The 72,089-nt window shown below is 40.8% G+C and overlaps 4 protein-coding genes across 4 annotated transcripts; 1 reads left to right on the forward strand and 3 right to left on the reverse strand.

Annotated features, from left to right (window-relative positions):
• The first annotated feature begins 27,315 nt into the window (after positions 1-27,315).
• On the forward strand, positions 27,316-36,958 carry LOC311506154 (uncharacterized protein). The gene is made up of 12 exons (XM_084570034.1): positions 27,316-27,375; positions 27,535-27,680; positions 30,001-30,403; positions 31,024-31,146; positions 31,267-31,389; positions 31,508-31,630; positions 31,752-31,874; positions 32,290-34,135; positions 34,618-34,791; positions 35,048-35,221; positions 35,440-35,486; positions 36,403-36,958. Exons 3-12 carry the CDS (start codon positions 30,073-30,075, stop codon positions 36,945-36,947), a joined length of 3,609 nt encoding a protein of 1,202 aa, XP_084426160.1. The 5' UTR covers positions 27,316-27,375; positions 27,535-27,680; positions 30,001-30,072; the 3' UTR covers positions 36,948-36,958.
• A 1,620-nt stretch (positions 36,959-38,578) lies between these two features.
• LOC311506267 (DELTA-actitoxin-Afr1c-like) lies at positions 38,579-40,713 on the reverse strand (the record flags this gene model as incomplete). The annotated part of the gene is made up of 3 exons (XM_084570156.1): positions 40,364-40,713; positions 40,169-40,244; positions 38,579-39,062 (listed from the first exon to the last, which is right to left on the reverse strand). Exons 2-3 carry the CDS (start codon positions 40,237-40,239, stop codon positions 38,579-38,581), a joined length of 555 nt encoding a protein of 184 aa, XP_084426282.1. The 5' UTR covers positions 40,240-40,244; positions 40,364-40,713.
• A 7,918-nt stretch (positions 40,714-48,631) lies between these two features.
• On the reverse strand, positions 48,632-60,565 carry LOC311507180 (DELTA-sagatoxin-Srs1a-like). The gene is made up of 3 exons (XM_084571436.1): positions 60,557-60,565; positions 59,497-59,572; positions 48,632-49,957 (listed from the first exon to the last, which is right to left on the reverse strand). The coding sequence occupies exons 2-3, from the start codon at positions 59,565-59,567 to the stop codon at positions 49,474-49,476; spliced, it is 555 nt and encodes a 184-aa protein (XP_084427562.1). The 5' UTR covers positions 59,568-59,572; positions 60,557-60,565; the 3' UTR covers positions 48,632-49,473.
• A 4,792-nt stretch (positions 60,566-65,357) lies between these two features.
• LOC311506229 (DELTA-sagatoxin-Srs1a-like) lies at positions 65,358-67,670 on the reverse strand. Its single transcript, XM_084570111.1, has 3 exons — positions 67,551-67,670; positions 67,356-67,431; positions 65,358-66,288 (listed from the first exon to the last, which is right to left on the reverse strand). The coding sequence occupies exons 2-3, from the start codon at positions 67,424-67,426 to the stop codon at positions 65,805-65,807; spliced, it is 555 nt and encodes a 184-aa protein (XP_084426237.1). The 5' UTR covers positions 67,427-67,431; positions 67,551-67,670; the 3' UTR covers positions 65,358-65,804.
• Between the last annotated feature and the right edge of the window lie 4,419 nt (positions 67,671-72,089).

Genomic DNA, 72,089 nt, shown 5'->3' on the forward strand with positions numbered 1-72,089 from the left:
GCCCAGGACGTTTATTGGCCCTATACTGTTGTACTTGTACTCAGGCCAAGAGGAGTTCACCTTCTGCCAACGCTAACTCTTGTATATACACAGATATGTGGAAATAGATCTGACTCTGCTTCAGAAAGTTTGATAAACTGTGCACAATCAGTCAATGACATGTGTATATAATCGTGCAAAAATGCATGTGTGGTTTAAGACTAATAAATGTATACTTATATTGAATTTTAATTCAAGATTAGGGACACTTCTGAAGTATTTTGGGGTACCCTCTGGTGAGGATGAGGAGCCATACACCTCTGAGTTATACTGAGTTATATTACTTTGTTATATCTATATTTCTGTTATTTCTAGTTGTGTGCATAATCATGTGAAATTTGTAGTGTTTCATTTTAAAAGGTAATAAATAGTAATAAATTCTGAGGATTACATAATGAAAAGTAGTTTTTGTCTTTTTTGCATTTGTATGTATTCACACAGGGGGGCTGGTTGGGACCTAAACACAGAGGCAGGAGGTTTGATTTTAAATACACTCACAAGTACTCCTCCAAAAGATTAACCATCAATTAGCCATCCTCACTGACATTCGTCACCTGGAGCCCTAAACACCTCACACCTCATCAGTGAATGAACAATGAGTCCTCAGCCAAAAAATTTCAGTCCAAACGTGATTTAAGAAGTTTTACTTATGTGTGAAGAGTTTCAGTCAAACCACCAAAGAGTTTGATGAGAACATACTGAGCAGATTCCAGGTGCGGCCAATCTCTCATGGCCTTAATACGTGGTTTATACTCCTGCCTCAAACCCTACGCAGACCCTAAAGCTGTAGCGTCACGTGCATCTCCCCAGAAATTAACTAGGCATCGCAGTGATGCAGACTACAAGAGCTATGATTGGTCTGGTTGGTAGTAGCGTATTTCTTTTTCTGACGACTTTTTACTTTTACTCCCTACATTTGTACACAAATATCTGTACTTTCTACTCCTTACACTGGAAAAACAGGCTCATTACTTTTTTAACCTCCACTGACATGAAAGACGTGGCATGATCAGACATGACTAGAGCGTCGGACTAGAGAAAGAAAGTCGATGACGCGCTCATAAAATGACCAGCCTGTTGGCGATACCTGTTGACCTGATGCTGATGCTGAACAGTTACCACTCAGTGGTTTCTCTTTCGGTTGAACTCCCGACACCCTTTGGAAACCCCATAAACTGCCAATAGACCATCATTTCCACTTCCTCCATTCAGGTGCAGAACAAGTAAACCTGAACGCCGACTGTCAGACGTGAGCATCTTCTCAGCGCATCTTACTCAAAGTGAAGCTCCAAAGTAAGTCATTTTGATGATTTCTTTACTAAGCTGATGCTCCGTGAGTTTTACTTTTAAATAAATATTTTAGTGATTCAACAGCAGTTTTCATGAATGTTACTTAATTCAGAAAGGGTTGACGTAAAATGTTACTACATGTGGATAAGGTCATGACGCATTCATAAGACGCTTTATGACATTTTACACACATTAGACATATTCAGATAAAATCAGTACTTGACTGATGAAATGATACTTGAGGCTTTATATTAGTTTAGGTCTTGTATATGAATGTTTGATTGTTTTTTTTTTTTTTTTGGTCTTTTTTTGCAAGAAGAAAAAAGAAAGCTTTAAACTCCTATAAACTGTCAATTGCATTTTTTTTAAAATCACAGACGATATATATATAACTAAAGATAAATAATTGAATCTAAATTATAACATAATTTGTTAAATTACTACTTGTTATTCAGATTTACTAAGCAGTTCAGTTTAATCACCCTTTACTGTTTAATGTCTCTTACCTGAAACCAAATCTCACTGACTTGGTTTCCTGTTAGTAGTATGAATTTTTAATTGACCCTAAAAAATTGAGGATTACTGAAAATTGCCATAAAATGCCATTTAAAGGATTTGTGTCCATGGACAAGTTATTTCTTCCAGTTGGCAGGTGGATTTAACCAACTTTCGCTTTGGGGGGGGGAGCAAAACACAGAGGCAGGGGATTTGATTTTAAATACACCCACAGGTACACCTCCAAAAGATGTCAATTGACTCACTGACTGGTAATCATTCGTCACCCTAAACACCCATGCCTTTTTTTTTTTTATGTGAGTGGGTGCAGCTCTACTCTTTCCCAACAGAAAACAGCCAATGAACAACGAGCCTTTGGCCAGAAGCTTTCAGTCCAAATGTGATTTAAGATGTTTACTCTATGTGTGAAGAATTTCAATCAAACCACCAAAGAGTTTGTTGAGAACATACTGAGCAGATTCCAAGCTCTCATGGCCTTAATACGTGGTTTATACTCCTGCCTCAAACCCTACGCAGACCCTAACGCCGTAGCTTCACGTGCACCTCCCCAGAAATTAACTACACATCGCAGTGATGCAGACTACAAGAGCTATGATTGGTCTGGTTGGTAGTAGCGTATTTCTTTTTCTGACGACTTTTTACTTTTACTCCCTACATTTGTACACAAATATCTGTACTTTCTACTCCTTACATTGGAAAAACAGGCTCACTACTTTTTTAACCACCACTGACGTAAAAGACGTGGCATGATCGGACATGACTAGAGCGTCGGACTAGAGAAAGAAAGTTGATGACGCGCTCATAAAAAGACCAGCCTGTTGGTGATACCTGTTGACCTGATGCTGATGCTGAAGGTGCCCTTTTGTCAGTAATGTGCAGTGAGGTCCATGGCTGGGTAGGCAGGATCAGCCAGAGCTTAAATCGCATACAAAAATATATATTATGTAGAACTCAATATTAAAACCACTGCAAAGTCAGTCAAATGCCGCTGTCAGAAATGTAGCTAATTACTGACATCAGCGGATTATAGCGCGCACAAGATTTATACCAGTCTGTTTGGAAAGTCCTCAAAATTTTTTGTCCCTTCCTTTGGATTAAATCCTTTAGTTCAGGGGTTGGTTTACCAGTTAAAATTAATTTTTTTCCCCCTCAAAAGTCAAGATTGAAAATTTTCTCAGCTCAGAAATCTCCACCTTCACTAGCCGCTGTCACTGCACAGTGGCGACAACAGCATCGCGAGACCTTGGAGGGGGTTGGGACATGTCGGGATTCCCGCCGAGATTCCCGACATGTCCCAACTCGGACTGTGGAGGCAGAGAAGCGTTGTGCCTCAATGATGCCCATTGAAGACAGCGTGAGAACAGACTACGCATGCGCGAACCTCCTAAACTGTTTGCGTTCATTTCACACAGGGCAGAGAGGCAGAGGTTGAGTCTGCCTCAGCCTACTGTATTCACATAGGCCAGCTTTGAAAACAAGCTCTCCTGAGTAGTGGCATTCCTTATACCGTTAAAATAGCACATTTCACATTTTCATTTTTTAATTTTAAAACAATAAATCAACAATCAAAACAAAATTATGAAAATATTTTTAAAAAAATTATTTTTTATTTCTTTTTCTTTTTTCTCATTAGCCTAGGTGAGGCACTGCCTACCCTGCCTCACCTGACTGCAAACCACTGCCTGTTGTCAATCGATGGAAATTCAAAGGGGACTGACAAACTGAGGTTAGAATCAGACCTGTCGCATCATATTTAGTAAAAAGGCAATCTATAAATATATATGTGAAAAAATAAATTCAGGTATGGTGTGGTTTCCGTTGCTATCATTAGCTTTTTGAGAATTTGAATTTGAAGCCAGTTCACAACGTTGGCAATGCTATAGGAACACATTGTTTTGACTGTTTATAGCTAACGCTAGCCAGCTCTTGGTTTAAAATCAAGAACCCAATAACCCTCAATTTATTATTAAAAATGATCCAGATGCTCATGCAGGACCTCAGGTCAGTTCAGTCTGGATTATTCTGTTAGAACCTTTTTCGGTTTGCAAAGTTACCAACAGATGAATTGTTTCATTAATGGCAAAACCATTTTTACTTTTACTTAAGTACATTTCAGAGCCTGCATTTTCTTACTTTCACTTGAGTAAAGGAGTTGAATCAGTACTTTTACTTTTAAAGAGTATTTTTTTACACAAGTATCCGTACTTTTACTTAAGTACAGAATGTGAATACTTTTGCCACCTCTGGTTAGCACTCAGTGGTTTCTCTTTCACTTGTACTCCTGACACCCTAGATCAGTATCAGTATATCATTTCCACCTCCTCCCTTAGGTGTAGAAAAAAATAACAGTTACAAAGATGAGTGAACCATGTGGTTTAGGGGAAACCAAGAATGCTTTATGGCAGCCCAAATGACTCGAGGTGTGTTTGTCGCTGACTGAACTGTATCACATCTTAAGATATACAAGATATGTATACAAGGAATTTGGTCTCTGCATTTATCCCATCCGTGAATTAGTGAACACAAAGCACACAGTGAGGTGAAGCACACACTAACCCGGAGCAGTGAGCTGCCATGCTACAGCGGCGCTCGGGGAGCAGTGAGGGGTTAGGTGCCTTGCTCAAGGGCACTTCAGCCGCTTTCTACCGGTCGGGGGTTCGAACCGGCAACCCTCCGGTCACAAGCCCAAAGCGCTAACCAGTAGGCCACGGCTGCCCCATGAAATGAGTCTTCCCTCACCATCGAAACTAAACGGAGCTTGTGTCAAAATGACAAAACAAATGACTGTTTATCTTTAGGTTCCAGACTGACTACAAAGTCAACACTAAGTTCTACAAAGATGGTGGACAGACGCTGACCTCCCAGCTCATTTCAGTCCCAGGTGCAAAGTGTTTTACGGTGAGATTAAGAAAATAATAAAACTGAAAACATAAACAGCATAAAAATGATCTGTGAGTAGTTTTTGGTACCCACAGAACAGTTACCACTCAGTGGTTTCTCTTTCGGTTGAACTCCCGACACCCTTTGGAAACCCCATAAACTGCCAATAGACAAAGATCAGTATGAGAATATAATTTACACTTCCTCCATTCGATTGATTTTTTTATTTTTATTTTTTTTGCAAGGTGCTTCACACAAAAAGAAAGTTTCAAACTCCTATAAACCATCAATTGCATTTTTTTTTTTTTAACCACAGACGATATATAACTAAAGATAAATAATTGAATCTAAATTATAACATATAACATCATAACATAATTTGTTAAATTACTACTTGTTATTCAGATTGACTAAGCAGTTCAGTTTAATCACCCTTTACTGTTTAATGTCTCTTACCTGAAACCAAATCTCACTGACTTGGTTTCCTGTTAGTAGTATGAATTTTTAATTGACCGTATAAAAATTTGAGGATTACTGAAAATTGCCATAAAATGCAATTTAAAGGATTTGTGTCCATGGAAAAGTTATTTCTTTCAGTTGGCAAGTGGATTTAACCAACTTTCGCTTTGCTTTTTATCAAAAGCAACGTGAAAATAATACAACAACAGGAGAGCAAAAAAAAAAAAAGGTGTCAAAGTGAAAAGATAACGGCTGCAGACAGAAACCACGGAGAAGTCTTGTGCAAAACTGTTAAACTGGTGTCCAACTGCTGTGAATGCACTGTGTTGCATTATCAATATGAAGCCACTTTATGAAATTCCATAATTAACATTGTCTTTCCTCCACAGCCATTACATTTCTGTCCTGTGGACATCAGTGCGATCACAACATGGATTCTGCCGACATTCTGCTTGAGAAAATCTTCTCCTGGGTGAAGCTACAAAAACAAAGTGCAGAAAAGTTGAAGAAGCTGGCCACTGAGCTGGAAGAACTTAACAAGAATATTAATGTCACTAAAGTTGTTGGGAGCTCTGCATCTGTAGGCGGTGCAGCTGTCCTCACAGTAGCAGGAGTAGCTGCTGTCTGTACAGGAGGACTTGCGATACCTTTTCTAGCTACAGCAGGAGCAGTAGCGTCTGGTCTTGGTTTGGCTACCAACCTGGGCTCTGAGGTCGTCAGTGCTCTCATATCAAGTAGCACCATGGAGGAGGCAAAAAAGATTTCAGAGGAGATTGGAAATCTTGGCGAAGAAATTCAAGAACACGTGGAGACACTGTCAACACAAACAAAGGCCAGACATAAAGATGTTTCTCCAGAGAATTATGTCATGGAGCGAATCCTGAGAGCAATAGCCAAACGCAACGGGCTGAATCTGAACGACAATGACAATCTGATCACATTGGTATCGAATATGCAGCTGAAAAATGTCTTTAGCAAAGACATGGATTTAAGCATCCTGAAAGAGTCAGTACAGCTTTCAGAGTTTGTCACAGGGTTGGTCACAGAAGAAATGGCCAAAGTCAGTCAGAAAAAAGGAAAAAGGGAAGAGATAAAATCAGGTGTCACAAAAGCAGCCACATCTCTTGGCGTGAAGGCATCATCAAAAGCTATTGGACATGTAAGTATGAGAGACGGTCATGATGTTGGCTGACATCTACGTAGATGTCTGTTAGGAGCCTTTCACACATTTGAAAACCAGTTTGCATACTACTACAACCTAAACACATTCAATAACAGGATGCGTGTTTCAGTAACTGTAACTTAACTTTACTACAGCTTTTTGTTTCTGCAGCCTGCTGTCATCCACTCAGTTTACCTTAACCAGGCCCATTGTTAAGTAACGTTGCAGCTGTGGTTCTCGTAGGCTGATGAGCAGACACGAGTGTGAAATTCATTCAGCATTTCAGTATTCAATATTTTTCTCCTTATGAGGAACCTACCAACAGGGTTCATTCACGGTGCAGTAAATCCTCATCACTGACTGAGTGTTCATTTTCAGATTGGTAAAGGAGCCGTGGGACTTCTGTTCGCAGTTCCTGAGCTCTTCAACGACATTGAAAATCTGAGCAACTGTGAGACTGAAGCTAGTATAACTCTGAGAAACAAGGCTGAAGCCATCAAAACCACCTCCAAAAAGATGGAAACCGAACTGGAGAAAATCGGGTGAGTCAGCGACAATCGGACCCAAATCAGAGAGAGACAGGAAGATCAGAAATGTTAACATCCTCAACTGCTCCAATCAAACTCTTCAGATATTTCATATTTTAGTTTTTTTCCTGAAGAATGAGTTCATAGACTGTCACCAGTCTATGCAGCATCAGCATCGTCAGCACTGACAGAAGTTACAATAGTCTCTGTATGAACGTTCGGTCGTGTTTGTTTAATCACTCAGTGTTCATATAGTCATCCATGCAATGACCCCTCACTGATGTCTCTTCTTTCCTGTCCCAACAGAGAACTCTGTCAAACAATGGCTAACATGAAGTGGAAGAAATACAGACAGAGATCGTGTGTCATTCTCTGAGTTTCTTGGTCTCAAACAACCACAAAAGCAACATGATGCCATGTGACAACATGAAGAGAGATTGAAGAGGCTCCACAGAGACAAAAAGTCAGTTTGCAGTCAGTACAATATTATAGCTGAAATGATTAATGATACAGTCACACAAACTTTTACTTCCCACTAGAATACAAACTGTTTCCTTCTTCTCTTTGTATTGTCAACTTAAATATAGAAAGGTTTGTGGTTTCTCTTGGTTGCAACGTACAAAGAACTCTCTGAGCACTTTGCTGTATATCTAAGAGACTTGCTCTTTTTTTGTCGGTTTTATGAAATCAGTGAGTATATGGAGATTGTAAATCTCAAGCTTCTTTCATTCTGGTTCATTTGTAAAAACTCAATTACATTCATTTGTAGCTTTTTGTAGAAATTAACAAGGAAAATACTTTTGTTTAGACTGTTATATGGATATACTCTTGTGGATTTATTTTGGATTCAACTTTTCAATGCATCTTAAGCCGTTCATGTTTTCTTTGTTTCATCAAGTCAGTTTATGTTCCTTTTTAAGTCCAATCGTGAAAAAACAAACATTGCCTAAATAAGCTTCTGATCTGAACATTATGTAATTTTCTTTGCTGATATGAACAATTTTTAACTAGTTTTATTACGTTATTAATTATGGTTAGTGGTTAGGTTTAATGTCAGCATAAATAAAATGTGATTAAGCTAATGAAGGTGTGTCATAGTAAACATGTTAATGCATAACGTCACACTGTTAAAATAATCGCCTAAGTCATTTTTTGTCAAAATTGTTGTTTTTTTTTGCCGAAATCATCTCTTCATGTCACCGGCCACCTATGGTAAAATCGCCAACATCCTCAGTTGATCAGTTCATGTGATTTTACCCCTTTTAGATGATGGCCTATGGCAAGTGTGTGAGGCGTCTGGTGAAGTTTTTTGTGTTTCCTGAAAAACTTGAAAAAATGAGTTGGGCGATAATTTTAACAGGGTGACGATAAGGAAATGTCGTAAGGAAGAATGAAGGTAACTGCTACTGCTGTGTTTACTGTATTGTTGCAAATAAATAGATTCTAGTGAAGATTTCTGAATCCTAGTGTTTTGTGAGATCTTGTCATTAATCTTGTGTTTGTGTTTGTGTGTGTGTGTGTGGGGGGGGATGCTGTAATTTAAAAGTTTGCACTTTTAAATTACAGCATTTTCAGCATCAGCAAGGACAAAGCAATAAAGATGGAGGATTTGGGAATACAGCCCTTTAATGTGTACCTCTATTTTACTCAAGACACCAAAAGTGATTGGACTAACTCAAAAACTGTTTCATGGATAGGTGTAGCATATTTCTTCCTGATGATTCAAAGTGTGTTCAAAGCAGGTCTCAATGGAAGTGAAACAATCCATCCTTAGGCTGCAATAACAAAACAAGTATATGAGAGACAAAGTAGGAACACTAGGAGATGCCAAATCAACGGTTTGGTATATTCTGAGACAACACTCTCCATGAGGTAGGAATATTATTAATTAGGATCTACCGTAAAAACAACGAGAAGACCACACTGGTGACCTCTGCAAGATAAAGTAACCTGGATGTCAACAGAAGACAATAATGGCGAATGATCTAAAACACTTCTCAACATCCAGCCACTCTACACTCTACAGGTTTTAGGCATTTCATTGTCAGTTTGTCTGTGGTGCAACTGGTCAACGTGTTGGGCTGTTTACCAAAAGGATGGTGGTGTGAGCCCAACTCCCCAAATAATATTATTTTGTGTTGTGGATGAGTGATTGTGCGTAATTTATAGTTCTGTGTCATTTTGACGCTGTAGCTGCGGTGTCAGCCCAGACCCTTGACCTGATGTGCGCCTCCCCAGAAATGTAACTATGCATCACGGTGACACAGAATGCAAGAGTTGTGATTGGTGTCTTGGTGGTAGCATGTTTATGTCTATCTACAGCTGCTTCTCCATCTCTGCAGTTTTCAAATTGGCTTTTTTGAATCAATAACAATGGAACACATTGAGGAAAGGTTTACTCAGGACTTTCAGAGATACAAACATTTGTAGGACTTGTCTTCAGCGAACTTTCGGCAAAAGTTGCAATCGCCATTGTTGGAATGGAAGCAGGAAGTAGAAACAAAAATGAACCCAACTGGAAAAAAAGACACAGCGCAGACTAGCGTTTGGGAGGCGTTTTTACAGAGAGAGCTGGACTGACAAGGGGACAAGTATAAATGACTCACACCACTGTAGGCTATGTGCGTAGATTACGCCGTCTACCTCCTGCAGAGGTATAAACCGTGCTTCAGAAGTGTATAGAGATATTCAGACAAACAAAGCAAAGATGACTGGACAATGGACAATGACCCAAAACATACTGTGACAAGGTAAATAGATGGAATATTCTCAGTCACCTGTTCTCAACCTGAGAGAGCTGCATTTCAATTGAAAGCAAAACTAAAGGCAGAAAAATGAATGAGCTAATGTTCTTCATTAATGTTTTTCATTAACTGTGGTTGTTGTCAGGAACATGTCTGATACATGGTTAGAAAATAGTAAACACGGGCATCAGTCTGAGGAGTAGCCAACATGATGTTCATTCAACAGATGAGGTGATTTACAGGACTGCAAAACATCTGATGTCAAAACAAGACTGTAGCTATTGTTGTCTGGAAAACAACTCCGGTCAACATTAGACAAAGCGTGTTCTACAAGATGAACCAGTTTTAATGGTTCACTGTTATCAACCATCAGAGACTCAGAGCTCAGTTCTGCACTGCTCCAGACTTTCTGGTCAAATTAAAAGGAAAATCATCAAACTCAACCTGGATAATTGGGTGAATAAATCCTGTGACTTGGATGTTCCTCCGAGTTTGGACAAAGGTTTCTTTAATATTAAGGAGTTTCAACTTATAACATGTTGTTTCATGTTGTATTGTCAGCACCTTTTGTAACAGTTGAAACTGCCAATTTAAAGAGGAGCGGTGTATAATTGAATCCAGCTCCTCCTTCCTTTTGTGAAATGAACCAGTTTTAACAATTCATTGCTGTCAACCATCAGACTCAATTCAATGCTGCTGTAACTTAGTTACAGTGCAGCAGCATGACCTGGCTTCACTCCTCCTTCTTTAATTGACATAAAATCTGCATGATCCTGACAAAAATGTAATGTAGGAATGGTCAAACCATGGTTAGTCAAACCTAAAAGTGTATGAAACAGTGACACCAAAAGCCATAGTCATAATTAAAATGTGAAAATGAAAAATGTTTAAAAAAAAAAAAACTCTCATACAAAAGACTTTTTTCCTCTTTAAACCTGCTTGTTCTGCACACTCTTACAGAACGTGGTTAATGTCAAAAATGTTTTTTCTGATTAAAAGTTTCTTTTAATTTACAAACTGCCGTGAGACCGCTGTGTTGCAATATCAGTATATTTTAATTTTAAATTCTTCAATTTGAAAAGGTCTTTGAGACTGGTTTCACTTAACTGACTCCTATAGTTTTTCTTTGCTTGTTTTAGACATCACTGGATCACAAAATGGATTCTGCCGACATTCTGGTTGAGAAACTCTTCTCCTGGGTGAAGCTACAAAAAGAAAGTGCAGAAAAGTTGAAGAAGCTGGCCACTGAACTGGAAAACCATAACAAGAATATTAATGTCGCCAAAGTAGTAGGGAGCTCTGTATCTGTAGGCGGTGCAGCTACCATCGTAATAGGAGGAGTAGCTGCTGTCTGTACAGTACCACTGGCATTACCTTTTCTAGCTGCAATAGTGTCTAGTCTTGGTTTGGCGACCAACCTGGGCTCTGAGGTCGTCGGTGCTCTCATATCAAATAGCACCATGGAGGAGGCAAAAAAGATTTCAGAGGAGATTAAAAGTCTTGGCGACGAAATTCAAGAACACGTGAAGAGACTGTCAACAGAAACAAAGGCCAGACGTAAAGATGTTTCTCCAGAGGATTATGTCTTGGAGCAAATCCTGAGAGCAATAGCCAAACGCAACGGGCTGAATCTGAAAGACAAGGGCAATCTGATCACATTGGTATCGAATATGCAGCTGAAAAAGTTCATTAAGAAAGACATGAATTTAAACGTCCTGAAAGAGTCAGTGCAGCTTTCAGAGTTTGTCACAGGGTTGGTCACAGAAGAAATAACCAAAGTCAGTCTGAAAAAAGCAAACAGGGAAGTGATAAAAACAGGTGTCACAAAAGCAGCCAAATCTCTTGGTGTGAAGGCATCATCAAAAGCTATTGGACATGTAAGTATCAGACACGGTCGTGATGTTGACTGAGTCATTTGCATACTACTACAACCTAAACACATTCAATAACTGAACAGGATGAGCGTTTCAGTAACTTCCCATAAGAACTGAGGGCTGCTGGAAACTGTAACTTAAGCTTTTTGTTTCTGCAGCCTGCTCTCCTCCACTTAGTTCACCTTAAACAGGCCCATTGTTAATTAACGTTGCAGCTGTGGTTAGGCTACTCGTAGGCTGATGAGCAGACACGTGTGTGAAATTCACCGTTTCCTCTGTAAGTAGTCAATATAAAAGGTTTCACTAGGTATTTTTAGATCTTTTCAGTTGTGTTTGTAAAAACCTTTCACATGGTCACATTGTTAGTATAATTGTGAATAGCCACTCATTGAAATACATTTTGTGAGTGAGCAATAACCAAAATGACACTTCGAAAGGTCAGTTTTACTTTTAGAAAGATGTTTAGGTCTCTTTAAAGTCATATTTTCTCCTTATGAGGATCTCACCAACAGGGTTCATTCACAGTGCAGTAAATCCTCATCACTGACTGAGTGTTCACTTTCAGATTGGAAAAGGAGCCGTGGGACTTCTGTTCGCAGTTCCTGAGCTCATCAACAACATTGGAAATCTGGGCAACTGTAAGACTGAAGCCAGTATAACTGTGAGAAAGCAGGCTGAAGCCATCGAAACCACCTCCAAAGAGATGGAATCTGAAATGGAGAAAATCGGGTGAGTCAGTTAACGGACCCAAATCAGACAGAGACAGGAAGATCAGAAATGTTAACATCCTCAACTGCTCCAATGAAACTCTTCTGATATTTCATATTTTGTTTTTTTCCTGAACCCTCCATGTCACCAATCTATGCAGCATCAGCATCGTCAGCACTAACAGAAGTTACAACAGTCTCTGTACGAATGTTTGGTCGTGTTTGTTTAATCCAGGGGTGCCCACGCTTTTTTGGCTTGCAAGCCACTTTTACAATGACCAAGTCAAAGTGATCTACCACGTGTGTGTGTGTGTGTGTGTGTGTGTGTGTGTGTATATATATATCCCTAAGTCAGTGGTTCCCAAACTTTTCACAGCCCGTACCCCTTCAGACATTTGACCTCCATGTACTCGCTACTCTCATGCACTTGTCACAGCTAGAAAAAAAATGTTTGTGAGCCTGACTGGTGGTAGCAGTTGAGGTCTCTCTGGAAGGGCAATCTATCTGTTTTAGCCATTTATCCATTTTTGGCAGTTAGCTGGGCAACTTAGTTTACCTCAGACTGATGACAGCTCAAATGACAGAAATTTATCAGAATTGTTGACGACATAATTTAAAGACCCAATAAAGAACAAGACGTGCTTGTTTCTGGGGGTAAAATAACTGTAGAGAGTATAGCTATATCATCAGGAGATCTGTACCTGTCCTGGTATTTCAATAGGTTTGAACTGAAAAACAAGAAGAATACAAATAAATAAGAGAAAAATATATTAATAAAGTTAATTAAATAATATGTAAAAATAAAAATAAATACTATCCCAGACTGGCAGGGCCAGCGTGGTAATTTTTTTCTTCAACAATTTATTTTTAATTCGCAAGATTTGCAAGCAACAATACCTCAACCAATGAGGTGTGCGGGATTTCCACTGTCAGCTCATTGGTCACAGAGCAGGAGACGGCCTGGGAATAAATTTACCGTAAATGTTCATATAAAGGGCCTGGTTATTCCTTAAATCCATTGACATTTTACACAGCAGTTTTTATTTTCATTTAATACCGGACAAAGTGCGTCCCGTGACAGCTCAATAGAGACGTGTACTTTTGTTTACAAATACGGGACGATTCCGTTTTTTCAGGGGACACTTGGTAACCTTAGTATCGTGACATATCTTGCACAATATCTTTGTTTGTTCCGAGTCAGACTTCTCAAAACCGAAGTGTTTCCACGCCACAGAATTTGCTTTACCTGTCTTCCCGACCAAAGGCTGCTGGAAGAATGGGCAGAATGATCGTTTTATTACGATTAAAAAAATTCAATTAATCGCCCAGCACTATGAGAAAGGTATTTTATTTTTTTTTCAGTTTCAAAATGTAATCAGGTTGAGTTCAGAATCAACTCTTTTGTGTACCCCCTATGTTGCTCTGCGTACCCCTGGGGGTACGCGTACCCCAGATTGGGAATCACTGCCCTAAGTCATATTAATTGTTGCTACAGTGTTAAAAGTTCAATCCATCTTTGTTTTTATTTTTATCAAGAAAAATTGGTGCACTGCACCTTTACAAAAAATAGCAGCGTCTCTTTAAGACGGTAGCCTTGAGTTGTTGTTGAAGTTGTGCATGGGTGTGGATGTGTGCCGAAGTTAGGGCATGTTGCAAGTATAAAGTAAATGTTTATCTTTATCATCCATGCAATGACCCCTCACTGATGTCTCTTCTTTCCTGTTCCAACAGAGAACTCTGTCAAATGTTGGCTAACATGAAGTGGAAGAAATACAGACAAAGATCGTGTGTCATTCTGTGAGTTCTAAAACAACCTCAAAGGCAACATGATGCCATGTGATAACATGAAGAGAGATTGAAGAGGCTCCATAGAGACAAAGAGTCAGTTTGCAGTCAGTACAATGTCATAGCTGAAATGATTAATGACAGTCACACAAGCTTTTACTTTACCACTAGATGCCACTGTAGAATACAAACAGTTTCCTTCTTCTATTTGTATTGTCAACTTAAATATATAAAGGTTTGTGGTTTCTCTTGGTTGTTACATACAAACAACTCTCTGAACACTCTGCTGTATATCTAAAAGACTTGCTTTTTTTGTCAGTTTAAAGAAATTAGTAAGTATATGGAGATTGTAAAGCTCTAGATTCTTTTATTCTGGTTAATTTGTAAAAGGTTAATTATATTAATTTGCTTTGCTTTGTGTGGAAATGAACAAGGAAAATATTTTTGTTTTGATATATGGATATACTGTTTTGCATTTTCGATTCAACTGTTCTATGCATCTAAAGTCAAGTGTCCATGTTTTCTTTGTTTCATCAAATCAGTTTATTTTAAGTCGAATCATGAAAAAACAAAAACAAGTCTAAACAAGCTTCTAACCTGGACATTATGTAGTTTTCTTTGTTATATGAACATTTTCTTACTAATTTTATTACATTATTAATTGTGGTTATCATGTTTAATGTCAATGGGGACATTTAATGTGTGTAATTAAAACTCTTTTAAATTTGACTTAACCAATACAAACTTGTACATACATGTAAATTTGATATGTTTTCTCTACAGGTTCTGTTTGAGATCTAACAAAATAAAGTTCACTCTGTTTACATTTGGCTTATGCTTCATAAAAAAGTAAACATTTGATTTTGTATATCCAGTTATATTTGACTTAGAAATGTAGTTACAGGTTTAGGAAGGCCAAGAATCATGTTTTGAGTGAACAGGTAACAGAAAATATTTGAATAAAGGTGCATAAAGTATTTTTAAAGCTACGGTCAGTATTGTGACAAAGACTCACAGCAGCAGCTGCAGTTACTGAAAGTGTTTACAACATGAAAATATTTAAATTCTCAATTCAAATCAGTTCATCTTTTGAAATTCTAGGAACCACAAGAGAGCCTGCACTTTGAGACTGAAGTGGTCTGTTGGGATGATATGATACAATGACGTTTTTAAAATACGATGGAGCCTTGTATGTAAGAGCCAATGAAGACAAGCTAAAACTGGAATAACATGACCTCTCTTGCTAATTTCCATCAATGCTCTCGCTGCTGCATTTTGAATCTATTGTAGGCATTTTAAAGAGCTAATCTGACAGTCAGACAGTAATGAATTACAGTAATCTAGCCTGATTAGTTTCATCTGGTTTCATAGATAAATATAGGTGGGTGTCATCTGCATTGTAATGGAAATATATGCCGTGTTTCGTAATAATATTGCCAAAGGGAACCATGTATAATGTGAAGAGTATTGGTCCTTGCACAGAACCCTGAGTTACTTTGGTAGAAGAATGACTGTTGACGTGGGAAAACTGTCTGACAGACATGATTCCACTAGGATAGGATGGCCACTGAGCTGGAAGAACATAATAAAAATAGTAATATCTCCAAAGTAGCTCTGCATCTCTAGGCAGTGCAGCTGCCCTCACAGTAGCAGGAGTAACTGCTGTCTGTACAGGAGGACTTTTCTAGCTACAGCAGGAGCAGTAGCGTCTGGTCTTGGTTTGTGTATCAACCTGGGCTCTGAGGTTGTCGGTGCTATAAAATCATGAAGCACCATGAAGGAGGCAAAACAAAAATTTCAGAGATTGAAAGTCTTGGCAAAGAAATTCAAGAACATATGGAGACAGAAACAAAGGCCAGACGTAAAGATGTTTCTCTTCGTCATGGAGCGAATCCTGAGAGCAATAGCCAAACGCAACGGGCTGAATCTGAAAGACAAGGACAATCTGATCACATTAATTTCGCATATGCAGCTTAAAAATGTAATTAAGGAAGACATGGATTTAAACATCCTGAAAAATCCAGTGTTGGAGCTGCCCTGCTTTCAGAGTTTATTAAAGAGTTGATCACAGAAGAATTAACCAAAGACAACTTGGAAAAAATACCTAAAAAGGTGATGGAGAAAAGATTCACCAAAGCACTCAATTGTTTTGGAGAGGAAGCATCAGCTAAAGCAATTGGTCATGACTGTTAATCATTCATCACCTGGGGCCTCATGTACGAAGGGTACCTGCGCACAAAAACGTTCCGTACGTTCTTGTTCATGGAAAAGTTCAGATGTATCAAGGGTGAAATGATGAGCGCTCATGGATGGCGTACGCTGGCTTCTACAGCTGTTGATCCTTTGGCAACACTTAGAGGTGATGCTGGGAAAGTCTCATAATAAATATGAAAACAATTAGTCCGACCGATCGGGACTGTGCCGGTCGACCCTGAGCAGAGCCATGCCAGCCATGTGGGACAGAATTATCCCCATGTCAGCCAGGTATATCAAATTCCCATGCAATGCATCTGAACAGGTCAGCACTGAAGCGCAATTTGCCGTTTTCCGAATGTAATCGGAGCTATCAACTGCACACACATTGCTATAAAAGCTGCATCACATGATGAAACATTTTCATTTGATCAATGTACAGATCATATGTGATGCGCAAATGCAATTAACCAACATTGTGGCGCATGGATGACAGCGTGCCAAAGAGTACATTTTTGCGCCCTTCCACTCCAGTGAGTAGCTTCTCTAATTTGCTTTCTGTTGTTTCTGTCTTACTCATTATGTTTTCATTTTCTGATGTGCAGAGAGGGCAATCTCAGGTGCAGGGTCAATTTAAATATAATTTGCATACTTAAAAGGGGGCGTGGACAATGAGGGGTCAGGTATAACATTAATTGGGCTGTACAAAGGAAATGTGCTTCTGGATCTGAGCATGCACCACGTTTCAGTAGGAAATCCACGCAAGTCTTTGTACATGAGGCCTCTGGTCCACAACAGACTCTACTAGTCAGCTACTCTACTACTCTATCATATCCGGTTAAGTGCACAGTCCTATGTGGCCCTCAGGTAGTGTCGATGAAAAATTGTGGCCCCCTCCATCATTTAAGTTGCCCATCCCTGTACTCAATAGTTCACGGGAGCTTCGCTTCCCTCCTTAATGTTTGTCAAAATGTCCGTCTTCCCTTCCTGAATTAGATATACAAGCTAAAGTCCAAGTCCGTGGGTACTTTCAGACCGATTAAGCATTAGCTCGAATCAACCGAACACATTTATACAGAGCAAAGAGCAAGTTAATCACACACAACGCTTGGCGAAAGCTAGCGGCGAGTCGCGGTTAGCAATGACAGTTCGTTTTCACACTGTTCCTGTTAAGTCACAGTTTTCAAAACACTCACATGCTCGTAATTACCTCTCGGTTGGTCACACAGTTATTCACATCAGGTAACTGGCCGTAAGAACTTTGTGCCACCAATTAACTCGAACATTGAGTCGGTCAAGATAACTGTGTCTCTCCTGTACTACCTAAATCAGCATGAACTTCACTCTTGAATGATGTTCCTCTAATTTCAACTACATACAGCTCATTTCAATCCCAGGTAAAAAAGTGCTTTACAGGGAGATAAGCCATGAATAAAATTTATCTGTGAATATTTTATGGCACCCATTTGAACAGTTGTCCCTCAGTGTTTTGTCTTTCACTTGTAACCATAGTCACAAAGATAAGTGAACAATGTGGTTTATAGGAAACCAAGAATGCTTAAGGGCAGTCCAAAAGTTCAGCCAGTGACACACACAAGGTGTGTGTCACTGGCTGAACATCAACTTGACACCCTTTGTAACCCCATATACTGCCAACAGACAAAGATCAGTATGAGAATATCATTTCCACTTCCTCCATTCAGGTGCAGAACAAGTAAACCTGAACACCGACTGTCAGACGTGAGCATCTTCTCGACACATCTTGTGACGCTCCAAAGTAAGTCATTTTGATGATTTCTTTACTAAGTTGATGCTCCGTGAGTTTTACTTTTAAGTAAATATTTTAGTGATTCAGCAGCAGGTTTCATGAATGTTATTTAACTCAGAGAGGGTTGACGTAAAATTTTACTACATGTAGAAAAGGTCATGACGCATTCATAAGAGGCTTGATGATATTTTAAACACAGACATATAAAATCAGTTCACGTTTGATGAAATGAGACTTGAAGCTTTATATTAGTTTAGATCTTGTATATGATTTATTTTGGTCTTTGGTTTTGCAAGGTGCTTCACACAAAAGGAAAGTTTTAAATTCCTATATACCATCAACTGTATTTTTTTTTAACCTTAACCCTAACCCGCAGATGATATATAACTAAAGATAAATAACTGAATCTAAGCTATAACATAATTTGTTAAAATTATTATTACTTATTATTCAGATTTATTAAGCAGTCTAGTTCAAGGGATATGAAGTTTTCATCAAATCACTTTTTACCGTTTATTGTCTCTTATCTCACCAACCAAAAAAAAAACATAATCTCACTGACTTGCTTCCCTGTTATTAGTATGAATGACCTTATAAAAATTCAAGGATAACTGAAAATTGCCATAAAATATTTTTCAAAGGATTTGTGTCCATGGACAAGGTGTGTCTTTCTGCACAACAAAAAGGTGGATTTAGTTAAATCTCCTCCAGCATCCTGTCAGTCCTCTTTCTACCTGACTGTTCTGCATTGTCTTAAAAGTTTAGTAACTGGTGTCCAATGTCCAACTGATTACAGTTGTGTGATTATTTAACAATCTGCAATGCACTGTGTTGCATTATCAATATGAAGCCACTTTATAAAATGTCATAATTAACATTGTCTTTCCTCTATTTATTTTTATTTATTTTTTTACTTTTTTGTCAATCACAGCTGTTGTATTTCTGTCTTCGCTGTGGACATCAGCGCAATCACAACATGGATTCTGCCGACATTCTGGTTGAGAAAATCTTCTCCTGGGTGAAGCTGCAAAAAGAAAGCACAGAAAAGTTGAAGAAGCTGGCCACTGAGCTGGAAAAACACAAGAAGAATATTAATGTCACCAAAGTGGTTGGGAGCGCTGCGTCTGTAGGCGGTGCAGCTTCCCTCACAGTAGCAGGAGTAGCTACTGTCTGTACAGGAGGACTTGCGATACCTTTTCTAGCTGCAGCAGGAGTAGCAATGACTAGTCTTGGCTTGGCTACCAACCTGGGCTCTGAGGTGGTCGGTGTTCTCATATCAAGTGACACCATGAAGGAGGCAAAACAGATTTCAGAGAAGATTGAAAATGTTGGGGAAGAAATTCAAGAACATGTGAAGAGACTGTCAACAGAAACAAAGGCCAGACGTGAAGATGTTTCTCCAGAGGATTATGTCATGGAGCGAATCCTGAGAGCAATAGCCAAACGCAACGGGCTGAATCTGAAAGACAATGACGATCTGATCACATTGGTATCGAATATGCAGCTGAAAAAGGTCTTCAACAAAGACTTGGATTTAAACATCCTGAAAGAGTCAGTGCAGCTTTCAGAGTTTGTCACAGGGTTGGTCACAGAAGAAATGGCCAAAGTCAGTCAGAAAAAAGCAGACAGAGAAGTGATGAAAATAGGTGTCATAAAAGCAGCCAAATGTCTTGACGTGAAGCCATCATCAAAAGCTATTGGACATGTAAGTATCAGACACGTTCACATGGGCGTCACACCCGTTTTCAACAAGCTGACCCCCCCCCCCCCCCCACACACACACACACACACACACACTTTTTCCTAAGGTATTAAACCGTTTGCCCGCCCTGGCTGTGTACCAGATTACTGAAATGGAGCGCACCTCTGTCTCCCAGACAGTTAGATTGATTGACAGCCATCCATCCAATCACAGTCATTTGACCAAACCCACTAGTCCCGGCCGCCCGGCAAAGTAAACACTAACACGGAGCTGCCAGTGCCGACCGGTCACTCGCTGCAGCAAACAGCGAACAGAACAGAGGTATGAAACGCTAATTTAACTCGTTAATGATGTCGAATTTTCTCTGTAAATAACGAAACTATTAAGCAAGCCAGGTGGCAAACAAAGTTAATGCAAAGTTTTGCAAGCATTATTCTTTTTTGTTATGAATGCCAAAAAGGAAAGGCAGCAGAAGATTGACTTATTTTTCCACTCAAGTTGTCATGTAAGTGACAGGAGGGAAACAGAAAGCTGTCAATCCATAAATGCACTAATTCAATTTTGTAGTAGTACATATTCTTGCATTAGTGCCATATAGGTGTTCATTTATGTAATTTAAAGCTATTTGTTGGAGCTTAAAACCTTTTCAATGAAAAAATCCCCTACATCAGCTCATCCCTGTTACTGCTCTCAGAAACTAGAAAAGAATAGAAATGAAGACAATGAAATGCAATAAAACTATTAAATCTTAAATAATGACAGGAATAAAATAATAATATAGAGTACGATAAAGGCTAGGATGAAAGATTAGTTAAAACAGATTAGAACAACAAAATATATGTGAAATAATAAATAAAAAGCAGATAAAAGAACAACAAAAGAAAGGAATGTTTCCTCACCAAAATCAAGGCTGTAGAGGTTTGTTCTAAGTTTAAATAAAATATTTCAACACTTCCATGTTCAGGAATATTGACATTGAGTTCTGTAGTTATGTAGGATGAGGAAGGGAAGTCCAGGCAATGCAATATTTTTTGCATATCCTGATGAAGAAAATCTAGAAAGAGACTGAAACAGGGGCCAAAGGCGGTTGCGGTGCTCATGTCCTACCCCTAGAACTCCCCCACTTTTAAAATTGCTGCTCCACCCCTGTACGTTCATGATGTTGGCTGACATCTAGACGTCTGTTAGGAGCCTTTCACACATTTGAAAACCAGATTCGTTCACATACTACGACAACCTAAACACATTCAATAACTGCAAACAGGATGAATGTTTCAGTAACTTCCTGTAAGAACTGAGGGCTGCTGGGAACTGTAACTTAACTTCACTACAGCTTTTTGTTTCTGCAGCCTGCTCTCGTCCACTTAGTTCACCTTAAACAGGCCCATTGTCAAATAATGTTGCAGCTGTGGTTAGGCTACACGTAGGCTGATGAGCAGACACCCTCTTTTCATCTGTGAGTAGTCAATATCAGGCCACGTCCACACGTACGAAAACGATCTTTTCCCTCTCCGTTTTCGATGGCATCGTTTCAAGAAATATCCGCGTCCACACAGATCCGTTTCAGCACGACCGAAAACGCTACTTCATATTCCAGGCCTATAGGTGGCGCTGTTTCAGTTTCATAAATTCACCAAAAACGGAGAGGAAGAGGCGGAGCATGTGCACAAACCTTGAGCGCTGTTTACAAATTGTCTTTTTTGCTCAGCGTGGTGGCACCTAGTATATACAGTCTTTAACTGCCATAAATATTATTTATGTTATTTATGTTTATTTATTTTTTGTTTCTTATTTAATGCATACTGACCAATTTTGATGGAATTATGTATATGAGAGGAACTTTTATTTTATGTATTTCTGTGTTGCACGGGGACACTTTAAGTAGTAGCAACCAGGAAGTTTGTTATCAGAGAATCAGAGCCCGTCTACGGAGAGCCTTCCCACTCTCTATTAAGTCCCATTGTAATGAATTTTGGTTGCAGTTCCACCAGATTTCCACTGCTGGCGATCGCCATGAGTGCAACATGAATGGGACTCTATGGAGCTAAACGGCTAAATGTGTCTCTTTCACCCGATTGTCGTTGAGAAATCTCAGATTTGATTGTAGGTTTTGCAAGTTCAACATGGGTTATAGGTCAAAAGTTGAATGAACGAGAACTTATATCCTTTCGTTTTCTTACAGGTTGAGTTGTTGTTGCCCATAACACGCTAGCATTGTGCTAATGAACGCTGATTGGTCAGTGAAGGACGGATTACGACCAGATCCCGCTTGACGGCATCGTGGCATCCGAAGCGGGACCAGAATGTTAAGACGGACTTTTTCGCCCAAGTTTTTTTTTTTTCGGCTCGGTCTTTTAAAACAACAAAACAGAAACTCTTCTAGCACGATTATTTACCCGTGTCAGCTGTGTTGTCCATGCCTCGAGAGAAAAGAAAGTGCAGAGCGCGAAAGCACCAAAGCAGTGACTGAAGGATTGCCGTAAAGCAGTATCTGGTCGTACGATGTGTATGACGTCATTGACATTTTAAAATACTTTTTAAAGCAAAATAAGTGACTCTAAAAAATCTAACACCCAGCAGTGTGTAATTTCTTTGCATCTCCTTTCAAATTCAATATTCAAATTACTGCACAAAAAATTATATCCTGAGAAAAGTGGATTTTGAGGGGTATTGCTCCATAGACCGCTATTCATTCTGCACTCGTCCTGAGAGCGCCCTCATATGGAATCAGAGTGGAACTGCAACAGTTCAGAACCCGGAAGTTCAGTGAGAGTGGAACTTCTCCCCATATTAGACGTTCTCTGAGAGAATGTAGGGGAGAAGTTCCACTCCCATTGAACTTCCGGCTTCTGAACTGGTTGCAGTTCCACTCTGGTTCCATATGAGGGCGCTCTCAGGACGAGTGCAGAATAAATGGAGGTCTATGGAGTAGGGATGTCCCGATCCGATCACGTGATCGGAAATCGGGGTCGATCACGTGGTTTCAGACTCGATCGGAATCGGACGTTAGATCCCGATCAGGGATCGAATATATATATATATATATTTATATTAATTCTCATTAATTTTTTTTATCAGATCTATAATATTTCAAAACAAATGGGAAAAATAACAGCTTAGTATTTGCTGTTATGTGGTGGTACAGAGTCAGACCGTCTCAACTCCACACAGAAACAACGTATGCGGCATGACGTCACTTTGGATCGGATCGGGACTCGGTATCGGCAGATACTCAAAATCAAATGACTCGGACTCGGACTCGGGGGCAAAAAAACCTGATCGGGACATCCCTACTATGGAGCAATATCCCTCAAAATCCACTTTTCTCAGGATATAACTTTTTGTGCAGTAATTTGAATATTGTATTTGAAAGGAGATGCAAAGAAATTACACATTGCTGGGTGTTAGATTTTTTAGAGTCACTTATTTGCTTTAAAAAGTATTTTAAAATGTCAATGACGTCATACACATCGTACGACCAGAGATACTGCTTTACAGCAATCCTTCAGTCACTGCTTTGGTGCTTTCGCGCTCTGCACTTTCTTTTCTCTCGAGGCATGGACAACACAGCTGACGCAGGTAAGTACACGTGCTAGAAGAGTTTTTGTTTTGTTGTTTTAAAAGACCGGGCCGGAAAAAAAAAAAACTTGGGCGAAAAAGTCCGCCTTAACATTCTGGTCCCGCTTTGGATGCCACAATGCCGTCAAGCGGTGTGTCTGGTCGTAATCCATCCTTCACTGACCAATCAGCGTTCATTAGCACAATGCTAGCGTATTATGGGCAACAACAACTCAACCTGTAAGAAAACGAAAGGACATAAGTTCTCGTTCATTCAACTTTTGACCTATAACCCATGTTGAACTTGCAAAACCTACAATCAAATCTGAGATTTCTCAACGACAATTGGGTGAAAGAGACACATTTTTGTTATTCACTGACATGTGCGGTCTTCCCCAAGTTGATGAATGGCAGGAGTTGTTACGCCTTGATTAGACGAAGTTGAAGAAAAAGTTGCCCATTCCTTCCGTTTTGCTTCTCATTCCCTCATGGTGAATTGCAGCCAGCGAGGTATGTGTTTAATGTCTGAATATTGTTGCGCATTTTGTTTATGTTTAATTGCTCGTTAAGCTAATTAGCGGATGCGTGTCTGTCTGAACGTTACAGTGTGTGTAATAAGTATTTTCTGTGTGCGATTGTATTTCATGTAGTTCGACGGTGGATTTCATGGACGATAATTGAAGCTGCGATTAAATCCATCAGTAATTGACAACCCTGCTTCCGTGTATTTCCTGAGGGAGTGATACAGTCAATGGGTGGCACAGGAGCATGATATTTTGCCCTAGTAACCCTAATAGGCTCAATATCTTCTCCAGCAGGAAAACTAGCATGTAGTCCGCCATTGTTGTTGATGTTGTTATGAGACGTCTTGCGGGATATAAGAGGTGGAAGGCTGCTCGGGGGTGTGGCGATGACATCATCATTTTCTCCGTTTCTGTCTGTCTACACAGAAACGCAAGAGGTGCGTTTGCGAATTTCTCCACAGTTGCGACGTGACAGAGGCAAATACAAAAAGAATAAAGACTTATATGAAAATGTATAAAAAATAAAAGTAAGATGCATAGAAAAAAAAAATATTGCACAGAGGTAAGAGGTTACAAATAATTTAAAAGAGTCTGTGTTAAGAGTGTTAAGAGTGACCAACACTCACTTATAAAGTTTGATGGCCATAGGCAGGAATGACCTCCTGTGGCTTTCTGTGGTGCATTTGGGTAAGATGAGTGTGTTACTGGAGGTGCTCCTTAGACTGGCCAGTGTGTTGTGGAGCAGGTGGGGGGAGTTGTCCAGGATGGTCTTCACTCTGTCAACATCCTCCTCTCTGACACTGTGTTCAAAGAGTCCTGCTCCACCCCTACAACATCACTGCCCTTGCGGATCAGTTTGTTGAGTCTATTGGTGTCTGCCGCTCTCAGCCTCCTGCCCCAGTATGCATCAGCGTAGAGGAGCGAACTGGCCACCACATCTTCAACATTGTCCGGCAGATGTTGAAGGACCTCACCTCAACCTCCGCAAAAAGTAGAGTCAACTCTGGCCCTTCATGTAGAGTGCCTCAGTGTTCTTTGACCAGTCCAGTTTATTGTCAATGTGCCCTACCACAAGGTTCACTAGATATTTTCAGAGCTTTTCAGTTGTGTTTGTTAAAGCCAGATTGTGAACGGCCACTCATTGAAATAGATTTTGTGAGTGAGCAACAACCAAAATGAAACTTCAAAAGGTCAGTTTTACTTTTAGAGAGATGTTTTAGGTCTCTTTAAAGTAATATTTTTCTGCTTATGAGGATCTCACCAACAGGGTTCATTCACGGTGCAGTAAATCCTCATCACTGACTGAGTGTTCATTTTCAGATTGGAAAAGGAGCCGTGGGACTTCTGTTAGCAGTTCCTGAGCTCATCAACAACATTAGAAATCTGAGCAAGTGTAAGACTGAAGCCAGTATAACTCTGAGAAACAAGGCTGAAGCCATCGAAACCACCTCCAAAGAGATTGAGTCTGAACTGGAGAAAATCAGGTGAGTCAGCAACAAACAGACCAGACCAGTCGTGTCTGGTTTGTTTAATCACTCTCAGTGTTCATATAGTCATCCATGCAATGACTCCTTATTGGTGTCTCTTCTTTCCTGCCCCAACAGAGAACTCTGTCAAACGGTGGCTAACATGAAGTGGAATAAATACAGATAGAGATTGTGTGTCATTCTGTGAGTTTCTTGGTCTCAAACAACCACAAAAGCAACATGATGCCATGTGACAACATGAAGAGAGATTAAAGAGGCTCCACAGAGACAAAGAGTCAGTTTGCAGTCTGTAAAGTATTATAGCTGAAATGATTAATGACACAGTCAAACAAGCTTTTTCTTCCCACTAGATGCCACTGTAGAATATAAACTGTTTCCTTCTTCTCTTTGTATTGTCAACTTAAATATAGAAAGGGTTGTGGTTTCTCTAGGTTGTTACATACCAACAACTCTCTGAACACTTTGCCGTACATCTAAGAGACTTGCTCTATTTGTCAGTTTTTTGTTTAGATTGTTATATGGTTGTACTGTTTGGCACATATTTTGGATTCAACTGTTCTATGCATCTTAAATCAAGTGTTAATTTTTTTTTTTTTGAAAACCCATCAGTTTGTCAGTTTATTTTAATTTTTAAGTTCAATTGTGAAAAAACAAAAATAGGCTAAAGGAGCTTCTAACCTGGACATTATGTAATTTTCTTTGCTTATACGAACATTTTCTTACTAGTTTTATTACATTATTAATTATGGTTATTATGTTTGATGTATGTGTGTAAATAAAACTGCTTCAAATATGATTTAACTACAATACAAACTTGTACACCCGAGTAAATTTGTGTTTACTCTGCTGCCCTCTATATGTTCTGTTTGAGATCTAACAAAATAAAGTTCACTCTGTTTACATTTGGCTTACAGTCCATAAAAAAATAAATTATTTTAATAAGTAAACATTTGATTTTGTATATCTCAGGTACATTTTACTTAGAAACATAGTTACAGGTTTAGGGATGCAGAAAATTTTTAATTAAAATTCAGTATTTTTAAAGCTACGGTCTGTATTGCGACAGCAGTAGCTGCAGTTACAGGAAGCAGTTACAACATGAATAACATTTCAATTTTTAAATAAGTTCTACTTTTTTAAACTCTAGGAACCACAAGTGAGCCTGCACTTCGAGATCCACGTGAGCTGTTAGGATGATATGGTACAATGAGGTCTTTAAGATACGATGGAGCCTTGTATGTAAATGCTACTCTGGATTTTAAAGGGAGCCAATGAAGAGAAGCTAAAACTGGGGTAATATGACCTCTCTTTCTAATTCTCATCACTACAGCATTTTGAATCCATTGTAGGCTTTTTAAAGAGCTATTTGAACACTCAGACATCTAGCCTGATTAGTTTCATCTCGTTTCAATGGAAATATATGCAGTGTTTCCTAATAATATTATTAGTTATTAATGGTACTAGCACAGAACCCTGAGGAATTCCATAACTTATTTTTGTATAAGTAGATGAATCATCATTGACATGGACAACCTGGAATCTGTCTGACAGACAGGATTCAACCCAGTCTAATTTGGCTCCTTTGATCTTGATCACAGTTTCAAGTCTCTGTAGTAAAATATTTTGATTATTAGTATCAAATGCAGCACTAAGATCTAACAGGACAAGTATAGAGACAAGCCCATTGTCTGAAGCCATGAGGAGACCATTGTTAAGTTTAACCAGAGCTGTTTCTGTACTGTGATGAACTATAAAACCTGACTGAAACTCTTCAAACAAACCATTCCTGTTTAAACGGTTGCGCAAATTTTCCAGAATTTAAGAAATAAAAGGAAGGTTGGATATTGGTCTATAGCTCGCTAAAACATCTGGGTCTAGTAGTAGGTTTTATTTAGTAAAGGTTTAATTACAGCAATACACAAAAAGTTTTTGCGATTTTGAAGAAGCTTAAACTATCTGCAAGCAGCAACACTGCACAGTGCAGGAACAGGAAGTGACGCAGTACGCTTACTGACTTGGTGGGACGTAGAAAAAACTCAGCTCTGTTTGCACTGCCAAAACACAGGATGTGGTTACAACAAGATAAAACTCAAGCTGCCAACTTCCTCAAAATTACATTGACGCTTTTTAGAGCATCAGAGATCTCAAAACTCACATCAGGTAAAAATGGATTTTGTCACGTTTGTTGAACCAAAATTTTACACATAAGTGTGAAATAAAGAAGAGAGACACTGTTATTCTTTCATGTAAATTAAACTTTTTCAGAAAACAGCAATTCATTAATGCTAGTATGTGTTGTCTCTGTTTTTCTCGATGAAGTTACACAATGAGTGTTGCAGCTGAGACGCCAGGAAGGAGATGCAGACGAATTGACAAATTCTTTACAGCCTTAGGGGAGAAATCCTGAAACCAATACATGTTTGGGGCTACACGTGCAACTGCAGCACCGGCGAGTTCGTCTAGGTGTAAGTATTTTCCGATTTGTTTTCAACCAGTTAATTGATTAAGGAACCAAATGCTTCAGCACCAGAGGATGTGAGGATTTCTCTTACAGTAATAGATATGCCAGTGTCGTCTGAAAGCAAAATACACTGCCTGGCCAAAAACAAAGTCACCACCAAGAAAAAATGTCACACGCTCTAATATTTTGTTGGACCGTCTTTAGCTTTGATTACAGTACTCATTCTCTGTGGCATTTGATAAGCTTCTGCAATGTCACCAGATTCATTTCCATCCAGTGTTGCATTCATTTTTCACCAAGATCTTGTATTGATGATGGGAGAGTCTGACCACTGCGCATGTGTGAAAATGATGTCTCATGCTCCCTGGACCACTCAATTTGAGCCCCATGAGTCCTGGCATTGTCATCTTGGAATATACCCGTGCCATCAGGGTAGAAAAAATCCATTGATGGAATAACCTGGTCATTCAGTATATTCAGGTAGTCAGCTGTCAGTCATTATTTGGACACATAATGTTGCTGAACCTAGACCTGAGCAACTGCAGCAACCCCAGATCATAGCACTGCCCCCACAGGCTTGTATAGTAGGCACTAGGCATGACGGGTGCATCGCTTCATCTCCTCTCTTCTTACCCTGATGCCCCCATCACTCTGGAACAGGGTAAATCTGGATCCTTTATGCTCCCTAGCAAATTAAAGGCTTTTTTTTCCAGTTATCCTCACTGATCAGTGGTTTTCTTAAGGCTACACAGCTGAACAGTCCCAATCCCTTGAGTTCCCTTCGCATTGTGCATGTGGAAATGCTCTTACTTTCACTGTTAAACAAAGAGTTCTGCTGTTGCTTTTCTGCGATTTGATTTCACCAAACGTTTAATCTTAAATCTTCGCCAATCTTAAACAGACTAACATCTTTTCCACGACCACGGGATGTGTCTTTTGACATGGTTGTTTAAGAAATGAGAAGCTACTCATTAAATCAGTTGAGGTTAAATAGCTTGTTGCCAGCTGAAAGACAATTGCCCATGTAGTAATTATCCAATAGGAGGCATGTACCTAATTGCTTAGTTCAGTGGTTCCCAAACTTTTCACAGCCCGTACCCCTTCAGACATTTGACCTCCAGCCATGTACCCTCTACTCTCACGCACTTCAGATTCCTCATCGCTGTCCGTGGCTATGCTAGCAGCTTTGCTAGCCACATCTGCACTGCTTCGCCTGAGGGCTGACTGGTGGTAGCAGTTGAGGTCTCTCTGGAAGGGCAATCTATCTGTTTTAGCCATTTACCCCTGGGGGTATGCGTACCCCAGATTGGGAATCACTGGCTTAGTTAAATCCAGGTGGTGACTTTTTTTTGGCCAGGCAGTGTAGCTGTGAAACATAACCTACATCGTTAGTGTGAACTGCAAACAATAATGGACCTAAAACTGATCCCTGAGGTACTCCAAGTTTCTCAAAAGATTTCACACTGTACATGCAGCTGGAGTAACACCAGTGAGTTTATCTTCAGCGTATGCTTCAATGTATGTGTAGGGAGATGTGTGAAGTTTGATAAATGTCCTCAAGTATTGGATCTGAAAACTACAGATAGGTTCAAATCTGAGCATGTACAGTATGCTTGAAAATTAGTAAATGAGCATATAGATTATCAAAAAGGTTGCAGACTAACTGTCTGTGTACCATCAAATTGATTGATCTACTACATATTTCAGCACCAGAGGATGTGAACATTTCTCTGACAGTAAAAGATACTCATGTGTCGTCATAATATTAGCCGTCAAACAGTAACTATCATTAGTGTAAATTATAAATGATTAGGGACCTAAAAGTGATCCCTGGTGAACTCCAGACTGTACAAGAGAGTAGAGTAATACCAGTTAGTTCTTCAATGTGTGTTTACAGGTGTTTACCTGCATATAATATAAAAATTGTACAAAGCCTTATTTGGCCTAATGTAACATTGACATGACCTTGATTTTAAGATCTGGAGATTTATACACGAAAAAATCTTCTCAGATTAAAAGCCTGTCCGACTACAAGGTTTTTGAAATGTGTTATTCTGATTAAATCAAAAACAACCAAATCAAATTAATAATTTGTTAAGTTGTTGTCTAAACGTTACTGACACATTTAATGTGAATACTTAATGGAAGTGTTATTTGAATTATATAACTTCTAAAAATGATCACTAAAGCTTTAGATGGATCCAGTGTTAAATAACTTAAATTTTGGAAACATGTCAAAAACTAAATGAAATTTCTGTGGAATGACTGACTCTTCTTCCTAAACCTTTATGTAGTTATACTGCTCTCTGATATTTGTCCCACAGGTACCAACACAATGCCGTCAAAACCTTAACCACTCTCTGAGCCAGAGATCCTAATTCCCACAGACAGGAACGATGGCGACAGTGATAGAGTTGCTGGAAACTTTGCACAATTTAGGGGACAGAGAGCTGAAAGAGTTTAAGTGGTACCTCCAGCAGCCCGACTTCCTCAGACACCTCAGACCCATCCCAAAGAGCCAGCTGGAGAACGCAGACCGGCTGGACACTGTGGACCTGATGGTGCAAGCCTACAGCCATCAGTGGGTGGAAGTGGCCAGGAGGGTGTTCAAGAGGATGAGGAGGAATGACCTGGTGGAGATTTTGTCAATCCCAGATTCAGGGCCTGAACAGTCACACGATGTAGTCACACCAGTTTTACAAATTAATAACACGATATGTGATGCAGGTGAGGTCACACTGAACTACTGCAAAATAATATTATACACTACATACTATTGTAAATGACAAGTGCTCGAATCAATTGTATTATCACCAGAGTATGTGAAGATATCTCTGACCATAAAAGACACTCACATGTCATTTGCAAAGAAAATATAAGTCATCAAACCGTAACTATCATGAGTATGAATTAGAAACAATAAGGGACCTAAAAGCGATCCCTGGGACACTCCAGGCTGCACATGACAGTAGATTACCACTTTGTTCTGTGTGTTTCACTGCATACAATTTACAAGCAGCATGTAGAGAGAGTTGTCATCACATCAACGTGAACTAAACACAACTTCTAGTTCTATACAGAGATTAGCGTAGCAGACTGATATGAACAAAGTTTTCTGTCCAGTGACCTTCAGAGATAGTGCTAAAGGTTTGTGCATGGTGAACAAAAGAAAAAGAATGAGCTCTGAGGACCAAGGACCCAATCATCAGGAAACAATTACCTAGGAAAAGACATAAGACAGAGAAATTACAGTACAGTCAGGAGAATGATTTCACCCATTAACAAGTTAACAATTCTTAGCCGCATGTGAATGATAAAGACTTCTGCTTACGTTGTCTACACCGTAGATGCCGGTGTCTCCGTGGAAATCAGTGATGATGGAGACAAGTCAGAGGGCGAGGCAGCTACGTCTGTGCAACCACAGGCTGATCTTCTTTCTGACTTCCAAACTACCAGTAGGCCAACTGAAGGTAAAGTGTTTTTATGGCAAACTTCTCATCAGAAAAAGATCTGCTTCAATAATAAGTTGTTAATAATATTTAGCCGCATGTGAATGATACAGATTTTTGCTTACACTATCTTCACTGTAGATGCTGGTGTCTCCGTGGAAATCAGTGATGATGGAGACACGTCAGAGGGTGAGGCAGCTCCGCCTATTCAACCACAGGCTGATCTTCTTTCTGACTGCCAAACTGCCAGTAGGCTGACTGAAGGTAAAGTGTTTTTATGGCAAACTTCTCACCTGAAAAAAGATCTGCTTCATTAACAAGTTGTTCATTTTTAGCCGCATGTGAATGATACATACTTTTGCTTATGATGTCTACGCTGTAGATGCTGGTGTCTCCGTGGAATTCAGTGATGATGGAGACACGTCAGAGGGCAAGGCAGCTACGTCTGTGCAAACACAGGTTGATCTTCTTTTGGACCTCCAAACTGCCAGTAGGCTGACTAAAGGTAAAGTGTTTTTTATGGCAAACTTCTCACCTGAAAAAGATCTGCTTCATTAATAAGTTGTTAATAATTTTTAGCCCAAAGTGAATGATACAGACTTTTGCTTACACCGTCTTCGCCATAGATGCTGGTGTCTTCGTTGAAATCAGTGATGATGGAGACACATCAGAGGGCGAGGCAGTTACATCTGTTCAACCACAGGCTGATCTTCTTTTGGACCTCCAATCTGCCAGCAGGCCGACTGAAGGTAAGGTGTTTTTAAGGCAGTCTTCTCACCTGAAAAATATCTGATTCCAGAGGTATTTCATCCACTCTTTTTTTGCGTTGTTGCTACTGAGAAGAAGGAAGAAGGAAGAACTGATTTACAATGCAGATTACGAAATCTAATTTCTCTCACTTTTCAGCTTCTGTCCCCCTGCATGTGACTACATCTTTCCTTCCAAAACACACCATCTATCTAAGTCTTGTATTGTCATCTTATAGCAGATATTTAGTACCACTATAGGTTATGGTTTGTACTAGGGATTTAACCAAAGGAGTTTTGTCCTGACTGGCCTGTCGGACTTCTAACACTGATTAAAGCAAGTGTTTGTATGCTGGCACTCTTAATTGTCATTTCCAGACACTCCAGACTTATTATCTGTGTTGTTCTTTTTTTGCAGATGGGACAATGCCGGCACAACATCCTCCACCACCCAACACATCATACCAGGTCACACTGCAGACTAACCTCCAGAACACATTCAGGTGTGCACAAGACAGCTGGACAGAGAAGCAGCATGAGGGACTTTTGCGAGATATGAATCCAGAGCTGTTCATCACAGAAGGATGGGGTGTACACTCCAACACACATCACGAGGTGTGGAAGCCCAAGGTGGAAGTAGGAACGGCAGCTGAATCAGAGAGACCCATTAAGATCCATGACATCTTCCAACACCTTTCCAGAACAGGAGCAGCCACAAGAACAGTAGTGACCAGTGGGCCTGCGGGAATAGGCAAATCATTCCTGGTGCAGAAGTTTTTGTTGGACTGGGCAGAAAAAAGAGCCAGTCAAGATTTCCATCTGATTTTTCCCTTTGATGTTAAACAGCTCCATTTATGGAAAGGAGAAAAGTTTCGTTTGGCAGAGCTAATTCACACATGTATCCCAGGCATTAGTATTACAGAGGAGACTCTTAATGACATCTTCAGAACTTCACAGAACTCAAACGCTTCCAACATAAACAGCAGTGGATTCAAACTTCTGTTTGTGTTTGACGGACTTGATGAAAGTCTCCTTCAACCTGACTTCATGTCGCAAACAAACAAATCCGTTGATGTGACAAAGTCGACACAAGTAGAAGTGCTGCTGGCGAACCTCATCGAAGGGAAACTTCTTCCCTCCGCTCACATCTGGATAACCGCACGACCTGCAGCAGCCAATCAGATCCCTCCTGAGTGTGTTGACATGGTGACAGAGGTCAGAGGGTTCACTGACCCACAGAAGGAGGAGTACTTCAGGAAGAGATTCAGAGATGAAGAGCTGTCCAGCAGAATCATCTCCCACATTGAGACATCACCAACCCTCCACATTATGTGTGGGACCCCAGTTTTTTGCCGGATTGTTGCTACAGTTCTGGAGGATATGTTGAAATCCAAAGAGGGAGGAGAGCTGCCCAAGACCCTGACTGAGATGTACACCCACTTCCTGGTGATTCAGATCAACCAGACAATGAAAAACTATATCCCAGAAAAGACCACTCAGTACATTTGCTCACTGGCAAAACTGGCCTTTTACCAGTTACAAACAAACAATACAGTGTTTGACCAATATGATCTGAGAGACAGGGGTGTTACAATCAGAGCAGCTTCTAGGTACTCAGGATGGTTCACAGAGATTTTCAAAGAGGTTTGTGGGCAGAGGAAGGACGAAAACCAGAGGAGGATGTTCTGCTTTGTTCACTTAAGCATTCAGGAGTACCTGGCTGCTGTTCATGTGAACATATCACTCATAAACTACGACAAAAATGTGATGTCTGGACTGACAGTCCGGCGCCTGCTCATGTGCTTCTGCAAACCTTCCACAACAAATGTCCACAAAATTGCTGTAAACAAGGCCTTACAGAGTTCAAACAGACGCCTGGACTTGTTCCTCCGCTTCCTTATGGGTCTTTCACTGCAGACCAATCAGACTCTCCTGCAAGGCCTGCTGGCACAGACAAGAAGTAGATTCCAGACCAGCGAGAAAACCATCAAGTACATCAAGAAAAAGATCAGGAAGAATCCCTCTACAGAAAGAAGGATCAATCTGTTCCTCTGTCTGCATGAACTGAATGATCGTTCTCTAGTGGAGGAGATCCAACATTTCCTGAGATCAGAAAGTCTGTCTCCCACTCAGTGGTCAGCTCTGGTCGTCATCTTACTGTCATCAGAAAATGGTCTGGACGTGTTTGACCTCAAGAAATATTCTGATTCAGAGGAGACGCTTCTGAGACTGCTGCCAGCTGTCAAAGCCTCCAACAAAGCTCTGTGAGTACACAAATAAGGACTTCACTTTTGATGCTGTAATCTTATCCATTACAGCATTCTGCTTCTGATTGGAATATCTTGTATTTAAACTTAATCCAAGGAAGTTTGGTTTCTTTGAAGGGGTTGTAGGTCACCATCAGAAACGCCTCTTGACTGAAAGATAAAGTAACTGTAATAATTTGTTTTCGATGACAAAATTTGAACAATCCATGCTGGTTCTCCTGTAGGAGAAGGAGGTTTTTCCTGTCTTACATTGAATGCGTATGGTACAAATCTATGAGGTTGCTTCATTTTGTTAAGTTCACTGTGATAGAGAGGCATTTCAAGTTGCAGCATAGATATGGTTAGGTGTGTGTTTTTTCCACTGTGTTCAAACAGAATATGACCAATAACAGTCCCTGCTGTCTCCATTAAGCGTGTCACGCATCAGAAAGAATGAGAACTTATGGCTGAAGTATAAACCCAGCTGTGCTCTCCTTCAGGTTCACTGGCTGGAACCTCTCAGAGAGAAGTCTTGCAGCTCTGTCCTCGGTTCTCAGCTCCCAGTCGTGCACTCTGAGAGAGCTGGACCTGAGTAACAACGACCTGCGGGACACGGGAGTGAAGCTGCTGTCTGCTGGATTGGAGAGTCCTCACTGTAAACTGGAAATTCTCAGGTTGGATTCTTCTGCACATTATCCTGCATGTTGGTTATTAGTAAATGCTAGCACATGGCACCGTGACACCAATAGATTACTATACTAAATAAAAATTTAATATTAATGGCTGGCAGAGTGAAGGCAAGAGCTGGCCAGATGAAACTGAGAAAACTTTACTGAATAAACATCTTGTTGTATGTGATGCATATAAAGAACACATTTTAGGAAGTCATTATTGTTTCAACAATCGAGCTGATGCATTGTCATGATGCAGGCTCTCAGGCTGTATGATCACAGAGGAAGGCTGTGCTTCTCTGGCTTCAGCTCTGAGCGCCAACCCTTCCCATCTAAGGGAGCTGGACCTGAGCTACAACCATCCAGGAGACGAGGGAGTGAAGCTGCTGTCTCGTGGACTGGAGAGTCCACACTGGAGACTGGACACCCTCAGGTATGGACCGACAGACCAGATGTGTAGCAGAAAGACGCAGCCGTGGTACGGGATGCGTTTCACACACCGTCGTATTCCTCTTCAAGGAAAAACTGCACACATCACCAGAGTGGCGAGACAGATACATCAGATTAGATTAGACAGGAGTTGTAACTGTAACCGACTGTAACTGTTAAAATGTTTATCGACCACTTGAATACTGAGCGTTTGTCCTGCAGGTTGGACTATGGAGGAGAGCACAGGCTGAAACCTGGCTTGAGGAAGTGTGAGTGTTTGTGTCCACTTTGATTGATCAATGTATATGATCTTAAAGTTCAGACTTTCAGCTTTAATTTCAGGGTAGTAACATCCCAACTGGAGGAAAGGTGGATTCATTACAGCCATTTCTATACCCAGTTTCTTATTTTCAGGGTCTCAGATGTGTGAATAACCCGTTCATATCTGATCATTTGCCCACTGCCTAAAATCTGGAACAAATGGACATCACCAGAGAATGGATTTCCTCCTCTGTGATGCTTTGCCATACCTGTACTGCAGCTGTCCTGTTGTGAAAGAGATTTTTCTTTGCCATGGAAAGCATCCTGAGATCATCCACCACTGGTGTCTTCTGTTGACATTTGTGTCTTTTTATGTTGCTAAGCTCTTCTTTTAGTTTCTATCTTTTTATATTAGACTCACCTCCTGGAGAGTGCTTCTGCTATTTCCTTGGTGGCCTTGTTTTGTTGCTGCAGCCTAAGGTTTCCAAATGCTAATGCCACACTTCAAAGCAACTACAGACATCTTACCTGCTTGATTGATGAAGACATGAGGAAGAAACATCCTATGTCTGTTCATGAAACAGCTTTTGAGTCAAGTGAGCCTCTGAAAATAGTGGACTGTGTATGAAAAATGGTTGTAATTCCTTCACCTTCATCCACCAGTTTCGATGTCAATAAAAGCTGAGAGTCTCCACTTTAAGATAATTTTCAATTATTTTTTTAGGGAAAACAGATTAAACAAGAAAAATTGCATTGTTTTCCAAATTCATGGCTTTTATTCAAGTCGCAAAACTGAACTCGCAATTTCTTGTAACCCAAACAAACACAGTGTGACTTGGTTCTGTTAGGTTAACTGGTTATCTGAGAAAGAACTTAAGGTCTTTAAAGCGGATGAAGCATTGTTTGTCTTCTTCTCTCCATCAGATGCCTGTGAACTGGAGCTGGACCCAAACACGGCAAATCGTGAACTGAGACTGTCGCGAAACAAGAGGAAGGCGTCGGGGTCGGCAGGTCATTCGTATCCTTTTCACCCCGACAGGTTTGACAGCTTCCCTCAGGTGCTGTGCAGAAACACTCTGACTGGTCGCTGCTACTGGGAGGTGGAGTGGAAGGGATGCGTTGAGATATCAGTGAGCTACGAAGGAATCAGGAGGAAAGGAGAGAGCTCCCACTGCCAGTTTGGAACAAACGACCAGTCCTGGAGTCTGTCCTGCTCCTTCACCCGCTACAGCATCTGGCATAACAACAACAGAATACGCTTAAACCCCTCCTCTGTTACTAACAGAGTAGCAGTGTACGTGGACTGTCCTGCTGGAACTTTATCTTTCTACAGTGTCTCCTCTGACAAACTGATCCACCTCCACACCTATAACACCACATTCACCGAACCTCTGTGTGCTGGCTTTGCCTGTTACTGTCATTGGGGCACGTTGGATTTTGATCCCTTCATATCACTGTGTAAGCTGTAGGAGTGAGTGTGGCTGATCTGTGATTGGATGTTAACTTTCAATTACACACTGAGTCAAACTGAAACGGCATGAGGAGGTTTATTTGTGCATAAAGCTGTGAGAAAATGTAATCTGATTACACAATAATAATTTTAGGGGATTCTTCGTAAAAGGTTTCTTATTACTTGGATGCAAGATCGGCATTATAGAAGTACAGAGGCAGTTGAGTTACAGTCAAGTAAATGTATTTATTATAATATGGATTACAGAGTTAATGTCATGATTTTTAGACTACAGCCAGAGCTGAAAGGTGACCAATGTGAAAGTATTTCTTTTTCTAATTAGCGTGCATTGACAAACATGCTTATGTAGCCCTCCCAATCAACTCTAATTTATTACATAATGGTCCTGGTAAAACCCCTTATACCTGATGTCACCTTTTGCATGGGAGCTGAATTGGAGGGAGTCTACGAAAATATTAACCTTTTAATGTATCTACCTTAACTAGAGCATATAACTCTGCCTAGGGTGCAGAGAGGCCTGTTAGCTTATTTTATAGCTATATTTTATTGAAAACTTTAAATACTCCCATGCATGTACCTTTAACACACTATAGCCCTAATAACACCACATTCAAATAAACATTGTAACTGCAAATTCACGTTGCAACAGGAACGTTTATTGTACAGAAAGAAAAACATAGGCAATCACCCTTTACCTTGACCTGTTGACCCTTTGAGTCCATGAAATAAACAAAATAAATACACCCGGGGTTTTGTAAGTTAGTTATGGTACCATATCGTTGGCGCGCATATTGAGACGGAGCTCATGTATCCTTGTGAAAGTGTTTCTCAGTACTCACGGATAACCCCAGTTTCCTCGAACCCTCGGCTCGGAAGAATAAAGTGAAAGAAGATGAAGAAAACCAGTCCTGCTGACACGTCCTCGTGCAGCAGCAGGTTCTCTGGCGACAACGTGGATCCTGAGCGCCCTCTACAGCAGCAGCAGACCAGCGGCAGGCATGTAGGCCCGGAGACACACTAGCATAAATTCAAAACACTAATAAACTCACTGTTCCTTCTCATACACTTACATATTGTCACACGTTCAAATAATGCTCATACTCACTCAGGAAACACGGCGCAAAATATTTCTCCCTCATACACACGCGCTCTCCCTCTCTCTGCTAGCGGGAACGAGTTTAACAGCTAGCTCTGTACCAACGATAATGGCGTCGTGGACATTCAGTACAATCCCCGGCTGAAACAGCTCTGAACTTGGCTTACTTTGTCTTTAAACTTGGTACCGGTAACACACAAACAGATCCTCTGATTTAAGGTTTTAGTAACAGTAGCTTTAAATGGTTTTCAAAATAGCTTATAAACATCTCTGACAGGCACGAATTGGCTAACAACAGACTGACACCTGGCTACTCAAATAAACAAAAGAAATGTCATGAGACATTCACAGGCCACTATGAACCGTGGGACATTTTAGTACCTTCCCCAAATGAAATGCACTTATCAATTTCCTTGTATTAATTCAAGCTTATTCCACCATAGAAGTAGTTTAACAGGCAATATTTCAGAATATACTTAATATTTGTAAACCAACACATGTAAATACATATAATTTAGAGCAGGGCGCTACACTTACATTACATTACAGCACTTACATGCTTTGGGAACATGTTTCTTCTGTGATGTGACTCTGTTAGTACTGCTGATGTTTATGTCTACAGTCAGGACGGGCTGGTAAGTGTCCGTCATGTTGGCTGTGATGGTAACGTCATCACCTCTATAGGTGAGACCAGGGCCACTGGCTTTCCCTCTGATGAAGCTTTCCTGTGCACCGTAGTACATCTTTTCATAAAGAGCACGGTCACACTGTGTTTCCTTGCCAAACACTCCCACAGCGTACCAGTTAGAGTAACGGCTGAAGTCGTAAGGAACGGAGAACATGACGGCCATCTTCCGATCGTCCTTCTTTGTGGATTTGCTGTGCAGCCTGTAGGTGAACACGGCGACAGCTCCGCAGGGCGTGAAAGGAGTCTTGGAGAAGAGAGCGCTGCCGGCTTCAGAGTGGCCGATCGTTGACGGCAAAGGAGTGTCACATATTCCACTGACGATAAGGACGCTGACCGGAGACAAAAAGACGACATCTCAGTGACTTTAAAGTAGGAAATGTGAATAGAAAAAGCTGCATCCTTGTTAAATAAAATAAAAAATACTAGTGATGGCAGACATGTTTTGCATTTTAATAGCAATGACAGAAAAACATTTCAAAGAAAGAAAACAAAAATAAAAAATATAAATAGAATAACTCAAGCATAATTGTACACACCCCTGAATAAATACTTCTTTACACCCTCCACCCTGAGCAGCTAAACACATCCAGTCCAGGTTTTGTGGAGGATTTAGATCTGACTTCTGATCGTGTCACTCCAAAACATCCATCTTTCTCCACTGAAGTCACAGAATGTGTGCTTTATGTTTTCAGCTTTTTAGGAGCTGCTGTAAAGTTAACATTTTGTACTTGGGGCCTCTCCCATGCTCACTTAAACTGATCAGGCACAACATTATGACCACCTTCCCAATATTGTGTAGGTCTCCCTTGTGCCTTCAAAACAATTGTGACACATCAGAGAATGGACATGGTCCTTCTGAGGGTGTCCTGTGGTGTCTGGCAACAGAATGTTGTTAGTGGGGGCCTTTGGGTCCTATGGGTTGAGGGGAGGGTCCTCTGTGGATCATTCCACAGATACTTGATCAGTTTGGGATCTAGTGAATTTGGAAGCCAGGTCAACACCTTGTGCTGTTTTTCATGTTTTTTGAGTTGAAACAGTTTTTGCCAGTGTCAGGCTTAATCTTGCTGGGGATGACTGTCATTACTATAGGGTGGGAGTGCCTGGTCTGGTCTAGGTGGGTGCTACATGTCTAAGTAACATCCACATGAACGAATGCCAGGTCTAAAAGTTTTCCAGCAGAACACTGAATTGTCACAAGATGATCAATACTATTCACTTCATCTGTCAGTGGTCATAATGTTGTGGTTGATCAGTGTAAACCCCGAGAACATAAAACAAAAGCAGCCGCAAAACAGGATGCTGTGGGTGTGGACTTCCTCTGCTGGTCTGTCCATTTTGCACCATACAAACTTAACCTTTTAAAATTCAGGACGGAAAGTTCAACCTTCATCCTCCTCAGACCGTAACACAGTTTTCAGGATAAAAGAGAGTTTACCTGGGGTCGTGCAGGGTGAAGTTAGTCTGATTCACAAGATCAACGGTGCACTGACGGTGAGTTAGCCTCATGGTGTCTGAGAGTAACAAAGGACGAGGCAGAGAGAGAAGCAGATTCAGATTATAGATGAAATGACTCGGCCTGTAAGCTGTTCTTAAAATCAACAGAAAAGACGTGAAAGGACAAAAGACTTACAGCAGTGTTGAGGAGACGGCAAGGAGTCTCTGTGTTACAGCCCTTCAGCTGCAAGTCACCAAAACATTTCACTTAGTAGGAAATGAAACTGAAACCGACTGGGAGGGATTTAACCTCTTGTTTTCTGGAACGGACTGACCTAGAATTTCTTTCTTTCTTTTGTTCCATTATGCGCCTTTTGTGAAGTTTCTGCAGTCTGCAGATCACCTCTGCCACAGCTGTGCCTGTTGGATTGATTCAGTCTACTTAGTTTCTTTGTTTTCAGTTTCAGCTTTATTGGTGCAAAAGAAAAATACCACAAACAGCAACAGGAAAGCACATAACAATAAGGGAAGTGTAGAAAAAAGAAATAATACTCCAGATATCCCCATCACTTTTCAGGAAGGCAAGACTAAAATAAACCATCAAAGAAAATCAATTATGCTTAAGAGCGTAACAATGTGTTGCTTCTCCTTAAACTGCTGGAAAATCCTGGAACCTAGTCTGCAGCATGTGAGCAGGAAATGAAAGTGAAACTAAAAACTGAAAGAGGTCAGCTGTCCAGCAGCTCTCCCTGTTTTCTCTGCGATTGCTGAACATCTGAAATAAGATCACCCTGCAGTGACTGAACTAGACACTTCTCATGATTCCCTGCTGATCTGTGCTGAGTTTTAAGATCGGCCTTTTTCCTCCAAACTATTGTGTTAACTAGAAGCAAATCTCAACTCAGACCTCACAGCATGTGAATAAAATCCGACCACACAACATCACACACACAGCACCCCACTAGACTGAACTGGCCTCATATCTGGTACATGTTATGCTAGCTGTTTACGTAGCACTCAGATCAGAACCTAAAGTCTAAAGTTAAATCCAGACAAACCAGCCTTCATGAATACATCACCCGTCTGCTGGACTCGCCGTTATCAAAGATGAACAAGACGTGTATAGTTTTACATTCAAAATTTTTCCATTCTATACAATGGGCTAGACGCTAAAATATATTTTGTCTTGCATAGGCTAACAGTGGACCTACTAGGTCCGACCTAGCTTGTTATTGTAGGCTACCCTCTGCTGATTAGCATGAGTTATCTAACTGTTTGAACTTCATCAATTATTCCATTCTCCCACCTCTTTCCTACTTAATTCGTTTCGTTACCTGATTTAAGCTTAATTTCATTCATTGATGCAAAATGGAAAAATGGTAGTTCAATGAAATGCAATCACCTGAACGTGTGTTCTTATGTTTGTGTTCGACGTCGTTGACGTCGACAGGAACTTTTTCTTTGGGTTGCACAGAAGGCATCTGAAAATATATTTCTTTTCACTGGTCTCCACTAAAGTGACATACTTTTGAAGGTATGGCCACGGTGTATGCTCATGCTCTTCCACGGATCTTGGGCTCTCTGCAATTCTCTTTTCTCTCCAGTGTGTGTGTGTCGCTTGTCTATGTCGTCACCGTGAACATTCTGTAGGCCTACGCATGCGCTTGTACCCGGCGTGTTTTTGTCGACACAGAAACATCCTGTTTTCCTAATTTATGTGTTTGATGGCTGCAGGGAAATGCTGTTGTGTGTGAAATGTCAGAAATGTCCAGGAGAAATTAGCTTTCGAGGACGCTACTGCGCTACTTGATCAATAAAAGAGCTTAGCTACTGAAAAGTTACTTGGTTTTGTAAATAGCGACGTTACTGCCAAGCTACTTACAAAAGTAGTTAAGCTAGTAGCGTCGCTACTGCCCATCACTGCAAATCCGTTGATGTGACAAAGTCAACACAAGTAGAAGTGCTGCTGGCGAAACTCATCGAAGGGAAACTTCTTCCCACCGCTCACATCTGGATAACCGCACGACCTGCAGCAGCCAATCAGATCCTTCCTGAGTGTGTTGACATGGTGACAGAGGTCAGAGAGTTCACTGACCCACAGAAGGAGGAGTACTTCAGGAAGAGATTCAGAGATGAAGAGCTGTCCAGCAGAATCATCTCCCACATTGAGACATCACCAAGCCTCCACATCATGTGTGGGACCCCAGTTTTTTGCCGGATTGTTGCTACAGTTCTGGAGGATATGTTGAAAACCAAAAAGGGAGGAGAGCTGCCCAAGACCCTGACTGAGAGTACATTTGCTCACTGGCAAAACTGGCCTTTTACCAGTTACAAGAAAACAAAACAGTGTTTGACAAATATGATCTGAGAGACAGCGATGTTACAATCAGAGCAGCCTCTAGGTACTCAGGATGGTTCACAGAGATTTTCAAAGAGGTTTGTGGACAGGGGAAGGACGACAACCAGAGGAGGATGTTCTGCTTTGTTTTTCAAAACAACCTGGCATTCATGTCGTCCACATGAATGCCAGGTCATCTTTACCTCATCTGTCAGTGGTCATAATGTTGTGGCTGATCCGTGTAAACCCAGAGAACATAAAACAAAAGCAGCCTCGAAACAGGATGCTGTGGGTGTGGAGTTCCTCTGCTGATCTGTCCATTTTGCACCATACAAACTTAACCTTTTAAAATTCAGGACGGAAAGTTAAACCCTAATCCTAACCTCCTCAGACCGTAACACAGTTTTCAAGATAAAAGAGAGTTTACCTGGGGTCGTGCAGGGTGAAGTTAGTCTGATTCACAAGATCAACGGTGCACTGACGTTGAGTTATACTCATGGTGTCTGCGAGTAACAAAGGACGAGGCAGAGAAAAAGAAGCAGATTCAGGTTAGACAAAATGACTCGGCCTGTAAGCTGTTCAGTGGGTAACACGTTACAAAGTAACAAAGTACAAAGTGACAAAGTACAAAGTAACGCGTTCGAGTAGTCTAATTACTTTTTTCGTGTAACTTGTAACGTAACGCCTTAGTTTCGTGCGTTAAGTAATCAGTAACTTCATTATTTTTTAAAAAAAGTAATCCGTTGCTTTAAAAATTACTCCGGATAAGGAAAAATTAGATAAGAAAAAAAATGAGAAAAATAAAAATAAAAATAAATCCGACAACAGCCTGCTTTTTGTCAGACAGTACTGTGCCACCTGCGGATGTGTCAGCGGAGGCGCAGCGCTGTGATGATGCGTCTGCTGACCTACGTTACCTGTGTGTGTGTGTGTGTGTGTGTGTGTGTGTGTGTGTGTGTGTGTGTGTGTGTGTGTGTGTGTGAGTGTGAGTGTTTTCGAACCGCCGGCAAGATGGCAGAGAGGACAGCTTTTGAATTGTGGAACTACGCACATTATTTTCAATTTGTCAGCGAAAAGGACAATGCACACTCTGCGTTGGTGAAAAGCTTCTGTCGACCGCAAAAAATTCCACTTCCAATTTAAAAAAAAACAACTTGTATCCAAACACCACTCTATCACCCTGGTATTGTTATCCTGCAGAGTTAATTTGGTTGGATGAAGGATGTTATTCATTGTCAGGACTTCTCGGTGCATTTAAAAGAGGCTGTGTGTCGCTGAGTTGTAGCATGTGCGAGGCGCTGCAAATGGCTTTTAATTTTTGGTAACGCATGAGTACTCTAACTCGTTACTTTTATTCATAGGTAACGCTGTAGCGTAAAAGATTACTTTTAATTGATGGTAATGTTGTAACCTAATTAACTACTTTCCAAAGTAACTATACCCAACACTGAAGCTGTTCTTAAAATCAACAGAAAAGACGTGAAAAGACAAAAGACTTACTGCAGTGTTGAGGAGACGGCAAGGAGTCGCTGTGTTACAACCCTTCAGCTGCAAGTCACTAAAATGTTTCACTTAGTAGGAAGTGAAACTGACTGGGAGGGATTTGACCTCTTGTTTTCTGGAACGGACTGACCTAGAATTTCTTTCTTTCGTTCTTTCTTTTGTTCCATTATGCGTCTTTTGTGAAGTTTCTGCAGTCTACAGATCACCTCTGCCACGGCTGTGCCTGTTGGATTGATTCAGTCCACTTAGTTTCTTCGTTTTGAGTTTCAGATTTGTTGATGTAAAAAGAAAAATACTACAAACAGCAATGGTAAAGCACATAACAATAAGGGAAGTGTAGAAAAAAGAAATAACCCTCCAGAAATCCTCACCACTTTTCAGGAAGGCAAGACGAAAATAAGCCAGCAAAGAAAGTGAAAAATGCTTAGGTGCGTAAAATTTGTCGCCGCTAGAAAATCCCTGGAAGCCTAGTCTGCAGCATGTGAGCACGAAATGAAAGTGAAACTGAAAGAGGTCAGCTGTCCGGCAACTCTCCCACGCTTCTCAACTCAGACCTCACAGCATGTGAATAAAATCCGACCACACAACATCACACACACAGCACCCCGCCAGACTGAACTGGTCTCATATCTGGTACATGTTACACTAGCTGTTATCGATGATGAACATGACATGTTTATAGTTTTACATTCAAATTTCCTTTGATACATCGGCCTTGGATCATTCAGCTCACATTAAGGTAAAACAGTCGACCATCAGCTTGAGTCTCATTTTAAGTGAAGTCTGATAGGCTTCTGGTCTGAAGCCTGTCTACAACAAGGAACTGTCCAGAAGGCCAGGGACGTCTCCTCCAAGTGGGACTCCAATACGCTCTGAGTTTAGAGTTCACTCACAAAAAGTTGTTGTTTATCCATCATGGGAGCAGACACAACTCAATCCCCTGTAGAATTCATCACTCTATGATGTTACATTAAATGGTAGTGATTAAAGCAACTGAATTGTCTGCCAGCAGCTCCTGCTTTCAGACAAACGTCACTGATCGCTAATCGATGAAGGAAGCTGAAAACACACGGATCATCACAGATTATCAGGCAGCTTCAGAGTGGTGCTCAGACAACAACCTTGTTCTGAACACCAGCAAGACCAAGGAGGTCATTGTGGACTACAGGAGGTCCTGGAAGACAGAGCACGCTCCTCTCCTCATACAAAGGGAGGCAGTCGAGTGTCAACGACATCAAAATCCCAGGCATTCACATCACATCTGACCTGACGTGGTCTGTGAACACCCCACACCTGGTGAAGAAGGCCCAACAGAGGCTCTTCTTCCTCAGGAAGCTGAAGTTGAGGGTTGGACTCTTCTGTCGTCTACTGACAAACCTTTACAGGACCACAATAGAGCCCATCCTCTGTCTCGGTCAGAGGCGATTGCTCTAAGACTACAGGGGAAGCTCAGCCTCCCCTAAAATATCACTGGCAATTTCGTCAAATACTACGAATTTACGTTACTACTCAAACTAAAATGTGCTAGAACATGATCGACTTCATGGCTACTTCTTATAATAACACAATCGTTAATAAGTTTTAGCCGTTCGTCTATCGTGATTTTTTTTCTCATATCACGGTCCGTTTAAAAACCCATTGAGGCTCAGCTTCAATGGACTTTCAACGGGGCTTCAGAATGGGCCGATCTCAGGGCAAGAAAGCTCGACATTTATTGGACAAACGCTCCAAAATCGTCACTTCCAGGGAAGCCGGGCGTCTCAGGGAGTGAATGGGCAGTGGGATGTACCAGGACGCCGAGCTTCTGTATGATGATTGGATGAACTGTTAACGTAGCTGGAACTCGTCGTGATTGACAGCGCTTTAAGCCTATACCAGAATACTTCTGCATCGAAGGATTTTAGGTCAGTCCCATGCGGATATTTGGCGAGTGAAGTTACAGTAATACAGGGTTAATACTAAGCTACTGCTAATTATGTGTTGCGATATATCGCACTATTTCCATCTGTCAAAATAAAATCGTGAATATATAGCGTTATTGGGTTTGCTACTTGTTTTCATTTCAGTTTTAAAAAGTTCGTTTATTTGCAATTGTAGGGGGTAAACTAGCCAGCCAGCTAGCTAGCTGCACCCACTGTAGTTTAAAAGTTGATAGTTTAAAAGTTGAATGAAGTTTCTACGTTAAACGATTCAAGCTGAATTAATTAAATTAATTTTGGTTAGAAGAATGATAATAATAATACGAAGAACACTTCTGATAACAGTAGAGTACATTTTCATGCACTGTAATTAACTAATAATAACTATAAACATAGGCCTATACAATATAAGGAGAATTAATTAGTAACCCTGTTAAATTTTAATGATGTAATATTTGGCCAATTTTACAAAACTGGGCTTCCCCTATTTGAAAGACCAGCAGCCGCCACTGGTCTCGGTATAACAGTGTGGACAGTGTTGTTGTTTTTTTGCAGATGTGACGATGCCGGCACAACATCCTCCACTACCCAACACATCGTACCAGGTCACACTGCAGACTAACCTCCAGAACACGTCCAGGTGTGCACAAGACAGCTGGACAGAGAAGCAGCATGAGGGACTTTTGCGAGATATGAATCCAGAGCTGTTCATCACAGAAGGATGGGGTGTACACTCCAACACACATCACGAGGTGTTGAAGCCCAAGGTGGAAGTATGAATGGTAGCTGAATCAGAGAGACCCATTAAGATCCATGACGTCTTCCAACACCTTTCCAGAACAGGAGCAGCCACAAGAACAGTAGTGACCAGCGGGTCTGCGGGAATAGGCAAATCATTCCTGGTGCAGAAGTTTTTGTTGGATTGGGCAGAAAGAAGAGCCAATCAAGATTTCCATTTGATTTTTCCCTTTGATATTAAACAGCTCCATTTATGGAAAAGAGAAAAGCTTTGTTTGGCAGAGCTAATTCACACATGTATCCCAGGCATTAGTATTACAGAGGAGACTCTTAATGACATCTTCAGAACTTCACAGAACTCAAACGCTTCCAACATAAACAGCAGTGGATTCAAACTTCTGTTTGTGTTTGACGGACTTGATGAAAGTCTCCTTCAACCTGACTTCATGTCGCAAACAAACAAATCCGTTGATGTGACAAAGTCAACACAAGTAGAAGTGCTGCTGGCGAACCTCCTCGAAGGGAAACTTCTTCCCTCCGCTCACATCTGGATAACCGCACGACCTGCAGCAGCCAATCAGATCCCTCCTGAGTGTGTTGACATAGTGACAGAGGTCAGAGAGTTCACTGACCCACAGAAGGAGGAGTACTTCAGGAAGAGATTCAGAATCATCTCCCACATTGAGACATCACCAAGCCTCCACATTATGTGTGGGACCCCAGTTTTTTGCCGGATTGTTGCTACAGTCCTGGAGGATATGTTGAAAACCAAAAAGGGAGGAGAGCCGCCCAAGACCCTGACTGAAATGTACACCCACTTCCTGGTGACTCAGATCAACCAGACAATGAAAAACTATATCCCGGAAAAGACCACTCAGTACATTTGCTCACTGGCAAAACTGGCCTTTGACCAGTTACAAGAAAACAATACAGTGTTTGACCAATATGATCTGAGAGACAGCGATGTTACAATCAGAGCAGCCTCTAAGTCAGGGGTGTCCAAACTTTTTTCCTGAGGGCCACATACAGAAACATATACAAAGGGCCGGGCCACTCAATAGGTGACGTATACCTCCTCACTTCTACTGCAATAATGATAGTAAAAAATCAAATTCAGGTAAATTACATTTGATAATTGAACATGTTTTAAGAAAAGTAAACACCATCACAGCTCTCCATTAATGGATTTTAATTTTATTTTTGACAAAAATGTTCATTGGTCAGTTCATTGAACTGGTCATTCTCTCAGTGACAGCATCAGATTGCTTCTTAGGATGGTGTTTCCCCTTCACAGTCCTGTATGAAGGGAGAGACAATTTACTTGGGCATTTACTTGCGATCTTGCCACTCTTCATTTCCGCCATTTCTGGTGGTGACCCTGAGCATTTTTTTTTTTTCATTGATTGCTGGCTTTGTAGATACGCTGCCTTGTTCAAGACAGTGGCTCCACCTGGTGTTAAGACTAAGAAGTGCAATACACTTATGCGAAAACATTATGTGCGGGCCATAATCTATTATATTTTTAGACTTTGATACGGGCCAATGACAAACGGATGGCGGGCCGCATTTGCTCCGCGGGCCGTAGTTTGGACACCGCTGCTCTAAGTACTCAGGATGGTTCACAGAGATTTTCAAAGAGGTTTGTGGACAGAGGAAGGACGAAAACCAGAGGAGGATGTTCTGCTTTGTTCATTTAAGCATTCAGGAGTACCTGGCTGCTGTTCATGTGAACGTATCACTCATAAACTACGACAAAAATGTGATCCTGCTCATGCGCTTCACCAAACCTTCCACAACAAATGTCCACAAAATCGCTGTAAACAGGGCCTTACAGAGTTCAGACAGACTCCTGGACTTGTTCCTCCGCTTCCTTATGGGTCTTTCACTGCAGACCAATCAGACTCTCCTGCAAGGCCTGCTGATGCAGACAAGAAGTAGATTCCATACCAGTGAGAAAACCATCAAGTACATTAAGAAAAAGATCAGGAAGAATCCCTCTACATAAAGAAGGATCAATCTGTTCCTCTGTCTGCATGAACTGAATGATCGTTCTCTGGTGGAGGAGATTCAACATTTCCTGAGATCAGGAAGTCTCTCTGCAGATAATCTCTCCCCTGCTCGGTGGTCAGCTCTGGTCGTCATCTTACTGTCATCAGAAAATGGTCTGGACGTGTTTGACCTCAAGAAATACTCTGATTCAGAGGAGGCTTCTGAGACTGCTGCCAGTGGTCAAAGCCTCCAACAAAGCTCTGTGAGTACACAAATAAGGCCTTCACTTTTGATGCTGTAATCTTATCTGTGGTGACTTAAAGAAAACCAAACAAACTTAAAAAAGCCACTGAGGTGGCATGCAGGTGTACTTGTTCTGACACGTGTACAGTGATAAACAATGAACAATGTCCAATGCGTTGGATTCGTAATCCATTTATTTTCAATCACAAATTAAGTTCTCACCACGTTGAAAATACCAAAGCAATGTTCTAAATTCACATACTTAACTTTCAATTACACGCTGAGTCAGACTGGAACGGCATGAGGAGGTTTATTTGTGCATAAAGCTGTGAGAAAATGTAATCTGATTACACAATAATCATTTTAAGGGATTCTTCATAAAAGATTTCTTATTACTTGGATGCGCGATCGGCATTATAGAAGTACAGAGGCAGTTGAGTTACAGTCAAGTAAATATATTTATTATAATATGGATTACAGAGTTAATGTCATGATTTTTAGTGCCTGACGATCAATAAGGTGGAGACTACAGCCAGAGCTGAAAGGAGACCAATGTGAAGGTATTTCTTTTTCTAATTAACGTGCATTGAGCAGATTACATGCTTTGGGAACATGTTTCTTCTGTGATGTGACTCTGTTAGTATCACTGATGCTGATGTCTACAGTCAGGACAGGTTGGTAAGTGTCCGTCATGTTGGCTGTGATGGTAATGTCGTCATCTCTATAGGTGAGACCAGGGCCACTGGCTTTCCCTCTGATGAAGCTTTCCTGTGCATTATAGTACATCTTTTCATAAAGAGCATGGTCACACTGTGTTTCCTTGTCAAACACTCCCACAGCATACCAGTTAGAGTGAAAGTTGAAGTCGTAAGGAACGGAGAACATGACGGCCATCTTCCGATCGTCCTGCTTTGCGGATTTGTTGTGCAGCTTGTAGGTGAACACGGCGACAGCTCCGCAGGCCGTGTGAGGAGTCTTGGAGAAGAGAGCGCTGCCGGCATCAGAGTGGCCGATCGTTGACGGCAAAGGAGTGTCACATATTCCACTGAAGATAAAGACGCTGACCGGAGACAAAAAGACAACATCTCAGAGACTTTAAAGTAGGAAATGTGAATAGAAAAAGCCACATCCTTGTTAAATAAAATAAATAATAATAGTAGTGTTAGACATGTTTTGCATTTTAATAGCAGTGACAGAAAAAAAAAAAAATTCAAACACTTTGTACTTGGGGCCTCTCCCATGCTCACTTAAACTGATCAAGCATAACATTATGACCACCTTCCTAATATTGTGTAGGTCTCCCTTGTGCCTCCAAAACAGTTGTGACTCATCAGAGAATGGACATGGTCCTTCTGAGGGTGTCATGTGGTGACTGGCAACAACATGATGTTAGTGGGGTCCTTTGGGTTGAAGGGAGGGACCTCTGTGGATCATCCCACAGATACTTGATCAGTTTGGGATCTCGTGAAATTGGAAGCCAGGTCAACACCTTGTGCTGTTTTTCATGTTTTTTGAGTTGAAACAGTTTTTGCCAGTGTCAGGCTTAATCTTGCTGGGGATGACTGTCATTGCTATAGGGTGGGAGTGCCTGGTCTGGTCTAGGTGGGTGCTACATGTCTAAGTAACATCCACATGAATGCCAGGTCATCTTTACCTCATCTGTCAGTGGTCATAATGTTGTGGCTGATCCGTGTAAACCCAGAGAACATAAAACAAAAGCACACTCAAAAAACTGATTCAAGCCCTTCTTTGATGTGGCACATTTAAATATTGTTTGCTTTATTTAAATAAATCCATTTTAAAGGGTATACATGTATATTTAATGGATGCACCATAAAATGTATTAATTGTTTCTCCTATGACAGTCATTAACTTAAAATATTTGGGTTTCGTTTGGGACCGCCTTTTGCGCATGTGCGAGACATCGCGGCCACAGTTTGGTTATCAGTTGCATCAACAGTAACATTTCGAACTGCAGCGGGACAGAAGAGACACTGACGGCCTGAAGTTTGTTCCTCGGTGAGTATGTGATTTTTGTAATGCTTTAGAAAGTATCCTGCTCTGAAATAGCCGGTAAGCGAGGCGAATTTTACCCGTTTTTCAGTGAGTCGGACTTGGCAGGCTAACGTTAGCTAGCTAAACCGCAGGTGTGGTAGTCTTAACCCTCGAAGCACTTTCAGGGACCGCCTTGGTACAACCTGTTTTTCAGTTATCAATATCTCCGTCAGTTTAAAGCCTACTTGTCTGAAACTTGGCCAGGGATTGTATTTGATTTTTTTTTTTTACAATATCTCATCACCCCCTTGACTGCAAGGTGTATAGAACAGGAGATAAAAAATTTACGCACATGTAATACTTTCGGGATTTTGGCAAACAACCACCACCCTCTTATTGAGCGCTGGACCGTACGTCAACGTCGCCGCCATATTGAAGGAGGCAGCTCTGTCCCGCGAACCAATACGAGACAATGGAGTGAACTTTATTAAGCGTCTTCTACAAAGTACTCTAAGCATTTACACATTCACACACGAACGTATAAATTCAGGAAACCGATAGGAACCAAAAACTGCGTATGTAACATTAACTACTCAGAATATTACAGACGTTGTTTTTGGTTGCTATCGGTTTCCTGAATATATAGGCTACGTTCGTGTGTGAATGTGTAAATGAGAGGCATTTTTATGTTTATGGCTTACAGCCATACACATAATTTACAGCATAACGTTCACAGAGCTGCCTCCTCCAATATGGCGGCGACGTTGACGTATCGCAACAACTTGCCAACCCGCTCAATGAGGCGTCTATGTACATGTCTATGAGGACTCCAGCCATGCAACCAGCTATAGCCAATGTGAGGAGCACATGGGAATTATTGGTTCCCTCATTTTAAAATATTTGTCCTAGAAAAGTCCTTGAAATGTATCATTACAAAAAAGTGGCAACTCTATGTAAGATGATTTGATGTTTTATTTAAATATTGGCAGATTAAAATTGATTTGACATGCTTTCATAATTTGATATCTTATCTATAAAGCTACAGTAAAAGCTACCTGCGGCTGTAATATTACTTCGAATTCATTCTAATGTTATCTGTTTTCCTTGGTGAGTGCTCTAATGTAATTTTGACTTGTAAGTGAACTTGTGCGTATTCCAGCACTTGTACTCAATATATTTGTCTCCTCTATTGCAGTTCAATCAGCGTTACCAAGCTACCTGTGGCAACCTCCCAGTAACTGTAAGTAATGAGCTGCTTGCTTAATGCTGGCACAAGTTGATCTGTATCCTTGTCACATGTTCAGTGTGAATTGTGCTTATTGTATTTACTCTCCTTTTAGGATAATGAATGTGGCAGTGCAAAGAATGCAGTTTGGAACTAGCTAGCAGGTATTTGTTGTTACAACATTTTAGGCAGACTCATGGGCATTTTAGGGGCAGTTATCGCTATCCATGTCCATACACAGATTGCCCTTGTACATTTAATACATGGAGTAAGCTACTAAATCACACATATAAAAGTCATGCTAAACAGCAAACTCCAACGCCAATAGAAACATCTACGTTCCAGTGTCATGTATGTTCGTGCAGAGAGCTAGCAACAGAAAGAGATTTTTTTCAACACATAAATGGACATCTCAGGCGTAATGAAACGGTTCCATGTGTGTTTTTAGGTTGCACATTTAAAACTAACATTTATAGTACATTCAACACACACAAAAACAGGAAACACAACCAACATTCATTAAAAGACTTTCAAGCAAAGCTCATCAGTACTTGCAGACATTTGCACCAGTCACATCATTCTGCAGATGGGCTAACAGAGTCTGCAGATACAGATTATGAATATGAAACATTAAGTTGTGGTGATGCTGTAGAATTACACCTGCCACATTTTATTCAAGAGAAAATTGCATGTGTTTTACTGAAGTTGGAAAATATTGTTCATATTCCAAAGGCAGTTATTGATGAGGTCCTCTCTGAACTTCACTACATTATAAGTACAGCATCTTTGCCTTTCACAAAAAGTATTGTTTCTGATGTATTTCAAAGCCATAGACTACAAGTTGAAGATTCATTAATTGATGAGCTTTCCACTCTTCTATGTAAATCTAATCCATTGGGCGTAGCTATTGCAAAGGATGGTCCTCTTGCTACTGCATATAAACGTACACAATACTATACCTCTCATTTCGGTGTTGTTGAGCCAGTTGAGTACATATTAGATGCGCAGAGGAAAAGGACATTTCAATACATCCCTCTATTGCAATCTTTACAGCAGTTATTCTTTCATAAGGGTGTCATTGAATACCTTGAAACACCAAGAATACAAGACCAGCCATTGGATTGGCTCAAAGAGTACAGAACCGTAAGAGACGGTGAATATTATAAACAAAATACTTTTCTGTCTGGTGAAGGTTTTAGAATAGCAGTTAATCTTTATGTGGATGATTTTGAGATTTGTAACCCTCTTGGGACATCTCGTAAGAAACATAAACTCTGTGGGGTCTATTGGGTTTTGGGTAATTTGCCACCAGGTTCCCATTCAAAACTAAGCTCGATCTATTTAGCTACTCTTTGCAAATCTGATGATGTCAAGGCCTATGGCTATAAAAAAGTGTTGGAGCCTCTATTGCAAGACTTGAGCATATTAGAACAGCACGGTGTGTTTATTTCTCAGCTTGGTCAGTTTGTTAAAGGTTCCATCCAGTGTGTAATTGCTGACAATCTTGGTGCCCATGCAATAGGTGGATTTGTTGAGAGTTTTTCTGGTGGTTCAATATGCAGGTTTTGTACTGGAGATAAATCAGAATTTCAGAGCAAGGATGTGAAGTCAGGTGCTTTTCAACTTAGAACCAGAGCTATCCATGATGTTCATGTCCAGTCTGCTCAGGAGAGTGCAACTATTTGCTGTGGAGTCAAAAAACAGTGTGTTTTAACAGAGCACCTTTCTCATTTTCATGTAACCACTGGTTATCCTCCTGACATTGTGCATGATCTCTTCGAGGGTGTTGTTCCAGTTGAACTTGCACGCTGTATTAGTTTATTGATCTCCAAAAAATACTTCACTCTTGATTTCCTAAACATATTGATCCAGACATTCCCATACAAATGGGGGGACAAAACCAATCGCCCCCATGCCATACCACGCTCTTTCACATCTAGCAGCACTATAGGTGGCAATGCACATGAAAATTGGACTTTGTTAAGATTGCTTCCCTTAGTGATTGGGCAAATTGTACCAGAAGATGAACCAGCATGGCTGGTAATTCTAGATCTTAAGGACATTGTTGAGTTGGTTGTGGCACCTGTTCACACAGATGAGACCATTGCATATCTTGAGGCCAAGATCTATGATCACAGACAGCGCTATCTTGAACTCTTTCCACATGTCAAGCTCCTACCTAAACATCACTACTTAGAGCATTATCCACAAATGATACGCTTCTTTGGACCTCTGATAACATTGTGGACAATGAGGTTTGAGGCTAAACATAGCTTCTTTAAGCAGGTTGCTCGACATACAAACTGCTTTAAGAATATACCTCGTTCACTAGCTATTAAACATCAGTTCATGCTTGCCTATCACACATATTCCTCCAGTCTTAAGAAGTCATCCATGGAGGTCACAAATGTCTCAGTCTTGCCTGTTGATGTCCTAAATGAGGGAGTAGTGTCCACACTGAAGCAGAGATACCCAGATGTGACTGAGGTCCATATGGCAAAAAATGTGTTGAGAAGTGGTATATGTTACAGTGAGGGGATGCTTATTGTACATGGATCTGTAGATGGACTGCCTAAATTTAATGAGATAGTTCAACTTTGCATTCTTAAGGAGAAGTTGTGTTTTCTAGTGAAAGATGTGTGTGCTTGGTATAGGGAGCATTATGGTGGATTTGAGCTGTCTGCCTCACCCACTGGAGAGGTTGCCCTAATTGAGCTTGGTGACTTGGAAGACCCATATCCCCTTGTGGATTACATCGTTGGGGGTTTGCGCATGGTAATGTTGAAAAGATTTGTCATCATTAAAGGTTAGTGTCATTGTTGTATCCAAATAGTAGAGTCCAGCTGATACATCAAATGGCTGACGTAATTGGCTTATATTGACCTATCACAGATATAGTGGTATCAGTGTTAGATCATTAAATTCCCAATGAAGTTTACTGTTTTAGTTCACTGATGTCATTTTGGACAATAAAGTTTATTGTAAGACTCTAAAATATCCTGCCTCATTACATAATGTTGTCACAATGTTTGATAACCACATTTGCAAAATTTGTGTGTTAGACCATCTAATATATTGATATCAGAATTTTTTTATTCCCAAGTATATGCACCTCAAAAATCGAGTATCAGTTGGGCTCTATCAAATAGTCTGAGCTGTGGATGTCTGGCTCTTACAAAATCTCTAACTATTTTTATTTGTATCTTAATATATGTTGTATACATAATGTAAAAAAGTATTTTTTTGCCCTCTCTGTTGTTTCTGCTCTAGATTGAAAGTGTTCCATAATGTCAGGTCCAGCTGTTCTGCGGATCATCTTTGGTGACGAGTCTGACTCAAGAAAACTGCACCTGGTTTCTGGAATTCCAGAAACCGTGGAAGAACTGCATACATTAGTAAAGACATGCTTTCAATTGAAAGAGGACTTCCGGTTGCAATACATGGATCCTGACTTTAACGAGTTCATGAACCTAACTTCAGTGTCTGAAATTCAAAATAAAAGCACACTCAAGGTGATATAATTGTCACCTGTGGAGCCCTACGTCACTTTGTACCCAGTAGACCGATCTGATGAGACCTCAGTTACCACTTGCTCAGAGCCTCAAACCCCCCCTTCATCAATAGTCTCATCCTGCAGCGATGACACATTGTATACGTCAACCCCACATTCATCCCCAGAAATTCAGCTCTCAGGGTTGTCCTCCTGGCCTACAGTCTTTGTGGTCCCTAAATTCACCTACGAGGCTGAACTTGAGCTAGACCAAAGAAATACTGAGTTTGAGAAAAATGGAACATACTTCAACCCTGGCCCAAAGCTGAAAGGAGTCATCCTTGATGGCCTAGCCCAGGAAATGATGAAATACATCAAATACCCAAAAGACTATCAATGTGAAGAGGTAGCAGCAGCTTTGACAAAGGCCCATCCTTGTCTGGGGCAGCTGGGATCCAAGACTGGATTTTGAGGATGGAAACAGTCACTAAAATTTAAAATGCAAAATTATCGAACAAAGCTGGGGCGACTGGGACATCCTGAAATCCGTGTCAACTCCTTGAAGCACAAAAGAGAAGGCCAGGGAAAAGCTGCAGCCAATATCAAGAAACCAAGAAAGGCTGAAGTTAACTACATTCCTCTGCATCCAAAAGGGGAAACAACAGAAAGCTTGGAGAACGAGAGAATTGCTTTATTGTCGGAACTGAAAAAGCGAGACAATGAAGTTGTGATAAAAGCAAAAATGGAAAAAACCTTCTCCCACAGACGCCTAGAGATCGTGGAGCAGAGGCCAATGATAGGAGAGTTCAAAAGCAGATGGCCTGCGCTGTTCGAGCAGAGTGAAGTAAGTAAATGTGTTTGTGTGTGTTGACAATTTTTATGGTATGTCAATGGTCATTAATGGCACAATTTCAGTTTGAATTTGGCAATAATCCTGCATCTCTAGATGTTAGCGATTGTAATAAACTAATTTTAAAAATGACTGTTAACATTTTTAAGGTGAATGCAGAGTTCTTGCGGATCACCACTAAGCCACTGCAATCAAAGTTCATGTCACAGCTGGACCACTTCTCAGACAAGCTGATGCAGATCTTCAAGAGCAAAGGAGGAGTGAAGGGGCGAAAGATCAAGGACATCATGGCAATAAAAGATTTGGTTAGTATAATTGCATAGAATAAACTTTCACTGTATTGTCAGGTTTTGTTGTTCACAGTGGCTCATTTAAAGAAGTATTTTACAGCTGGAAAGCTGTTCTTCAAACTGTGCTGTTGAATGTCTATAGATTTTTTTGAAATTGGTGCCACATGACCGCAGAAAGCAGAAAAAGAGCTGTGGCATTTGCTTTTGGTCAGTAGGTAGAAAACCAGAATGCACTGCACTGCAGTGGACCAATAAGCACTCCTGCTGGTGGGTGACATACTACGTGTGGTGGGTGGTGCTTGGTTTTGGCTCATCCGTTCTAAAACATAACATTATAGCAGCCACCAGATTATGTATTAGAACTAAAATATGCTAAAATATTGATTTTCATTCTGGCTCACCCAAGGCCTTCTTGGTTTTCAAGGGAGTGAGAAATGTATACAGTAGGCCTACATCTCAGAATTTCTTTTTTTGTGCAAAAAACTAATTGAAATTGTTATTTTTCTAGATTATTATTTAAAATTTAAGCTTGGTAGCCATATCCATAATACAATGAACTGTCAAGTTAATTCATTGGAGATGTCACGAATATTTATCTCTGATACAGTATTCACAGGAATAAATCTGCTCAAAATCATCCAATTCGCCCATTTTACATGAACTTCATGCAGTTATTGCGTTCACTATATGGGTACCTTGTACAGTTTATCAGTTGTTCTGTATTCTTATTGTTAGGAATCAAATATTACATGAAATCCACAACATGTCATTTAGTCAGGGGTTGTCAATTTAATTAGTTATAGAAAAGGTGACACCACACTCCCGTGTACATTTGGCTAAATTCTGTCTTGATTTGTTGCCCCTTTTTTTAGTGCGACAACATCAACACTAAGAGGGAGTGCATCCTGAGAAGCCTTATTGTCTACCTCAATGAAGATCCAGACTCTTCCTTCAAGGAATATCTGGTAAGTTTATCACAGTATGTTTGTCATGTAGCATTATTGGTACCCACATTTATTTTTCCCATGTCACATGACAGATTCACCACTTTATATAAAAATGTGACAACATCCAAATATGTTTTTGATAAGAACTGCAAATACTTTTAATATATTAGTGAATTTCTGTTAGTGTGCATCAGAAATACATTTATGAACCTTTTTAGGTGAATTTTTTATATTTAAATATGATTATATACAGTACAAAATACATTTGTGAATCCTCCTGTGTGCATTTATTAATACTGAGAGTGATGATTCCATACTTAATTTAAAGTGAGAAATTTAATGCCATACCACCATCCCTACCCAAAGCTAGATGTCTCAGGACAAATAATTTGGTCTACGTCCTTCCAAGAATTTCAACAAAATGTGATTTGGCAGCAATTAACATTTAATTTTGACCCAGACAACTGATTAGCTGAGCATCTAATCTGCTTCTCTAAACTGCAGTTGATGACCTAAGAATGCCTGCCTATATAGTTATAGCTATAGTTTTCCTTTTTGTTGTGTGCTATTTTACTTAAGTGTTCTGTGTTTATATTGTTTGCTAGACTTCTGCAGCTGAGGAGGCAGAGAGGGACATCGCGATGACAGTCATGGGAATTTACACAATCCGAAGAGATGGAGATGAGGAGCCACAGGATGTGGGAATTGTGATCGAAGGCATTAAAGTCCTGAACGATGTAGGGAGTGTCATCATGGGGTTCATCATGCTGTTCGGACTCATTTATGCCCTTGATCTAAGCTTTCCAGAAAACCTCAAGTATACATTTGAGTTTTTCCAAAAGATCATAATGAATTTGGATGGGCACAAACTGAATGCGAAGATACAGCAGCTGAAAATCAAGTTGTTCGCATAAGAAGTGAACAAATCAGCATCAGTTTTTCTCCTACCTCTCAGCTCTCTTGGTCAGGGAAAGTTTGTTTCCTTTTTTTCCCCCTGTGACCTAAAAGTAGTCTACCAGTTTCTGTTAGTACCTATGATAACATGCCAAAGGTTATTCTTCAGTGTAAATTAGTATTTGCAAACCATGTTCTTGTTTGAACAGAACATCTCTGCTACATGAGCAGCAATTTACTGCAATTTAAATTGGACTCATATTTTTTGTTTCAGGTTTAGTAAAAAAACTGTATTTTATTTACTTAAGGTAATTCTTTAAAATGTTTCCAATGTCTTTGTGGTTTATCTGTATATTGCAGAGTTATTTGGGAAAAAGTGTATTGATGGGTTCCGACATCTAAAAACAGTACACTGTATGATCCTGTTTGAGTTTATTGCTTTTTAATAAAAATGCATCAAACAGGATTTGTCTTGTGTCTTAATTGCAGGTCAAATGAAAAATAATTTTGCCTAATTATTTAATTTCCTAGTAATTATATTAATTTGAGTTGGACAAATGTTAATCAATTTAACTTAATTCATGTAATTATTTTATTTTGGCTGCATTTGATAAAAATTAGTTGGACTAACTCAGTTAGATCATATTGCATGGATACACTTAGTTTGAGTTGGACCTTCAAATATGTATTGGATGGAAATCCTGCCCACAATTTAATTGAGTTCATCCAATGAGTTATTTTTTTCAGTGCAGCCTCGAAACAGGATGCTGTGGGTGTGGAGTTCCTCTGCTGATCTGTCCATTTTGCACCATACAAACTTAACCTTTTAAAATTTAGGACTGAAAGTTAAACCCTAATCCTAACCTCCTCAGACCGTAACACAGTTTTCAAGATAAAAGAGAGTTTACCTGGGGTCGTGCAGGGTGAAGTTAGTCTGATTCACAAGATCAACGGTGCACTGACGTTGAGTTATACTCATGGTGTCTGCGAGTAACAAAGGACGAGGCAGAGAAAAAGAAGCAGATTCAGGTTAGACAAAATGACTCGGCCTGTAAGCTGTTCAGTGGGTAACACGTTACAAAGTACAAAGTAACAAAGTACAAAGTAACAAAGTACAAAGTAACGCATTCGAGTAGTCTAATTACTTTTTTCGTGTAACTTGTAACGTAACACCTTAGTTTCGTGCGTTAAGTAATCAGTAACTTCGTTATTTTTTAAAAAAAGTAATCCGTTGCTTTAAAAATTACTCCGGATAAGGAAAAATTAGATAAGAAAAAAAATGAGAAAAATAAAAATAAAAATAAATCCGACAACAGCCTGCTTTTTGTCAGACAGTACTGTGCCACCTGCGGATGTGTCAGCGGAGGCGCAGCGCTGTGATGATGCGTCTGCTGACCTACGTTACCTGTGTGTGTGTGTGTGTGTGTGTGTGTGTGTGTGTGTGTGTGTGAGTGTGAGTGTTTTCAAACCGCCGGCAAGATGGCAGAGAGGACAGCTTTTGAATTGTGGAACTACGCACATTATTTTCAATTTGTCAGCGAAAAGGACAATGCACACTCTGCGTTGGTGAAAAGCTTCTGTCGACCGCAAAAAATTCCACTTCCAATTTAAAAAAAAACAACTTGTATCCAAACACCACTCTATCACCCTGGTATTGTTATCCTGCAGAGTTAATTTGGTTGGATGAAGGATGTTATTCATTGTCAGGACTTCTCGGTGCATTTAAAAGAGGCTGTGTGTTGCTGAGTTGTAGCATGTGCGAGGCGCTGCAAACGGCTTTTAATTTTTGGTAACGCATGAGTACTCTAACTCGTTACTTTTATTCATAGGTAACGCTGTAGCGTAACAGATTACTTTTAATTGATGGTAATGTTGTAACCTAATTAACTACTTTCCAAAGTAACTATACCCAACACTGAAGCTGTTCTTAAAATCAACAGAAAAGACGTGAAAAGACAAAAGACTTACTGCAGTGTTGAGGAGACGGCAAGGAGTCGCTGTGTTACAACCCTGCAGCTGCAAGTCACTAAAATGTTTCACTTAGTAGGAAGTGAAACTGACTGGGAGGGATTTGACCTCTTGTTTTCTGGAATGGACTGACCTAGAATTTCTTTCTTTCGTTCTTTCTTTTGTTCCATTATGCGTCTTTTGTGAAGTTTCTGCAGTCTACAGATCACCTCTGCCACGGCTGTGCCTGTTGGATTGATTCAGTCCACTTAGTTTCTTCGTTTTGAGTTTCAGATTTGTTGATGTAAAAAGAAAAATACTACAAACAGCAATGGTAAAGCACATAACAATAAGGGAAGTGTAGAAAAAAGAAATAACCCTCCAGAAATCCTCACCACTTTTCAGGAAGGCAAGACAAAAATAAGCCAGCAAAGAAAGTGAAAAATGCTTAGGTGCGTAAAATTTGTCGCCGCTAGAAAATCCCTGGAAGCCTAGTCTGCAGCATGTGAGCACGAAATGAAAGTGAAACTGAAAGAGGTCAGCTGTCCGGCAACTCTCCCACGCTTCTCATGATTCCCTGCTGATCTGTGCTGAGTTTTAAGATCGGCCTCTTGCCTCCGAACTATTGTGTTAACTAGAAGCAGATCTCAACTCAGACCTCACAGCATGTGAATAAAATCCGACCACACAACATCACACACACAGCACCCCGCCAGACTGAACTGGTCTCATATCTGGTACATGTTACACTAGCTGTTATCGATGATGAACATGACATGTTTATAGTTTTACATTCAAATTTCCTTTGATACATCGGCCTTGGATCATTCAGCTCACATTAAGGTAAAACAGTCGACCATCAGCTTGAGTCTCATTTTAAGTGAAGTCTGATAGGCTTCTGGTCTGAAGCCTGTCTACAACAAGGAACTGTCCAGAAGGCCAGGGACGTCTCCTCCAAGTGGGACTCCAATACGCTCTGAGTTTAGAGTTCACTCACAAAAAGTTGTTGTTTATCCATCATGGGAGCAGACACAACTCAATCCCCTGTAGAATTCATCACTCTATGATGTTACATTAAATGGTAGTGATTAAAGCAACTGAATTGTCTGCCAGCAGCTCCTGCTTTCAGACAAACGTCACTGATCGCTAATCGATGAAGGAAGCTGAAAACACACGGATCATCACAGATTATCAGGCAGCTTCAGAGTGGTGCTCAGACAACAACCTTGTTCTGAACACCAGCAAGACCAAGGAGGTCATTGTGGACTACAGGAGGTCCTGGAAGACAGAGCACGCTCCTCTCCTCATACAAAGGGAGGCAGTCGAGTGTCAACGACATCAAAATCCCAGGCATTCACATCACATCTGACCTGACGTGGTCTGTGAACACCCCACACCTGGTGAAGAAGGCCCAACAGAGGCTCTTCTTCCTCAGGAAGCTGAAGTTGAGGGTTGGACTCTTCTGTCGTCTACTGACAAACCTTTACAGGACCACAATAGAGCCCATCCTCTGTCTCGGTCAGAGGCGATTGCTCTAAGACTACAGGGGAAGCTCAGCCTCCCCTAAAATATCACTGGCAATTTCGTCAAATACTACGAATTTACGTTACTACTCAAACTAAAATGTGCTAGAACATGATCGACTTCATGGCTACTTCTTATAATAACACAATCGTTAATAAGTTTTAGCCGTTCGTCTATCGTGATTTTTTTTCTCATATCACGGTCCGTTTAAAAACCCATTGAGGCTCAGCTTCAATGGACTTTCAACGGGGCTTCAGAATGGGCCGATCTCAGGGCAAGAAAGCTCGACATTTATTGGACAAACGCTCCAAAATCGTCACTTCCAGGGAAGCCGGGCGTCTCAGGGAGTGAATGGGCAGTGGGATGTACCAGGACGCCGAGCTTCTGTATGATGATTGGATGAACTGTTAACGTAGCTGGAACTCGTCGTGATTGACAGCGCTTTAAGCCTATACCAGAATACTTCTGCATCGAAGGATTTTAGGTCAGTCCCATGCGGATATTTGGCGAGTGAAGTTACAGTAATACAGGGTTAATACTAAGCTACTGCTAATTATGTGTTGCGATATATCGCACTATTTCCATCTGTCAAAATAAAATCGTGAATATATAGCGTTATTGGGTTTGCTACTTGTTTTCATTTCAGTTTTAAAAAGTTCGTTTATTTGCAATTGTAGGGGGTAAACTAGCCAGCCAGCTAGCTAGCTGCACCCACTGTAGTTTAAAAGTTGATAGCTTAAAAGTTGAATGAAGTTTCTACGTTAAACGATTCAAGCTGAATTAATTAAATTAATTTTGGTTAGAAGAATGATAATAATAATACGAAGAACACTTCTGATAACAGTAGAGTACATTTTCATGCACTGTAATTAACTAATAATAACTATAAACATAGGCCTATACAATATAAGGAGAATTAATTAGTAACCCTGTTAAATTTTAATGATGTAATATTTGGCCAATTTTACAAAACTGGGCTTCCCCTATTTGAAAGACCAGCAGCCGCCACTGGTCTCGGTATAACAGTGTGGACAGTGTTGTTGTTTTTTTGCAGATGTGACGATGCCGGCACAACATCCTCCACTACCCAACACATCGTACCAGGTCACACTGCAGACTAACCTCCAGAACACGTCCAGGTGTGCACAAGACAGCTGGACAGAGAAGCAGCATGAGGGAGTTTTGCGAGATATGAATCCAGAGCTGTTCATCACAGAAGGATGGGGTGTACACTCCAACACACATCACGAGGTGTTGAAGCCCAAGGTGGAAGTAGGAATGGCAGCTGTATCAGAGAGACCCATTAAGATCCATGACGTCTTCCAACACCTTTCCAGAACAGGAGCAGCCACAAGAACAGTAGTGACCAGCGGGTCTGCGGGAATAGGCAAATCATTCCTGGTGCAGAAGTTTTTGTTGGATTGGGCAGAAAGAAGAGCCAATCAAGATTTCCATTTGATTTTTCCCTTTGATATTAAACAGCTCCATTTATGGAAAAGAGAAAAGCTTTGTTTGGCAGAGCTAATTCACACATGTATCCCAGGCATTAGTATTACAGAGGAGACTCTTAATGACATCTTCAGAACTTCACAGAACTCAAACGCTTCCAACATAAACAGCAGTGGATTCAAACTTCTGTTTGTGTTTGACGGACTTGATGAAAGTCTCCTTCAACCTGACTTCATGTCGCAAACAAACAAATCCGTTGATGTGACAAAGTCAACACAAGTAGAAGTGCTGCTGGCGAACCTCCTCGAAGGGAAACTTCTTCCCTCCGCTCACATCTGGATAACCGCACGACCTGCAGCAGCCAATCAGATCCCTCCTGAGTGTGTTGACATAGTGACAGAGGTCAGAGAGTTCACTGACCCACAGAAGGAGGAGTACTTCAGGAAGAGATTCAGAATCATCTCCCACATTGAGACATCACCAAGCCTCCACATTATGTGTGGGACCCCAGTTTTTTGCCGGATTGTTGCTACAGTCCTGGAGGATATGTTGAAAACCAAAAAGGGAGGAGAGCCGCCCAAGACCCTGACTGAAATGTACACCCACTTCCTGGTGACTCAGATCAACCAGACAATGAAAAACTATATCCCAGAAAAGACCACTCAGTACATTTGCTCACTGGCAAAACTGGCCTTTGACCAGTTACAAGAAAACAATACAGTGTTTGACCAATATGATCTGAGAGACAGCGATGTTACAATCAGAGCAGCCTCTAAGTCAGGGGTGTCCAGACTTTTTTCGTGAGGGCCACATACAGAAACATATACAAAGGGCCGGGCCACTCAATAGGTGACGTATACTGCCTCACTTCTACTGCAATAATGATAGTAAAAAATCTAATTCAAGTAAATTACATTTGATAATTGAACATGTTTTAAGAAAAGTAAACACCATCACAGCTCTCCATTAATGGATTTTAATTTTATTTTTGACAAAAATGTTCATTGGTCAGTTCATTGAACTGGTCATTCTCTCAGTGACAGCATCAGATTGCTTCTTAGGATGGTGTTTCCCCTTCACAGTCCTGTATGAAGGGAGAGACAATTTACTTGGGCATTTACTTGCGATCTTGCCACTCTTCATTTCCGCCATTTCTGGTGGTGACCCTGAGCATTTTTTTTTTTTCATTGATTGCTGGCTTTGTAGATACGCTGCCTTGTTCAAGACAGTGGCTCCACCTGGTGTTAAGACTAAGAAGTGCAATACACTTATGCGAAAACATTATGTGCGGGCCATAATCTATTATATTTTTAGACTTTGATACGGGCCAATGACAAACGGATGGCGGGCCGCATTTGCTCCGCGGGCCGTAGTTTGGACACCGCTGCTCTAAGTACTCAGGATGGTTCACAGAGATTTTCAAAGAGGTTTGTGGACAGAGGAAGGACGAAAACCAGAGGAGGATGTTCTGCTTTGTTCATTTAAGCATTCAGGAGTACCTGGCTGCTGTTCATGTGAACGTATCACTCATAAACTACGACAAAAATGTGATCCTGCTCATGCGCTTCACCAAACCTTCCACAACAAATGTCCACAAAATCGCTGTAAACAGGGCCTTACAGAGTTCAGACGGAAACGGTCTGGATGTGTTTGACCTCAAGAAATACTCTGATTCAGAGGAGACACTTCTGAGACTGCTGCCAGTGGTCAAAGCCTCCAACAAAGCTCTGTGAGTACACAAATAAGGCCTTCACTTTTGATGCTGTAATCTTATCTGTAGTGACTTAAAGAAAACCAAACAAACTTAAAAAAGCCACTGAGGTGGCATGCAGGTGTACTTGTTCTGACGCGTGTACTGTGATAAACAATGAACAATGTCCAATGCGCTCTATATAGTTGGATTCGTAATCCATTTATTTTCAGTCACAAATTAAGTTCTCACCATGTTGAAAATACCAAAGCAATGTTCTAAATTCACATACTTAACTTTCAATTACACGCTGAGTCAGACTGGAACGGCATGAGGAGGTTTATTTGTGCATAAAGCTGTGAGAAAATGTAATCTGATTACACAATAATCATTTTAAGGGATTCTTCGTAAAAGATTTCTTATTACTTGGATGCGCGATCGGCATTATAGAAGTACAGAGGCAGTTGAGTTACAGTCAAGTAAATGTATTTATTATAATATGGATTACAGAGTTAATGTCATGTTTATTAGTGCCTGACGATCAATAAGGTGGAGACTACAGCCAGAGCTGAAAGGAGACCAATGTGAAGGTATTTCTTTTTCTAATTAACGTGCATTGAGCAGATTACATGCTTTGGGAACATGTTTCTTCTGTGATGTGACTCTGTTACTGCTGCTGATGCTGATGTCTACAGTCAGGACGGGTTGGTAAGTGTCTGTCATGTTGGCTGTGATGGTAACGTCGTCGTCTCTATAGGTGAGACCAGGGCCACTGGCTTTCCCTCGGATGAAGCTTTCCTGTGCATTATAGTACATCTTTTCATAAAGAGCACGGTCACACTGTGTTTCCTTGCCAAACACTCCCACAGCGTACCAGTTAGAATAAAAGTTGAAGTCGTAAGGAACGGAGAACATGACGGCCAGCTTCCGATCGTCCTGCTTTGCGGATTTGTTGTGCAGCTTGTAGGTGAACACGGCGACAGCTCCACAGGCCGTGTGAGGAGTCTTGGAGAAGAGAGCGCTGCCGGCATCAGAGTGGCCGATCGTTGACGGCAAAGGAGTGTCACATATTCCACTGAAGATAAAGACGCTGACCGGAGACAAAAATACAACATCTCAGAGACTTTAAAGTAGGAAATGTGAATAGAAAAAGCTGCATCCTTGTTAAATAAAATAAATAATAATAGTAGTGTTAGACATGTTTTACATTTTAATAGCAATGACAGAAAAACATTTCAAAGGAAGAAATCAACAACAAAAAAAATAGAATAGAAGAAATATTACTTTAAATACATCCTCCACCCTAATTTGCTTACAGATTTCGGTATGTTGTCGAGCAGCTTGACACATTTTGACACATCCAGTCCAGGTTTTGTGGAGGATTTAGATCTGACCTCTGATCGCGTCATTCCAAAACATCCATCTTCCATCACTGAAGTTGTTCTGATATGTGCTCTATGTTTTCAGCTTTTTAGGAGCTGCCGTAAAGTTAACACTTTGTACTTGGGGCCTCTCCCATGCTCACTTAAACTGATCAAGCATAACATTATTCCTAATATTGTGTAGGTCTCCCTTGTGCCTCCAAAACAGTTGTGACTCATCAGAGAATGGACATGGTCCTTCTGAGGGTGTCCTGTGGTGTCTGGCAACAACATGATGTTAGTGGGGTCCTTTGGGTCCTGTGGGTTGAAGGGAGGGACCACTGTGGATCATCCCACAGATACTTGATCAGTTTGGGATCTAGTGAATTTGGAAGCCAGGTCAACACCTTGTGCTGTTTTTCATGTTTTTTGAGTTGAAACAGTTTTTGCCAGTGTCAGGCTTAATCTTGCTGGGGATTACTGTCATTGCTATAGGGTGGGAGTGCCTGGTCTGGTCTAGGTGGGTGCTACATGTCTAAGTAACATCCACATGAATGCCAGGTCATCTTTACCTCATCTGTCAGTGGTCATAATGTTGTGGCTGATCAGTGTAAACCCAGAGAACATAAAACAAAAGCAGCCTCGAAACAGGATGCTGTGGGTGTGGAGTTCCTCTGCTGATCTGTCCATTTTGCACCATACAAACTTAACCTTTTAAAATTTAGGACTGAAAGTTAAACCCTAATCCTAACCTCCTCAGACCGTAACACAGTTTTCAAGATAAAAGAGAGTTTACCTGGGGTCGTGCAGGGTGAAGTTAGTCTGATTCACAAGATCAACGGTGCACTGACGGTTAGTTAGACTCATGGTGTCTGCGAGTAACAAAGGACGAGGCAGAGAGAGAAGCAGATTCAGGTTAAAGACAAAATGACTCGGCCTGTAAGCTGTACTTAAAATCAACAGAAAAGACGTGAAAGGACAAAAGACTTACAGCAGTGTTGAGGAGACGGCAAGGAGTCTCTGTGTTACAGCCCTTCAGCTGCAAGTCACCAAAACGTTTCACTTAGTAGGAAATGAAACTGAAGCCGACTGGGAGGGACTTAACCTCTTGTTTTCTGGAACGGACTGACCTAGAATTTCTTTCTTTCTTTCTTTCTTTTGTTCCATTATGCGTCTTTTGTGAAGTTTCTGCAGTCTGCAGATCACCTCTGCCACGGCTGTGCCTGTTGGATTGATTCAGTCCACTTAGTTTCTTTGTTTTGAGTTTCAGCTTTGTTGATGCAAAAGAAAAATACTACAAACAGCAATGGTAAAGCACATAACAATAAGGGAAGTGTAGAAAAAAGAAATAACCCTCCAGATATCCCCATCACTTTTCACTTTTTAATTGATTTTCCCCATCAAAGAAAATCAATTATGCTTAGGTGCGTAAAAAATTGTCGCTGCTTCTTAAACTGCTGGAAAATCCCTGGAAGCCTTGTCTGCAGGATATGAGCAGAAAATGAAAGTGAAACTGAAAACTGAAAGAGGGCAGCTGTCCGGCAGCTCTCTGTGTTTTCTCTGCGATTTCTGAACATCTGAAATAAGATCACCCTGCAGTGACTGAACAAGGTGCTTCTAATGTTTCCCTGCTGATCTGTGCTGAGTTTTAAGATCGGCCTTTTGCCTCCGAACTATTGCGTTAACTGGAAGCAGATCTCAACTCAGACCTCACAGCATGTGAATAAAATCCGACCACACAACACAATGTTATCGATGAACATGACATGTTTATAGTTTTACATTCAAATTTCCTTTGATACCACCAGCTTGAGTCTCATTTTAAGTGAAGTCTGACAGGCTGCTGGTCTGAAGCCCAAGGGCGGACAGGGATTACCCCGGTGGGCCAGTGGGCCGGGCCATGGGAAAAATAAAAATAAAGGGGGAAAAAAGTCTATTGAGAGTGAGGAGTTGTCGTCATGGTACAGAGCCCCTCCCCTCGATATCGCGGTATCTCGCAGGATCCTCACCCTCTCCGCCATGTTGGCAGGATACCAGCGGCAAAACATGATTGTTTACGTGTGTTGTTAACTCGGTAGTAGAGGAGGTTCTCGCAATTCCGCACTGTTTTACCATGCCTGGAACTCACTGCTGCGTTAAAAACTGCTCCAGTACCTCACACGATACATATGGAAAACATAGGAACAATATGGAATACAGTTTTTTAGGTTACCGAAATGGACACAGCATCAGGGAGAGCAAGTCTCTGACCTGACGAGGAGACGCCGGATTGCTTGGTTGGCTGCAATAAGAAGAAAGGACCTTACTTTCGATCTCACCCCTCAGTCGATGAGAGTGTGTTCTCTGCATTTTCACTCGAGTACGTTCTCTAAAAAATGTCTTTATGTTGGTTGTTAAAGCTACGAAGTGTAGGTTACCTAGCTGTTAATGTTGTTGCAAACCCTGAAGTGCATCTGAAGTTTGCTGCCTAGCTAACTATCTAACAAACTGTTGCCTCTTCGAAAATGCTCAATTGCCAACCATTAATGTTAACTAAAAAGTAGTTGAGATTCTGCTCATGACATGCTACCTTGTTGGTAGCATAATGTCATAATACATAATAATACAGTTTTCCTGCGCTGTCTCCCTGCGCTACAGTGTGAGAGCAAGTTATTTGGGAGTTTCACGAGACTGACTGTATACTGTCCTGCCAGGTACGGCGAATAAATCAACGAAAAACAGTGGTTCGGTCTCTGTTGGTCTTAATAAACACAACGCACGAACACGACCGCACCTACCGCTGTTTTGCGGTAGGTGTAAGCTTGTCCCTGTAAGGTCCATTTTCTTACACCTTAACTTTCTCCATTCCTTTACTTTCTTACTTTTCTTGTATTCGTAGATCTGTCCCGCCGAAATAATAAACGCGCAGGAAGAGCTCTGGAATGTTTAGTCGGCCTCTGTTAAGTTCTGAAGGCGTTGCCCCTGGCAACCGATAGCGTCTCCTACCATCATGGCCGACCGGCTCAGACCCCGCCCAAATCAACCCAAATCGGCACGTGACTCCTCACTCTCAATCGCAACGGCCAACAGCGTTGTGGTCCGCTGGGGGGCTGGGTCTGGCGGCTAATGCTGTGAAAGGCTATACCTGTGTTCACGTATCACTGCTGATAGCCAATCACATTTCGTCCATGTGGGTAAGTCCCACTCATTTCCTCAGGCTGCTGCAGCTGTCACTCGTAAATCACACTGCGCTAACGGTGCAAGACAGCTTTGGTGGCTTGAGAGCCAGTGCGGTATATTTTTAAATAACATTTTTATTGAAATGGGCTAATTGTTGTAATTATGTTGCCGTATACGGCCCTTTGGCTGACTCTGACCGGCCGTGTGTGCTACCGTGGAACAGTAGCCTAACAGATTTAGCCCGTTGTCTGCTAACTGGTCTGCTAACTGGTTACAAAGACAGTACAACTGGTACAGAGTTACTATGTCTTTGTGTCAGAATCTCCGTTAACATATTTTAGTATTTAGTGCTCTAATATTTGTGTCTTGAGCTTTTATTGGTCAACCGTAAGAAAGATAAAAGATAGGTCTTTTAAAGATAGATCCCATGGACCGGAAGTAGAAGGGCGGGACTTCAACTCTCCAATGGGTGACATCACGAAGGGTTTGTCCATAGTATATACAGTCAATGGTTCTAACCTATGGTTCTAACGCAGTATGATAGAGCAGCAGTGCGCATAATTGTCGAGTAATGCTACCCATATCAGAAGACTTTGACAAGATTTGGGAAAGATTCTTGAAAATGGAGTCTTTTAACTAATTCCCCACATTCAAGTTTTAATGTTATTCAAAAAACTACAGACTCTTTCCCAAATCTTGTCAAAGTCTTCTGGTGTAAGGATGGCTGATTTAGCACAGATAAAAGAGATTAGATTTGAAGAGTTAAGCAAAATCCAAAAGATGATCATTGTTTAACCACGATAATTGAAAATGTGTGTCAATGAATGAATGAGCTGAATGAACCAATTCTGAAATGCTAACGTTAGCTCAAGGAACGCATAAGTTTTTCATCGTTTTGGCCTTTCGTCCACACGTATCCTCTAAACGCATTGCCCTAATACGCACTTTTCTGAAAACGGGTCGCAGGGTGGAGAAATTCGCAAACGCAGCTCTTGCGTTTTCATGTGGACGGAGAATACGGGGAAAACGATGACGTCATCGCCACACTCCCGAGCAGCCTTCCACATCCCGCGAGACGTCTTGTAACAACATCAACAACAATGGCGGACTACATGCTAGTTTTCACGCTGGAGAAGATATTGAGCCTATTAGGGTTACTAGGGCAAAATATCATGCTCCTGTGCCACCACGCTGAGCAAAAAAGGCGATTTGTAAACAGCGCTCAAGCTTTATGCGCATGCTCCGCATCTTCCTCTCCATTTTTGGTGAATTTCTGAAACCGAAACAGCGCCACTTATAGGCCTGGAATAGGAAGTAGCGTTTTCGGTTGTGCTGAAACGGACCTGTGTGGACGCGGATATTTCTTGAAACGATGATCGAAAACGGAGAGGGAAAAGATCGTTTTCGTACGTGTGGACGGGCCCTTACTAACCTAGATGGCCCTTATTAACTTTAATTGTGGGGAGAATCCTATTTACATCATAAATCAGACGTCTTGTAAGTAATATGCATATATTTTAAAAGACCCTCGTTGAATGTTTAGGCTATTTCTATGACCCTTTACACTCATTACATTCATGATTAAGCAAGTAAAATCTCAGAGGTGTCACTTACCAGATCGGTGTCCGAGAAATGAGACAGATTCGCGCCGCCTTGGCTCCGTGGGGCCGTTGAAAGTCGGCCTGTGGCCGTTCCATAGGTAGTGGGCCGATAGCCACTTAATGGAATCGGGCCGTCTCCTGTCTCCTACCATACAATAGTGTTTTTTTGCCGCGAACATGGATTAGACTGGCTGTTTTATGTTCATTAGCTGTCTACAGAAATAAATCCCCTGGCCATTGATGTGGATGCGCAAGTCTTTGACATAGCCTAACATTAATGAATGGAGTGTGATACTTTCAGATGTTAGGCTACAGAAAAAAAATGACAGGCGTAGGCTAATATAATTGCTTTGATATAGGCTATTTTGTTTGTTGTTCGTCAACTGTCTACAGAAATAAATCCCCCTGGTGATTTGTAAGCCTTTGACATAGCCTAACTTTAATTAATGGAGTGTGTTCTGGGAAAAAAACATATTAGCTGATGAAGTCACATACACTATATTACCAAAAGTATTCGCTCACCTGCCTTTACTCATTCTATGAACTGAAGTGCCATCCCATTCCTAACTCATAGAATTCAATATGATGTCGGTCCACCTTTTGCAGCTATTACAGCTTCAACTCTTCTGGGAAGACTGTCCACAAGGTTGAGGAGAGTGTTTATAGGAATTTTTGACCATTCTTCCAAAAGCGCATTGGTGAGGTCACACACTGATGTTGGTCGAGAAGGCCTGGCTCTCAGTCTCCGCTCTAATTCATCCCAAAGGTGT

This window comes from Chelon labrosus (assembly GCF_963514085.1).
Source record: "Chelon labrosus genome assembly, chromosome: 21".
In the NCBI taxonomy this organism is placed as follows: domain Eukaryota; kingdom Metazoa; phylum Chordata; class Actinopteri; order Mugiliformes; family Mugilidae; genus Chelon; species Chelon labrosus.

Bases quoted from the DNA above. Each gene is read 5' to 3' on its own strand.
- LOC311506154 (XM_084570034.1), top strand. From the start codon at position 30,073: ATGGCGACAGTGATAGAGTTGCTGGAAACTTTGCACAATTTAGGGGAC. The intron at 30,404-31,023 runs GTGAGGTCACAC...TCTACACCGTAG, and splicing joins TAACACGATATGTGATGCAG to ATGCCGGTGTCTCCGTGGAA. The intron at 31,631-31,751 runs GTAAAGTGTTTT...TCTTCGCCATAG, and splicing joins TGCCAGTAGGCTGACTAAAG to ATGCTGGTGTCTTCGTTGAA.
- LOC311507180 (XM_084571436.1), bottom strand. From the start codon at position 59,567: ATGAGTATAACTCAACGTCAGTGCACCGTTGATCTTGTGAATCAGACT. The intron at 49,958-59,496 runs GTAAACTCTCTT...GTCTCCGGTCAG, and splicing joins TTCACCCTGCACGACCCCAG to CGTCTTTATCTTCAGTGGAA.
- LOC311506229 (XM_084570111.1), bottom strand. From the start codon at position 67,426: ATGAGTCTAACTAACCGTCAGTGCACCGTTGATCTTGTGAATCAGACT. The intron at 66,289-67,355 runs GTAAACTCTCTT...GTCTCCGGTCAG, and splicing joins TTCACCCTGCACGACCCCAG to CGTCTTTATCTTCAGTGGAA.